Consider the following 60,948-nt stretch of genomic DNA (forward strand, 5'->3'; position numbering starts at 1 on the left):
GTCTACGCGATCGTTTACTTATGCTCCCATCGTCTAGTGCACGCTGCACGATCGTCTACCTACTGGCGTTTGCTACACGATGAAGACCTCCTGGCGGTTCAAGACCCGGTCTGCCTGTGAACCGGTTTGCTCGATGAAAAATGTAATAGTTAGGATTTTTTCATTCGATTTTCGTAAAGGCTCATCCCGGTCCATTAATCCTCTATTTATTACATGCGATGTATACTTTTTATATGTCATATGGTATGCACATATAGTAAATCCACCTTAGGTTATGCAATGGTCATGCATCATCTCTTTATTGTAATTATTATAATTTAGAGAAGCATGAGTTAATTATGTAAGAGCATGCTCATGCATCATATAATATAAGAGTTATATTTATGTATGCATAAAAAGCATTGACATGCATCATCTTTATATTATAATTGTTATAGTATAAGGATGAATGATAGCATGTTTGCAAGGTTGTTACGCGTTATATAAAAGTTATATATAGTAACGACTGGACATTGCATGAAGCATGACACATAGATTATTTTATAAATGTTATAAACGCCTCGTTGTACGCAATGGTTTTAGTTGTTTCTTTTTAAAAGTTAAAGAGAAATTAGAACTAAAAGAAATAAGAAAGACATGCATGCTCACTTAGGTTTAATTCATGGTTTTAAAGTGTTTAAAAATTGGATCACATAGACCTAAGATCACGGTTCTAATACGGCAACCCTAAGGCTTTAATCTTTTAATCAGTTTAATAGGATTAAATTGGCTAATAAAAGGTTAAAGCGTAACAAATCTATCTATAAGGGATCTTTTGTCTAAGGAGGGTTTTGTCTAGGCTGGGGTATTTAAGTTGACGGAAACGTAACACTCCTACCTGGAAACTTACCTGGAAAGGTGAATTAGATAGATTTGAAGCATGCATGTAAGTTAAGGACAGTCCATTAAAGTGTTTAAATGTGACTACTTGAACTTGTTCATATTTCATAGACAAACGTTGTTTATGAGAAGAGTTTAAAAAGATGACTTAGACTAAAATCAGTAGCCAGATTGTCTAGGTTAATGAACCCCTAGGTAGAACATTCAATGGGAGGTACTTGGAGCATAAGATGCTTCACTTAAACCTTTCACGTTTCTCCTAAATAGTCCACACCGTGAGATCTATCCTCGACCTTACGGTACCTTTGGTATATCCCCCCAACGGATGGTGTTTGGGTAGGTCAATATCAAGGTGGATGGAGAGAGTGTTCATAGTAAGTGGGAGCAAAAGTGCGACAACATATCCCTCGAACTCCCTTGTTAGGTTGAATGAGGTTACTGCGAATCGCCTCGAGGCACACTGGGAGTGTCCCCCTAAAGGATGACAGTTTTGCGCGTTTCTTTATTTGATCTTCTATAAGAGGATAAGGTAACTTAGTCTCTTGTCCTAATCTGATTCTTCCCTACGGTGGGCTCATTAGCGCGAGACTCTGGCACCAAAAGCGAGGGGTTACACTTACGCGAAATAGTTAAAGGTTAACAATTATTGACCGAAAAATGGTGGCTGTTAGGTATAGTTCCAAAAGTTGGTTCTACCCATCCCAGCGAAGGGGTAACTGATCACCCCACCGGTGGCGTTTATGTTGCCTCACTGGGACATCATTGCAAAATAGAAGTCTATAACTTAGGGTACTTGAAACTGTTTTGCAAAACTGATTGGTTTAAAAGTGGTTTAGCAAATTCTAATAAAGTTTTGTTCGTATTTTCAGCAACATTTTCAAAATGGCAACAACTACGTTAGCATTGCTAAGCGTCGAAAAATTTACTGGCAGTAATTTCGCAACATGGAAACACATGATCACGACGATCTTGACCATCGAGGATCTCATGTTTGCTCTCACGGAGGCTTGTCCTCTTATTCCAGCTCCTAATGCCGTTCTAAATGTTTGAGAGGCATACGAACGATGGAGAAGGGCGAATGAGAAGGCCCGAGCCTACATCTTGGAAAGTCTTTCTGAAGTTTTGGCCAAGAAACATGAGCCTATGATCTCAACGCGTGAGATCATGGAGTCCCTACGGGGGATGTTTGGACAATCGTCTGAACAGCTTATGCATGAGGCTCTTAAATACATATTCAACTCTAAAATGGAAGAAGGCACCTCTGTTCGTGAACATGTGCTAAACATGATGGTCAACTTTAATGTGGCGGAGTTGAATGGATCTATCATCGATAAGGGCAGCCAGGTCAGCATAATCCTGCATTCTTTGTCAGAGAGCTTCCTGCACTTTGTTAGCAATGTGATTCTTAACAAAGTGAAATATAACCTTGCAACTCTCCTCAACGAGTTGCAGACATACCAATCTTTACTGCAAAGTAAGGAGAGGCAGAAGGGTGAGGCAAATGTTGCTTCATCCTCTAGGATGTTCCATAGAGGTTCGACCTCAAGACCAAAGTCTGCACCTTCTGCTTTTAACTTTACAAAGGGAAGAAGAAGAAGGGTGGTAAGGGAAAAGAAAACTGCTAACCCACCGCTTGTCGCCCCAAGTAGGCATCCACAAATTGCTAAGGGAAAGTGTTTCCATTACAACCAAGATGGACACTGGAAGAGGAACTGTCCTCGGTATCTGAAAGAGAAGAAAGCAGCCAAGGCCAATAAAGGTAAATGTGATTTACTTGTGCTTGAAACTTGTTTAGTGGAGAATGATGATTCTGCCTGGATAATTGATTCAGGCGCCACTAACCATGTTTGTTCTTCTTTTCAGGGGATTAAAACTTGGTGACAGCTAGAGGCTGGTGAGATGACGATGCGAGTAGGCACCGGGCACCTCGTCTCAGCTGTGGCAGTGGGAGGACTCCAGTTAGTTTTACATAATAGGTTTTTTGTATTACATAATGTATATATTGTTCCTGAACTTAAGAGGAACCTAATTTCTGTAAAGTGTTTATTGCAATGTAAATATACTATCTCTTTTAAAGTGAATAAAGCGTTTATTCATAAAGATGGTGTTTTTTATTTGCACAGCAAATTTGGAATCGAATTTATATGTGCTAAGGTCGTTAGCCATTAATTCCCTCCAAAAGAAAATGTTCAACTTTGGCATCTTCGTTTAGGGCACATCAATCTCAATAGGATTGAGAGATTGGTGAAGAATGGACTTCTAAGTGAGTTAGAAGAAAATTCTTTACCAGTGTGCGAATCTTGCCTTGAGGGTAAGATGACTAAACGACCTTTTACTAGCAAAAGTTATAGATCCAAGGAGCCTCTTGAGTTAGTACATTCTGACCTTTGTGGTCCAATGAATGTGTGAGATCGAGGTGGCTATGAGTATTTTATCAGTTTTACTGATGATTACTCAAGGTACGGGTATGTTTATCTTATGCAACGGAAGTCTGAATCCTTTGAAAAGTTCAAAGAGTTCAAGGCTGAAGTTGAAAACACATTAGATAGACGGATTAAAACACTTCGATCAGATTGAAGTGGAGAGTTTTTGGACTCGGCATTCCAGGACTATTTGATAGAACATGGAATCGTTTTCCAACTCTCAGCGTCGGGTACACCTCAGCAGAATGGTGTAGCGGAGAGGAGAAATAGGAGCTTGTTAGACATGGTTCGTTCAATGATGGGTTACGCTTCCTTACCGGACTCGTTTTGGGGTTCCACAGTGGAGACTGCAGTATACATACTCAACTATGTTCCCTCCAAGAGTGTTGTGAGAACACCTCTAGAGTTGTAGAACGGGCGTAAAGCTAGTTTACGTCACTTCCACATTTGGGGTTGCCTTACACATGTGCTTGAAGCTAATCCCAAGAAGTTGGAACCACAGTCGAGGTTATGCCTCTTTGTAGGCTACCCCAAAGGTACACAAGGGGGTTATTTTTATGATCCGAAGAAAATAGGGTGTTTGTTTCAACAAATGGTACTTTCCTTGAGGATGATCATATAAGGGAGCACAGTTGACGAAGCAAAGTCGTGTTGCGTGAGCTTTCCAATGAAACTACTCAACAAGAGTTCTTAAAGGGCCTGCTACATTAGAAAGAGTTATTGATGGGAGTTTATCCAGTAGGTCGGTTCCACCTCAAGAGTTGAGGGAACCTCGACGTAGTGGGAGGGTTGCGAACCCATCCGTTCGCTATCTGGGTTTCACGGAAATCCTTGCTATGGTAGCAGAAGGCGACGTTGAGGATCCATTGTCTTATAAGAAGGCGATGGAGGATGTTGATCGAGAAGGCGACGTTGATGAACCTTGTATTTACAAGAAGATCATCAACGCTTTAATAGTCTTCTTAATGTTATATATAAACGATATCCTACTCACTGGGAATGAGTAGGTCTACTGACTGCAGTTAAGAACTGGCTAGCGACCCAATTCTAAATGAAATATTTGGGAGAGGCTCAGTTTGTTCTAGGTATACAGATCTTTCGGGATCGTAAGAACAAAGTGCTAGAATTGTCTCAAGCATCGTACATTGACAAGTTATTGCTCAAGTACTCGATGCAAGACTCCAGGAGGGGCCTACTGCCGTTTAGGCATGGAGTCACTTTGTCTAAGGAAATGTGTCCTAAGACGCCTCAAGATGTTGAGGAGATGAGATGCAGTCTAACCCAGGCCATTTTCATGTTGCTGACCCGTTTACGAAGGCTCTCATGGCTATAGTATTTGAGGGTCACCTATGGAGGATGGGTCTACAGGATCGCCCGCGGTTGGACTAGGGCAAGTGGGAGATTTTCTTATACTGGGATTTTATGCCCTAGTTTATTGTTTTGTACTAGTGTATTGTACACCTCACTTCGCTTCAGAACAAATGGGAGATTGTTGGGTTGATGCCCTAAAGTCTCGTGTTCTGTAGTTTGTAAACATTATATGCGAACGCTTGTGTTGTTAATATATGATATTTACTTCACATCTTGTATTTTTGCTCAATTGTTTGTTTTATTTGCTTTACCACAAACCAATAAACATAAAATCCCTGGTTATCTGTATGTGACTCAAGCATGTATGTGGTGACATACAAGTGGATCATGTCTTGAGTGATAACCAAAATGGTCTGTAGTATATGGAAATAAGAGGGAAACCTTATCTTGGTAACGCTACGGACGTGACCCACTTTGTGGAATGGTCACAAGTGTTGTAACTTGTCACGGATGGTCTGATCTTGATCATTCGTGTTGGGGACATGCGAGCGGGGGACGTCCTATACAAAGAGTCTGTATAAGATCTGACCACGAAGTGTTAACGTCTCGTTATATAACACCGTTCATGACAGAGACTTCACTTAACTAGGATGACCATAGGTAACATGACCTCAAGCCTAAATAAGTAGGGAACTTCTGCCATTGAGGGTGGTCTTTTGATTTGTGTGGGTGCGAGTGGCTCGGTCACCGATTTAAACCTACCATTTTAGGGATTCATCTGATTTGTGAGCTGGAAACTCAACTACACAAGATGGAATTCACTTTTTCCTCAAAGCAGGGGTAAGTAGATAGATGGCTCCCTGAAGGGCTGATTTCGGGGCTTGAACGATGTGGCACCACACACCTTCTCTTGGCCCGAGAGGTGTTCACACATAGTTGAACTATGTTGTATTGTTCATTAGAGGAATCAGTGGTACTTAAGGAGTGAGATGTAACTACAAGGGAAAAATGGTAATTTAGCTTAACTGTACTTACGAGCATCTGTGAAGAGTCATCATACTCATGATTGGTTATATTCGATGGACATAGAAATATATTTGTGTTAAGAAGAGTTCAGCTGTTGCTCTTTAGTGGAATGCTTGACAGTTAACAGATGGTGGATCTCGTGGCTAAAGAATTTAGTCAGCTATTCACGGACCATTGAAGCTTCGAGCAACAGGTCCATTAGGTCCCCTGGGTAGCTTGGATAAAGTTGAGAACCAGTATTTGGGTTAATTTGAAATATTCAAATTGACAGGAGGAAGTTTGATTATATATGATATAATTAATCTGGTTAATTATATATGATATAATTGGCTAAATGTATGAGATACATTATTTTGCAGGAAATTAGATATAAATATGATTTATATCAAGTAGAGGAGAAAATACTATAGTAGATATGTGATATCAAACTATAAGGTAAAAAATATAATATGATTATATTTATTATTAGTTAATTGGTTAATTATATGATAATTAAGCAAATTTCCACATTTGGACATGGGTTAGTGGGAAACTGTCGGTTATTATAACCGATGAAATAAAAATGAAATCGTTTCATTTTGAATCGTCGTCCCAAAAAGAAAAGAGAGGACGCACGTTGTTGAGAATAGAAAATGATCGCTTAAAGAAAATCAAGAGCCTATACGATAGCACTTTCCGCTTAAACGATCGTCTTCCTCGCGTCTAAACGAATGCACACTATCGTATACACGATCGCATACCTTCTCTAAATGATCGTATAATGTGCCAATTTAGCTAAATGATTGTTCAGCAAATCCTACACGATCATGTAGCTCCTTCTAAACGATAAGCACTTCTGCTATGCGATAGCGTTGTTTTTCCTCTCACTTACTTATCGCCTACACGATTCGTATTTCCTCTGTCCTCTACCAAATTCACCAAAGCCCACCCTTTGGGTTTTCACTCCGAGAATACTCGGAGCTCTTTAGTGGTGGTGACGTCCCCGTTGCGATTGTGAGTTTGTGTTGTTCGTGCTGTTGCAGTCAACATTTTCGTTGGGCGTTGGTAGATCACTTGGAGGGTTCCGCTGCATTGGAATTTTGAAAATTGAAGATTGTCTTCAACTGGTATAGAACTCTGTCTCTTTGTTAACTTGTTGTTCTTAGCATGTCGTTAATTAAGATTTATTTGCATAACTGTTCGTATGAATGTATAATGTTGTATTTCGGTCACTGTGAGATCGGAGCGATCTGTACACGCTCATGGAATTCTTAGATATGAGATCCTTCAATGAGAAAGCGGGGTCCCGATTGTTTAAGACCTGGAATTAGTACTTAAAAGAACAACCTATCTACTAACCCTAAATTGGGTAGGAGTAAATTCTATCTTGCAGAGCCATGTCTCCAGTTATTCATCCGGTCTTATCCTCAAAATGGGAGTTCATAGCTAGCTCAGGATTAAGATCGAGTTAACCTAGGTTATTTAATAAATGAAATAGTCAGTTTTAACAGTAAACAGTCGTTATAAAGAAAAGTGACTATTTTCATGGTCCTATCTATATGCAAACTCATTGCATAGGATGCCCCCACTCACATGTCTCAACATGAACGATCTGTGGATCACATCGTTTGTAGTACTTTACAACTTCTTGTAACAACTATAGAGTGAGCTAATCCAATAGTGTTACCAGGATGAGATACCCAATTTCATCCATATACTTATTAGACCATTTAAGCTATACACTGTTAACTTGATCGTATTTATGTCACTGCGTAAAGTTACAGTATTAAGACTATAGCCATGGATATGTTTATTGGATTTTCATAATAGGATGCAAAATCAACAACTTATTATTATTGATAAATAAAATTTTAACATTAACTGCGAGTTCTAGGATATTCCCAACAACAATATCTTATCCATTTCTACCATTTTTCAAGGCTTGTTCTTGATTAAAAAAGAAAATGGGGAATAATAAATTTTTTATTTTTATATTTTGAGTGTGGGGAAGATATAGTCATGGAGATAAAATCTACTTTCCTAAAAGAAATTTTCAATTAGATACTTGTTTGTTTAGACATTATGTTTGTGCCCTTACACCTTTCAATACCCTACTTTTATTCTAGATTTTGAAATCTTATATTTTAGACCTCGTTTAGTAATCATTTGATTTTTTATTTTTGTTTTTGAAAATTAAGTCTATTTCATCCACATTTCTTACAATGATTTGCATCAAATTCTTAGCCAAATTTCAAAAATAAAAACAACTTTTTGAAAGCTACTCTTTTTAGTTCTCAAATTTTGGTTTAGTTTTTTAAACAATTAATGAAAAGTAGATAACAAAGGAAGAAACTTGGAGGTGGACGTAGTGTCCATAAGCTTAATCTTAAAAAATAAAAACAAAAACAAAAAATAAAATGATTACCAAACCGGTGTTAGTTGTTCAACTATAACATAACTTTTTATCACTTTCTTTGTCCTAATCATTTCAATAATAGATCCCATTTCAAGACACAACTTCCTATATACTATTTATGATTTCAAATTATATTTGTCTACACTAATACCTTATCTATAAGATAAACGAACAAAAGATATAATCAAACCAAATTTTCTACAAAATTTATATTAAATCAATGTTAAAGACCAACATGAATATAAATTAAATTGATATAGTGTATATACTTTTGACCAAGAGATTTTCTAATCTCCTCCTTGTCTATCGTTGAATTAAAAAAATGATAATGTTAATGAATAAAATAATTTTTTAATGCAAAATAAAAGTAATGTTTTAACAATTTTTTTTAATAAAAAAAACGTATTAACATTAGAAATAACAATATCACTCTACTAATTATGGTGATAACTTTTCTTCTCTTCTTTCTTCTTCTAATCGTGCCGTTATTTGTTGGGTCCCTCATTCAGTCGATTGTTGAAAACTTAATACTGATACGACTTAGTTTCAGGGAGGGAAGAGGGGGCTTGGTTGGATTGTTCGTGATCATACTGGTGTGACCTTGTTGTGCGGTTGTAAATTCACTCAAAGAAAGAGAAACATCAATCTTTTGGAAGTTGAGACCATTGTTGAGGGTTTGAATGCTATTTATAAGGAATGAATCGAGTCCAACCCGTCGCTTGTTGTCAAGTAGAATGCTCTCGAGGTCATTAATCTCATAAATGGGGTGGAATTGTCATTATTTGATATTTATAACTTTATCGATGACATTTCTTTTGTGGGCAATTCTGTTTGTAAGGGGAATAAAGCAACCCATGTCCTACCCTCTTTGGCTTCTTCTCAGAGTTGTTCGTTGGTCTATATCCTTCTCCAAATTGTATATATTCTTCCTATCATTTAGGATGAGGAGACTTGATTTTTTTATCTAGCTTTATACTTGATTGACTAAAAAAAAACATTTCTTAGGAGCAACCAAAATTAGTTCAAAGGGTTAGTATTTTATATATAAAAGAAAATAGAGAACAAAAAAAAGTGCCAAAGGAATTTGTAGTTTAATTTAGATGAAATGGGAAAAGAAAAGATGAAGTGGTTTTTTCATAAACTAGACATTGAGTAATGTTAAAGGAAATTAGTTGCTATTTGCATTTTCAGGCAACTTAAAAACCAAAGTAAATCCATTATTTAATCAAAATTTAAATTATGTTCAATCTAATTTTAAACCTTGTAAGTAGGATATTTATTGGATTTTCTTTTTTTTTTTTTTTTTTTGTGAAAAATGAGAATAAGTTTCAAAGGAATGTGAAATGAAACCATATTATCACAATCCCTTAACACCTAATCGAACCATTTTTCAAACAAAACCTTCCCAATACTCAAATCTTGTAACGTTTAAAAAGATCTCTATTTTTGAAATAAAAACAAAAAATTAGAAAAATAAAAACAAATATAACGATTTAGTTCGTTTTTTTTTTTCATTACAATTTTGTCCTTAAATTTTAGCATATAATAATTAAGTTTTTATATATTATTTTTTTACAATTTAATTCCTAACATGAAAAATACCGTTGAACTTTATAAGATTTATTATCCTATATATATACTTTTTCAGTTCAACAAGCAGAGGTAAAAGATTGGTCCAATAAAATTAATTGATAGTTATCCATTGAATTATGTTTTAATTCACTCCTACCATATATTTATTAATAAATGGATTAAAATCCAAATATATTTATGAATGACAAAGACCAAAGTGTTCTAGAATAACTTGAGGAGATTTTTCACAATCCTACCATATATTTATTAATAAACGGATTAAAATCCAAATATATTTATGAATGACAAAGACCAAAATGTTCTGGAATAACTTGAGGAGATTTTCACAATAGAGAGTAAATTGTTACAAATTTAAAAGTACAAAACTAAATTGTCAGATACTAATATTTATGAATTAAATTGTTACAAATTTACAGGTATAAGATTAAGTTGTTATAAATTAAAGTTCAAAGACTAAGTTATTGTTTGTTTAAATACTATTTCAGTCCATGTAGTTTCTTAGTGTTCATTTTGATCTTTATATTATGGGTTGTTTTGGAAGTTGAAATGTAATCATGATTATTGGGATTCAAAGGAGCATTGAAATGCGTGATATATCGAGGACATAACGAAAATGGGATCGTGAAACATGAAAATGGTGAGAAAAATGGTTTGGTTGAAAACTGTTAGAATGGATTGAGTTTAGTATTACAAATAGGATCCAAAATGCTCAATCCGAACATTGGTTTTTTATTACATTCCATGTCAAACTCATCCCATTCCAGTATAACAAACATGCCCTAAATAAACAAAATCTCATTCCAGTGGAACAAATCGGCCTATATACTTTTGTTTATTTTAGCATATATACTTTCAAAACTTATATTTTAGTTAGTATAATTTTAAAAAGTTATCACTTTAGTCTTTATCGTAATTTTTAACCCAGATTTTATACCTAACAAAACTCAGTTAAGAAATTGAGTGAATGAAATGTTGAGTCAAATTTTGAGTAAGATAAATGAGATGGAAATAAAAATAAAAGATCAAAATAGGCCATTTTTAAAAAATACATTGACTAAAACATACATTTCAATAATACATAAACTAAAAAGAAGCAAATTTCTTAAACTAAACAGAGAGAAAAAAGTACTTGAGAGTTGAGAAAGTGCAGTCATAGTGTTGATAGAGTCGGCATGTCGATTATTCATCATGCATCGGTCTGATTAAAACGACATGTCGTCATTACATAGTTATTATGAATAAATATGAATACGAATGATTTTGACAAGAAAATAAGAATTTTGAGTTTTGCAAAAGGTTGAGTCCATTCCAATTCTCACGCCGGCTTTCCCTTTAATTGCCGCTATAATTGATGGATTGTTCAATGTTTTTTTCTTTTTTTACTTTGAAAATCCCCAAACAATAAATGCAAAAAGAAAAAAGAAAAATCAATTCCCAGTTCCAAAACAAATTGAGTTGACCCAATTGTCTCCTTGATTTTCTTTTCTATTCAACCCATCAAATTACCCATATCTTCAATCTGAAAAAAATCAAAACTTTCTAAAGAATCAAGCATCAAATTCTGGGTTTTTCTCCCTCATTTTCAAGATTAATATGAAATTTTGATATTGATTATTTGTTTTGTTGGTGATGAGTGCGTATTAGTTTCTTTTGGTCTGCAGTCTTGCCTTTTACTTTCACCGTTTTTTTGGTTATGGCTTTTCCTTTTGCTCCAAATGATTACAAGCCAGTTGTCGAATTAATGCCATTAACGATCAAGATCATTCCAATGCCCTGCTCTTAACGGTGTTAGATCAGTGTCCCCATTTTGCTTTTCAGCAAAGACCCGATTCGACCCGGCTTAAAGGCTTTGAATTTGGAGTTTTGGGGACTTGAGATTGAATTGGATTGAGAATTCAGTATTTGGCTTTGATTAGTTTTTGACTCTTTCACAACTTTACTTTCTTCTTCTTCTTCTTCTTCGTCTTCTTCTTCTTCTTCTTCTTCTTCGTATATTGCTTTGTTTTGCTTTGCTTTGCTCGTATTTATGTTATGAATGTCCTATTCTTGTTCGCTTCTTTTTTGCGTTTCCTTTACTGTTTTTCCTCTCTGTGGTTTCCTCCATTGCAAACCAAGCTTCCTTTCCAGCTTGCAAGAGGTCCCTTTGTACTTGACGCTTTGCCTTACAATACCCACCAACCATTTTCATCCACCTTTTCTTTTCTGACCCTTTAAATCCTTTCCAATTATCTTATTCAATTCCTCTCTCTCTTTCTCCCCTTCCTTCTTTGTTCTTCTACCCCTTTCTCTCTCTAAGGATTAGATTTTTGTTTTTGTCTGTGCTTCTTCTCTTCTTCCGTCTTCTATTTTATCATTCTCAGAATTTCTCTTTGGCCCACTATCCCTACTTGTTAATTACTCCTTTACTATATCTTTTTGGGGCTTTGGATTTGTTGGGTTTGAGTTATTTCAGACAACATTTTGGCATATCCCTCCAATGCTTTTTGGGTCTCCATTGGCTAAACACGATTCGCTTTATTTCCCTTTCCGGGTTCCTGGTGGAAGGGGCAAATCTGGGTCTATCTTCGATTACTACATGAGGTAAATCCCTTGTTCTTTAAATCCCTCTGTGTTACACGAATTACATTGCCCTTGTCTCTTGTTTGGATCGAGGAATTGTGTTTTTACATGTTTTTTTTTTTTTGGGTCTTTCTGTCTTTTGTCTACACCTGAAATTTGAACTTCACTATTGGTTGTTTTAGAAATTAGGTTTCTGAACTGTTATTTGGGATTTTGTATGGTAGAGTTTTGTTATGGTTCAACTTCAATAGTCTATCCAGATGGAGATAATCTCCTCATTGTTTTATTTTCAGCTTAGTTCCCTTTTGTATGACAAATTGGACAAGAGTTGATGACCTAAAATTATGTTCAATGAAAAGAAGTCAACAATTGATGATGCTTGTAAAGATCTCAGTGAGACATGGGGTATAATGGTTTTTGTTGCTTCACCTTGGAGTTCTTGGTCAAAGAATTTCTCAACTCTTCCACTTCCTTTATAATAGTCCCTGAGTTGGAGTATTTCTTCTGTAATCTCTTTCATATCAATGGAACTGCTTGTTCTTATTAAAAAAGTTGCTGATGTTTGGTTGATTCTCTATTGTCAGGTCCTTAATCCTTATCTCATACCTGAATTTCCAGATGGGCATGTGTTGAAATTTGTTAAGAGCTTGAACTTGAAGTTTCCTTTGGCTTGGAACTTTAGTAAACAGTGGATCAGATATGGCGTCTGGGAGTTCATTGAATGATCATTTATCCAAGAAGACTTCATTTTGGGGCTTGTCATTATGGGTTTTGATCTGTATTTGCATTGGTGCATTTATAGTTTTGATTCTTGGTTTGTTATCTATGTGGATCCTGTTTAGAAAAAAATCTAAGAGATCTGTGGACAAATTCCCTATTTCCCAAATACCTAATTTTTCAAAAGATATCAGGATAGATCAGGTTGGGATTCAAACTCCCAATGACCACCCTGAAAATAGACTTCTTTCGGTTGATGTCAAAAGAAATGATGAAAATTCAGAAGTTATGGCTGTAACGAAATCAAGTGAACCTGATAACAATAGCCAATGCAGCTCCACTTACCAACATGAAAAAGCAGGCAATTCACAATCAGGGGAAGAAGGAAGCTCTGGAAATGCTCGGAAGCAGGCTTCGAGGTCGTATGGAGGATATGGAGGAATTGTGCCACCGTCTCCTCTAGTTGGCTTGCCAGAAATTTCACATCTTGGGTGGGGCCACTGGTTCACTCTCAGGGATCTGGAGCTTGCAACTAATCGTTTTTCTACTGAAAATATTCTTGGGGAAGGGGGATATGGGGTTGTGTATAAGGGCAGACTCATCAATGGCACTGAGGTTGCAGTGAAAAAACTACTCAATAATCTGTAAGGATTTACTATTCAAAGAACCATCTTGTTCTTTTCTAACATGGTGCTTTTGGAAAACTTGCTTTATGATTTGAAATGCATTTTTAGGGGTCAGGCAGAGAAAGAATTTAGAGTTGAAGTGGAGGCTATTGGCCACGTTCGGCATAAGAATCTTGTCCGACTGCTGGGTTATTGCATAGAAGGAGTTCACAGGTACGAAAAAATTCATCATCATCTATATTTAATCTCGATTAAAAAATCACCAGAACCCTTTTTGGGTCTTGTTAAGTTATATATACATGCTTTCACAAGTCGTATTTTATTGTTCCTTTTGTCTATGTTTTCTGAAATTTGCTTATTACTCTGAAGGCTATGAGAACTTGTCTTTACCTCATTTCTTCATGTAGGATGCTAGTGTATGAATATGTGAACAATGGCAATCTAGAACAGTGGCTACATGGAGCCATGTGCCAACACGGCACGCTTACTTGGGAGGCTCGCATGAAGGTGCTTCTTGGCACTGCTAAGGCGTAAGTCTTTAAAACATAGCACATCAATTGCAAAAAGTCCTAGTAGTAATATGTTCTGGAATTGATTTCTTCTCAGTTGCTGTGTGCTTGGTGCATTAGGAACTAACATACATAAGACAACATGAATATAACCAACAATTAGCTCAAACTCAAAGGCTTAATTAACAGAGATGCAAACATATTAACTTTATGCAGGCTTGCATATTTACACGAAGCAATCGAACCAAAAGTTGTTCACAGAGATATAAAATCAAGCAACATTTTGATTGATGATGAGTTCAATGCCAAAGTTTCTGATTTCGGATTAGCCAAACTCTTGGGCTCTGGAGAGAGTCACATCACAACTAGAGTTATGGGAACATTTGGGTATGAATGGAGCTCATTTCATTGAGATTGTTCCGTCTCTTATCAGGACCCGTAGTAAAAATTTATCCTTTTTATATTTCAGGTATGTGGCACCAGAATATGCAAATACGGGCTTGTTGAATGAAAAGAGTGACATCTATAGCTTCGGGGTTCTCCTGCTAGAAGCAATTACAGGGAGGGACCCTGTGGATTATGCACGTCCTTCTAATGAGGTAGTTATTATTATTAAATCGAATTTTACTCTATCCCAACTTGATGGTTGTGCATGTTCGTGTCAATCTCTTGGTAAACTTTGCTTATCTTTGCTGGAATTTCTATTTTTGCATATTTGATATGTGGCTATTTTGTTGAGTTCTTTAGAGAGAGTTATCTCGTGCTCCTAGGTATTTTCTACGTAACCTTTGTTAGTTTCACGAGCCTATATCCTTGCTTTTCAATCAATCTCCAATTATAATCGAAATAGCTTTTCTAGCTATATTTTTGGATACTACACTCATTTCATAAAGTATTCTACCTGGTTCATCATTGGTCACTACCTCCGATCGATTGCTTGTTGAACCTTGTAAATTGCGTTTTTGTCAGGTTAATCTGGTTGAGTGGCTAAAGATGATGGTAGCAACAAGGCGAGCAGAAGAAGTTGTGGACATGAACCTTGAGATCAAGCCAACTACTCGTGCTTTGAAACGTGCCCTTCTTGTTGCACTTAGGTGTATTGATCCTGAATCAATCAAAAGACCCAAGATGAGTCAAGTTGTAAGAATGCTTGAAGCCGATGAATTTCCACTCCACGAGGTATGTAAATCGTTATCTTGTTCTGTTACTGCATCATTGATTGTTGTCCATTGTGATTTGTCTAAACTTCAAGCATTTCATTGATATTAATAGGCTGGCTCTACAATAATGATTTTCTTTAAAAGAACATGCTTCCAGTCTAGCTAGGCATCACCTGTTCAATTTCACTAAAAGCAAAAGTCTTGTCTAATGCATTGGGTACAATGTGATTCAAGTTTCTCTGATTTCCCATGTGAAAATTTTGCAGTTATCTAACTCCTTTTCCCAAATTTTTGTTTCATAGTCATTTAAAGAGAATATTTTAGTATAGGACAATGGCTTTTAAATTTTTGTGCAAGTGCATTCAAGTCTTTACTGTGACCACGTTTTTGGACACTTCTGCTGGAACTTGTTAGATGTATATACTTTAAGGTGGTCCTGTTTTGCTATAGCTGTGTTGGCAGCTATGTCATCGAGCTTTCTTAGTTACACAGTCAAAATACTTGAAAGATGAGAGTTCTGCCACGATACCTGAGTTATTCGAGTTTACATCAATACAGTATTATGTTACACTATATCATCTCAATATGTTTCATTTCTTCATCATACAAAACTGCATCCTAAACAGTCATGGTTCAGAAACCAATTTGATTTAGCAGTAGGGCATTTGCTAATGGTTCAAAGATGCTGGTAGAAAGTTCATCTTTATACATATAACTTTGCAGGATAGAAGAAATCGAAAAAGCCGATCGATAAGCTTGGAGATCGAGTCAATGAAAGAAATATCAGGTTCAGAGCAGACGGATGGGCCGTCCGAGAACCATAAATCAGAGACAAGCCATGAATAGAACTGACAAAAGCATGAGCATAGTAAATTATTGCACCTCTCATGTTCATGTCTACCAGGAAAAAAAAAGTTGTTTTTTCTAGAGAGAAGTTTGAATTGATGGTGGTCTAGCTTCTGCTGTTTGCTCATTTCAGGCTTAGTCCTAGAGTTATGAAATAGTGATGGAAAAGGGAGAGGCCCAACAAAAGGGCCATTTTTCATTTTCCTCACACAATAACAAAAGGTCTGAGAGAGACAGAGAGATTGAGAGAGAAAGGGAGAGAGATTGTACAGGCTTGTCTGAAGGACCACCGGACATGGCCGAGCTGGTTTGGCTTTAATTTACATTATTGTAATTTCTTCTTCTCTTTTTTTCACTTTTTTCACCTCCTTTTTGAGCCTCTCTTTGATTGCTGCTGTTCTGTGCATGGCGACCATGACTCAACTCCTCTTATTCATTTCTTTTGTTAAAAAGAGAATGAGTTTCTGCTTGATATACTGGTTGGTTTTGCTTTGTTCATTACCATGTTTTGGATGTCATTACACATTCCTTGGTTCTCGTCTTTCTACGATCAATATTGACATGCGTTCTTGTGCTGCAAAAGCATATCGATATATCTTCAATGGTATGAGGTCATCACTTTCGAAGACCAGGAAAACCCGTTGTTACGAAATGGAGAAATTGAGTAACGAGTGAAAAAGTAGAATTGTCTTTTCCTATGTTTTGGATGTCATTACAAATTCCTTGCTTTTCATCTTTCTACGATCAATATCGACTTGCTTTCTTGTGCAGCAAAAGCATCAACATATCTTGGTTGATATGAGACAATCACTTTCCGAGACGAGGAAAACCCGTTGTTGTGAAACGGAGAAATTGAGGAGTAATGAGTGAAAAAGTAGAAAACATGTGAATTTCAAGTACTACTACTGGTTGATGATGATGGATGATGAAAAGAATGGGAGTGTTTGATTGATTAGTAAAAGTGAAGCTAATGCCTTTGTGAAGCAAAAGAAAGAAAAGAAAATAGTTATGGAGTCTACATTTGCCATTGGTCAGAGGCAACCTCAATTTTCAAAGTTTGTTGTTGGGGAAATCAATTAATCCCCATCATTACTTCATTTTCAACCTTTTGCCTCCATCTCTCACTTTTCATGTTTCTGGTTGTGTTTATTGCCATTTTTTCTTTTTGGATTAAATTGACTGTGTTTGAAATAATTTTTGACAATGTTTTTTAAATAAAAATTGATTTTTCTATAAGCACCATTGCAAAAATCAATTCTCTTAAACAAAAAATAATTAAAAAATACCCGTACTGTTCGTTAATTTTTGTTTAAAAAATTTTCCTAACTTTTAAAATTTTCATTAATATTCTTAAATTTGAAAAGAAATTCAAAAATACTTTTATTGTTAGTATATAAACAGAAATCGTTATTACCTCCATTTTTTTCATTTACTTCAATTTATGAGTGAACACTTCCTTATTTTCCCTTTATTCTTCAATACTCTCTTAATTCCCCTTCTTTCAATTTTCAATCTTGAAAACTACACCCTTATAACAAGAAGAAAGTTTAATAATTGAACTACTAAGAGACCTTAGGATTTAAATGTTTTAACAACAATGTACATTAGAAGCTGAACATGATTGAGAAGTAATTTTTTAAAATTATTGACTAAATTGAAATAAAACTCAAATCTCATAATAAAATTATAACCTTTTGAAACTTATGATCAAAATAAAATCAAACTCAAAATTCAAAAATTAAAAATATAATATTTTGAAACTCGGAGATTTTCTCTTTTTTATGATTATGAATTCTTTAGAATTTCAAGTATAATGGGAAAAGAAATAAGAAATAAGTTGAAAAGAAAGAATTGAAATCTTGGGTTACACAAAAATGTGTGTTTGCAGAGAATCTAATTTGACACAATCATCATAAATGCCAAGTCCCCCACTGACCACTCTTTGAATTTCAAGCTCTTCAAACTTTGACTTTTTTTTTTCCTTTTTTAATTGTCCAAATTAATCAACGGTCCGCATATGATAATCTTATTCTCGTAGCATGTTTTTTCGTAATATAAATATTGGTCGTTTTCTTTTCCTTTTCCCCTTTGATTATAGCATTTTGTTTGTTATTTTATGTTTTATAAGATTAAGAAATGGAAGTTTTCTTTTTTAAAAAAAGGGGTATTTGGAATTACATTATATTATATGCATTTAATATGTTGATATCATCATAATTCCTGATGTGGATACAATGTATATAAATGCATACATTAGTTTAATGATATAATTATGATTTGGTTACTATAATTTTATATTTCATATATGATATATTATTTCTTATATTTTACTACTAAAGCTTCTCAATATTCATATATTAGATACACATAGAATTCTCTAAAAATTGCTTAAAAAGGGATTATATTTAAACTTCAAATAATTTCCATGCAATGATTTTACGAATAACATCGTCACTTTATAAATTATTGAAAATAAAATATGAAATAAGCATCTTATATACAAGGATTCTCCCACTTCTAATAAAACCTTCATTTTCACATAATAATAATAATAATAGTGGGCTTGACTACATCATTGCGGGTACCATATAAAATCTTCTCATCCTACTTAATATTTCAAATAAAATTATGGGCAAAGGTCGGTTTATATCTTTGAATTTTGAGAGTTGTATCAATTTAAACTCTAAACTATAATTATATCAATTCAAATATCAAACTAATAATTATATCAATTTAAACTCTAAACATTCAAGTGTATCAATTTAAACCCTAAACTTTCATAAGTATATCAATTTAGATCATGAATTTTCATAAGTGTAGCCAAATAAAACATAATGGAAGGTTTAAATTGATAATTATTATGAAAGTTTAGGATTTAAATTGATAGACTTATAAAAACAATGATACAATTATTAGTTTATGATTTAAATTGATATAATTATTAATTTTGAGTTTTTAAATTGATACATCTTCTAAAATTAATGGGTTTAAATTGATAATTACTCTGAAATTAAATTCTAAAAAAAAATCTAATTCATTGCTTATGATCCTTCCCTATTGCTCCTATATATATATGTATAGGGAAAAAAATGGAATGTAGCTATTTTATTAGAAAACTAATGGAATGTAGATTCATAGTCTTGGTTAGATATAATTTTAAAATCTACACGTATCTAATAGTTATTTGGGGTGACTACTGCGACGATTTTCAATGCGACGAAAAAATCTGAAGATGAAATGAGGTGGTAATTACAAAATTTGATGGGTTCAAAGGAGGAAATTGTTGCGACAGTGACTATGACGGAGTACTAATTTGGGAATTTGATGTAGTGGGAGGCGGCGAAGATAGAGTGAACGGAGAAGTCGACGATAGAGTTGTTTAGACGACGATAATATTTATCTTGATATATTTAGTTGGTATAATTGTCCAACCACCAATATAATGTCTTTTCGATGGGTTTGCTTTTAAGAAATAAAGTAATTTGTTAAAATAAATCATGATACATTTTCGAAATCGAAAAGGTGAAATAAATATGGTTCATCATTCGGTTGATCACAATTAATTAACAATGCACTCTTAAGAACAAATTAGAGTATTAGGGGCAAGAAAGGAGAAATTACAAGAAGCACTAAAGCTAATTAATTATAATGTCAATTACATTTATATATAATAATTAAGAAAGAGATTAATTATTTAATTAATTTGATGGGTGTTGCTTTGAATTATTAAATGATGGATTAACCAAATCTTGCAACAGCCCATACTGATCAGGAACCTGATCATAATATTGTTGTTGGTTCAGATTTTCATAGAAATCGCCGGACAAGAAGTTCGCCGGAGCTAATCCCGGAAGGTACGGCGGTGAAACCGACGGCGGCAAAACTCCGGTGGCATTGTGGCCTCGAAGTATAATTGGACAATAATGGTTGTGTTTGCCTTCATATGTTGTTATAACAAAACATGGATCTTCTGATGATCTTTCTACTCTTTTTTTCACACTGCAATTTTGACTTGTGCATTTATAATAACTTCTGCACCCAAAAAAAGAAAACCCGAAATCTATAAGCTTAGATCCCGTTCCGTAACCGTTGGAATTTTTTGTTTTTTGTTTTTGAAAATTAAATTTATTAAAAGGTTATTTTCAAATATAGAAAAATGAAAAAAAAATATTTATAAATATAGCAAAATTTTACTATCTATTTGTAATAGACCGCGATAGACTAGGTTTATCTGTGTCAAACTGTGATAGACTTCTATGTCATGATAGACACAGATAGTAATCTATATTGTCATGATAGACATAGATAGTAGTTTATATGGTCTATCGTAGATAGATTGTGATATTCTACTCTTATTTGTGAATACTTTCAGCAGTTTTGTCATTTAAAATAATTTTCTCTAATTAAACACACTACTTTTATCTAAATGTTTCTTTTGTTATATGTTTCCAAAAAAGTTTTGGAAATTTAAAAAAATATAATTTTCACTTTTGAAACTTGATAAAAAAAAAAAAATTAAGTGTTTAAAAAAAATGTGAAAATAACTACGAAAGTAAACATAAATTTTTTAATAGAAAATTAAAGACAAAATTATTATTAAATGGTTAAAATTTTTTAATCAAGTGATGATTTTAGCCGTAACACATTTGTAATTTATGTTTAGTGTATTAAATCATAGTGGGAAATAATGAGAAAAATTGCAAACCTGAAAAATATGAAAAGTAGAGGTTTAGATTAATCTCATTTTAGTCCCTAGTGTTCGTTTCTATTTTGGGCTTTCAAACTATTACGTTTGTTCTATTTTAATTGTTGGACTTTTAAAATATTTATTTTTTCCCTAAGTTCCTGTATAAAAAGATTCACTATGGTTATTATTATGTTACTTATTTATTTGAATTAAACCTCCATTTCGTTCGAAGTTCATCTCTAACCTATTTAACTTAAAATCATGCTTATATTAACTTATACTATGCAAACTTAAAACCACCCACTATTAACTTTGTTAAAATTTTAGAAAATCAAAATCAAAATTGTTATTTCTAAAACTTTCATCGACTATAATGGACAAGCTAAAAGCTTAGAAACCAAAAAATAAACCAATTTAGCTTGAAAGTTTAGAGATTAAAACTAGAACAAACTTGTAAGTTCTATTTAAATCTAAAAGTGCATTGAAACTAAAAAGAGTAGAAAATCCATATAAATATTTCTAGGGTTACAATATCTCAATTAGTACTATTCTTCCACACACATAGATTATGTTATATACAACCCTTGTGGGGTTATCATAATCTGTGATTATTTGTTTTAAGCTGTGCCCAAGTTTATGTTGATTCAAATACAATAATTAGCTACTTTTGTACAAAAATGAAATAGAAATATATATATATATATATAGTTAACCAAATATTTTCTTTTTATTTTTTTACCTAACTAGGTTTTAATTTTTAATCAGGTTAAAAGAGTGAGAACTTGAGAGAAATGAAATGAGATTAACCTTGGAAAAGGGCTGTTTTTGACTGCTTTCTGACCATATTTTCTCCATCTATATCCATCTTCAAGATTATCAATTTCAGTTTTTGTCATGAAGGCAAATCGTGGCCCTTTTTCTCTTTTCTCCTTCTTTTTTCCGCCATCCCTGTACGATAATTATACATACTATATAAATAACACGAGAGATTTCATCTCAAAATCATTTGACGATGAGAGAAGCAGTCGATGTATTTTATAAAAATTGTGAATTCTCTTAATTTTTTCATTCTAAAATACTCAACTTATCTTCTCAAGATGAAATATATGATATCATAATCCATAAAAAGAGCCGAACAGACATTTGGTCAAAAAAACAAAAGTTGAAAAAGTTCAAGATCAAGCAAAAGGATACCTGAACTATACTCCTCTCATTATCATTTTTTTTTTTTTTTTTTGAAAAGCTCAGTATCAATTTGTTTGGAGATACTACTTCTTCATATCTAATAAAAACCCTAACTTTTTTTTTCTCAATTTATTGTTATTTTTTCTATAAATATTACCCCCCATAAATTTTCTTCTATACTCAGATCTCACAAAAATCACTAATAGTGTTGATCCCTTTCGATTTTTCTTATGAATTAATTCCCTCTCAAGAAGGAAGAAGAAAGGATAAAACAAAAAATAAGAACATCATCAGCAAACCCTTTTTTCTTTTTTTTGATGATTGAATATTTTGCATAAATTAACCATGAAAGGGAGTAGTAGCTAGAGAGAAGAGACCTACACTTTCTTGCTATTTTCTCCATTTTTATCATCAAACCCTTTCACCTCCCCACTCTTGGAAGACTCACCACCACCCGCGGCAGCCTCATCGGACGAACACGTGGTCGAGGAACAATTCGGTGTCGACGGGTGCTCACCGGTCACTACCGACTGATCTCTAAGTCCCAACGACTTCTTCGAAGCATCATCAATCGGAGAAATAACTTCGGACGACGAGCACGACATCTCGAGGAGGTTGTTGTTGTAGCCATATTCAGCTGATACATGTAAGAAATCAGAGTAAAAGCCCACACTAGAAGGAATGATATCAAAAGCTTCATAATAAGGGCTTGTCAAAGGAGGAGCTTCAAAGGGTTTGTGAGGATGGAAGTTGTGAGTGAAAGGATCAAAGTTTGGGTAATAAGGATTCTCCTCCTCCTCATGATGATGATGATCTTCATTTGACATTGGAAAAAAAAAAAGGAAAATTAGAAAGATCAGTGGGAATACAAACTAGGAAGAGATGAAAAGAAGCTGAATTTAGATCCTTCAATTTTGCTTCTTCTTCTTTCTTTTCTATTTCTTTTCTGTTTTGGGTGTGTGTAAAAAAGTGAACTTTGCCTTAGATCTTTGTTCTATTATACACATAGAGAAGATGGAGTTAGAGATATGTCTTAAATTGAATGGTGGATTTTTGCTTACTAGATCTACTTCTTAATTTCTAAATGTGATTTTTTCAAAAAGAAATAAAATATAACACTGTTTTATTTTCATTTTATTTAATTAATTAATGGAGATATTAAGAAAAAGAACTTCATTGGAGTCAAATGCATGGTTTGTACTCAATTTTAAATTGAACTTCCATTTTGCTTTAGAAATAATTTAAAATGGGTGTAACTAATTAATACACACCAACCAAATCATCAGAGATATCAAAAGTACTACATATTTTTAATGTAAACATGAAACAATTAGTCATAAAATTCCAATGATTTTTAAAACTTTTCTTAGAACTTCAATTTACCTTAATGTATTTTCTAAAATTTTGTATGACCAAGAACGAAATCTCACTTAAGGTTTAAGAAATGTCATAAATAAATCCTTTTAATCTCCACGTGCTTCAAGATAATAAAATTTTCTCTTCGACTCTTTCCATGCACATGTATTGTTAGTGAACTATATAAATTTATGTTTCAATTTCCTATTTCTTTATTCTTTACTTGTTGACTATTTAGGTTGTAACACTATATATACTATTTCCATCCGATTTTTACATGAAACGGAGAATATTTCAATAATTTTAATCGCTATCAATTGATATTTTAGCCAAGAGAAGTCATAATCATGTTATGAATAATGGAATAAGAATATGGTTTAGGGGTCAAAATTTTCTGCTTTTAAATACTAAAATATCAGAGTTAGGCAGAGATGTGTCACTGCCCATTTCGCTGTGTCATTACCTATAATGCACCAAGACGTCCATCACATTCTTTCTTTGTTTCTTTTTTAAGTTAAAATTTTATTTTTCAAGGGAAAAAAAAATCCTTGAATCCTTCCTTCAAAGTTTATAATTTGTAAGGAACAAAAGAACATACAAATTACAAACTAATAATAAACACTGTTCCTCCATCACGCTTATAGATTCGATTTTGATCGAATTTGAATCATTCCTTGAATCTTTAGGACTGCAATTCTCTGCATTCTTCCTTACATTTTTGTACTTTTTTCCCAACTTTTATTTGCTCATCATTTCCTATGAGTTTGTGGCTATGTGACTCTTTTAATTTATTGTCCTTGTTGAGTGTTTATGTATATGGGTGTGTTGATGGGGCTTGGCATGTGCGAGTAGAGGTGAGACGTTGCATGCAGAGGTAGGTCGGTGGGGTTTGGCATGCGTACGGTGAGAGTGATGAGTGTTGGAATGTTTTCTAGGGTTTAGAGAAATGCGTTATATAAACTCTCCAATCATATAATCTAATATTTTTTCTCTAATAATACACTACTCTCTCCCTCTACCTGTAAACATAGCTAACACACTATTAACATAAATCTCTATATTGATTTTTTATTATTTGATTTTTTTGTTTATCTTTGATTGTCGATTGAGTAACAATATGTGCACAGATACTATTTGAACTTTTAAACTTTAGATTATTTCATAATGCTAAACTATTATTAATTTGAGATCTTCTCTTCTTTCTTACAAATTTTCAAATGGGTAAATAATTTGGTTCCATTTTATTGATATCTGTCATTCTTTCAAGACTCGAGCTATGAGGTGGAGTATTAGTTAGCTAGGAATTTGGAGGGAAAAAAAAAGAAGGAAAAGAAAAGTCATGAAAAAGGGTTTTTTAGCTAGATTCTTTTCAAGTAGTGCACTATCTTCCACTCTTACAAAACAGCACTCATTTAAGGTAATGAATTAGTGGAGGAAATGAATAAGGAATAACTATGTACTAAGAAAAAGTACAAACGCTAAGGAGACCAAATTTTGATTAATTACTACATGAAAAAGGACCCAATTATACGCATGGATGACCTAATATGAAATTGAAAGTGTTGAAATGATATGAATCAACTTATATAAACGTCATGTATCTCTTCTATATGAATATCATAGTTAGATCGATCTATGTCGTTGTTTCATGTTGTTTAATTACTTGTAATACACGACCTAATTTTGAGTATAGCTTAAAAAAAGAAACCATACAAATTTAGGGTTATATAGATATAGTAGGAGAAGAATATAATGTAGCTTTTTGGTGATTGATGTAGATAGAAACATAAGATGAATTAATTAATTTGAAAAGAAGAAATGGGTAAAGGGGAGAGAAAATAATAGAAACATATGGTATATAGTATGATCATGATGATTGAAGAAAAATGAAGAATGCATAGAATAATATAAGAAGATAGGGATATAGAATAACAATAACAATAATAATATGTCCAATGTGGGGGTGATTGATATGGATGTAATAATTAAAAAGAAAAAAAAAAGAAAAAAAAAAAGAAAAAAGTAGAGACTTTTGATGGGGAAGTCACCATAAAAGAGATGCCCACATGGGATGTGAAGAAAGAAAATCAACAAACCAGCTGTGGAAGAGCTTGACATTGTTGACTTTTTATTTTTGTCTACTTTTAGGACTTTATTATATATCAATATATTCAATTTTATTTTTACATTTTTGTATATTTACATATGTAAAACTAAAAACTAAAACTATGTTTACTTGCCTTCTTTTTAATAATAATAATAGGGGAGGAAAAAGTTTTCTTGCCTGCAAACGGCAACTTTCCAATGGTGACAGAATTTTAGTCAATTGGGGGCAGTTATAAGTTAGGTTTGTGACATATATTATAATAATAATACTATATAAATAAATAGTTTCTATAAACTACCTAATTTGATGTGTGGATTTAAATATTTTCGAGGAAAATTTTTACAAATAAAAAAAATGTCAAACTATTTATAGAAATATAAAAAAATATTGATACACATTGATAAACTTTTATCGGCGTCCATCAGTGATAGAATTCTGATGGATACTGATAGAACCTCTATAAAATTTTGTTATTTTGAGTAAATAGTTTTCTTTTTTTATTTTTAAAAATTTCATATTTTCAATCTAATATAGGCTTTTTTTCACGTCATGCATTTATGAGCATTTTCATCTAAGTTTGGTTTTTTTTCCATACCCATTTAACTTATAAATATATCATAAGTTATTAGATTGAGGAAAAAGAAACTTTTGAGTGATTTGAATGCTAAAAATTAGGGTCTAAGAAAAAAAAACGTGAACAAATGGTTGATTTTGAAATTCAAAAGATTGTCAATCCGTCGATTGGTTTAGACATATACATTCGAAAAAGTGATCCAAGCCGTTGGACTAAAATAAACTGATAATAAATAAAATAAATTTAGCAACATGTGTAAATATACCATTTAGTCTTAGCCCATAATTATATCACTATCAAATGTTGTGGTCAACTACCTACTTTTTTTTTAACATCCATCTACTCGATCGTGTATCGTGTTAATCAATACTTTGTGAATAAAGGCTACTTTAATAACCTAAAGATTACAAATGAGATAAATGAAACTCTTTAAATTTTGAGGCTAAATAAATACAATGATCAAAGTTTAAGAGATTTAAATTTCAATACTGCACCATATAAATAAATAAATAAATGGCATGAATTTAAATTTATTAAATATTGTCAAAGGAATCATTTTATATGTATTATAGAATGAAACCTCACAACATTTCATTAGGGAATATTTTGAATGTATAGGGAATTGAAACTTGAAGGATAATAATTAAAAATATATATATATTAAAAATTAAACTAAACAAGAATGATCAAAATTGTAAAAACAATTCAATGTGACATAATAAAAAGATAATGTTTGTGTGAGTAAAAATTTCAAAGTCAGAGAAAGATGCAGTCTTCAAAACAGGCATCCAACCACTAAAGTGAGTTTGTTTTTTAAAAAAGTAATAATAATAATAATAATAATAATACCAAAAGGGAATCTTTATATTATACCATTGCTCATTGGTCTTTTTCCCTAAGACATTACATTTCATGTCAGAACCTTATAATAATTGTTAATTAATTAAACAATATAAAGTCTCTTAATCAAACAAATTGATATAATCAAAACACCACTTTATTGAACTAGCTCACTGCTTTATATAATATGAACTTATGTCATATTCTTGATAAGATATTACATTAACACCCTTAAAAGTCAACATTTCTATTCTATTATTTTTCTAATTGATCAGAAATCCTGATTGAAGATGTATATCTTGACCAATCGAAGAAATAGGTTTATTTGATTCCTTAAATTTTAATTTCTCTATAAAATAGGTTTAAAAAGTCTATTTCTCATTTTTAACCTTAATTAGATTTTTTTCATTATTTAAAATTTTGATATCATTTTAGGTTTTCTTTTTTCTTTTTTCTTTTTAACAAAATTCTAACTAGTGGCATTTCCTCTAACAAGGGATGTGTTAGTTGTAGAAAAAGAGATGAAAATGAAGTGGAACGATGGTGGGGGAGGGGAGAAGAAATATTTTTTTTATTTTTTAATTTAAAATGCCAGGTGAATTTTTAAAGTAATAGAAAATCTAATCGATGTAGAAAACTAAAATATAGATATCTAATCGATGTAGAAAACTAAAATATAGATCTTTCAAGCATATTTAGCAATAAGATTGAATTTTTAGGAATAAAATGTACATATTTCTAAAATTTAAGAATTTGTTTGATAATCATTTGGTTTTTTGTTTTTGAAAATTAGGTTTATTTTCTCACAATTTCTTATTCATGGTTTTGATATTCTATCCAAACGTTTGAATTTTTTAGCCAATTTTCAAAAACAAAAACAAGTTTTTGAAAACTATTTTTTCCTTCAAGATTTGGATTTGATTTTGAAAACACCCTTAAAATGTAAATAACAAAATATTGAAACTAATAGATGGAAGTGATATTTGTCGGCTTAATTTTTGAAAACAAAAAACAAAAAAACTAAATCCTTGTATAATAACCATTTAGTTTCCGATTTTTAGTTTTAAAAAATTAAATCTACAAACACTTCTTTCACCTCTAAATTTCTTGCTTAGCTATATTTTTTCTTACGATGTTTTCAAGAACTAAGTCAAGATTTGAAAACTAAATAAAAATTAGTTATTTATTTATTTGAAATTTGACTAAGAATTCATCTCTTCTATATAAGAAAGATAAAAAAAGAAACTATTGAAAGAAATCGAGAGTAAATATACTTCGAGTGTGTATGGAATATATTTTCAAATGTTTTAATTGAAAAATAAGTCACTTTGGAAGAAATTAGAGCTTTGGCAACCACTCAAAATAACTTTTCAAGTATATTTCAATTAGTTTTTATTAAAAATATTTAAATAAAAATGAATTTTTCGAAGAAAAAAAATAAAAGTAAATATAAATCGATACTCTCTTTTTAAAAATTAAATATTTAATGAAATCTAGATAGTTATGAAATGAGATTCGAATAAGTAAAAAGATAATTTTGAGAAGAAAAATAATGAGAAGATTGGTGACAAAATTTACAAGTATTGTGGGCTGAAAATAATGAGTTAGGAGGATGTCAATATCACCTTTTGAAGCCATGGAGGGAAGTTTTTTATGTCTGTGGGTGCGTCCTTCAAAGCTTCATATGCTCCCTCACTCCCATATTAAGGTCACTTCAACCAAATATAATTCAACTTAAATTACAACTCTAACCCCATCATTTTACAACTTTATGTCTATTTAATTCTTAAACTTTAAAAAATATTAAATACGTTTCTTATTCTTCTATTTCATTTTTCGTAGGTTTCTCAACTTTAAAAATTGTTTAATCTATCTTTAAACTTTCAATCTTATAATAAGTAGATGCATTAATTTTCAATTCTTCATTTGCTGGGTGACCTAGCTAACATTTAATTAAAAAAAAAAGGAATTTATTGGAAACAAAAACGAAAGTTTAGAAGTTTGTTTGACATAAATTTATGGAGTAATAAATTAATTATTTTAAAAAAAATTTAAATATGTTAAGAACCTATTAGACACGATAGTAAAATTCCAGGGACATTATTTTTTTCAAGAATCTATTAGATAATAGATAAAAGTTCAAGAGGTATTGAAAAAAATTTTATTAGAAATTTTTTTAATTCTAAAGATTTTTTAGACACAAATTTAAAAATTCATGAATGAAACTTGTAATTTAACTTTAGAAGGTAAATTTATAAATTTGGTTCTTAATTATATATGATAGTTCCTCCAACTTTGCAAATGTAAAATAAGTTTTAAAAAAATTAATTTTGTGTGTAATAGATCTTTAAATTCTAAAAAAAGTGTCTTATAAGTTTTTGAACTTTAACGTTGTGTTTTATATGTTCATCAACTTTAAAATAAAATATTTTATTTGATGTTTATTATAATTCATGGATAGTTGAGTATATAATTTAATACTAAACTATTCATATATTAAGTTTCAAATTTAGTCCTTGAATTTTGAGATTTATGTATCTTTAGTCTTTATACTATCAAGTTTCTAATAGGTTCTTAAATTTCTAACAAATACCTAACGTATTCATAATCTTATACATTAATTAATGCGTTATATGTAAGTTCAAATTTTACGTTTGATAAAATCCTAAAATTTTAATCTTATGTCTAGTAGATCTGTAAATATAAAACATGTCGAATAGAATAATGGCCTATTTAGATACAAAATTAAGAATTTATGAGTCCATTGGACACAATCATTTTTATTTAAACATTTTTTATTTTAAAAAATGTTTAAAATGAACTTTGAAAGTGTTTCAAAAGTTATTTTGAATGGTTGCCAAACAATTTAATTTTTTCTAAAACGACTTATTTTCAAAATTAAACACTTAAAAAGTTAATTCAAATACACTCTTATATATTTCAGAACCTATTAGATATTATTTAAAATTCACAGACTTGTTGAACACAAAATCAAAAGTTCGTGAACTTATGAAACACTTTTCAAAGTTCATGAATCAAATAGACACAAATCTCGTAGTCCAAGTAGTAAACATCTTGTAACATAACGTTAATCGTAGTTATTATTTGTAATTAAGAAACATTATTCACATTAATCTTATATATGGTAGTGCTATAGAATTATAAATCTTATAATGTAGGGTGTTTTTTGCAAATTGTTGTACTTTTGAGGGGGAACAAAAAGAAATATGATGGATTGAGGGAGAAATGGTGTTGATGAAAAAATTGGCTTTGAAGTCTTGTTCGACGTCGTTTCAAGTGGGCCCATTTATGATTTCTCTTCTTCCCTAACAAATCTCTGTTAATTCATTCTTCTTATTAAAATTATTTTATGTTTTACCTAAATTGAGTTTTTAAAATTGTGTCTAACAGATATTCGTACATCAGAAATAATTTACTAAGGTTTCTAACTTCAATTTAATGTTTGTTGCAGTTATTTTAAAAAATATATGGAATTGTCAACAAAAGACATAGTGATCATACTATCAATCTCGTAGTCTGACTTCTAAGATTTGATTCCCTCAGCCCATACTTTAATTACAATACATTTGCCAACAAAAAAAACAAAATTTATACTTTTAACTTTTAAAATTTGAAGACTTGTCGGAGATAATCTTAAGAAGGCGTTAAAACAAAATTTATACTTTTAACTTTTAAAATTTAAAGACTTGTTAGAGATAATGCGTTTGGGGTAAAAAGTTGGTTATTATAGTTGAATTATAATAGTTTGTGTTTAGGTGTAGATTATTTTAGTTTGGATTATAATAGTATGTGTTTGAAGTGTAAACTATTTTAGTTTGAAAATGAAATAGTAAACACTGTAGCAAAGAATAAAAAAAATGTGTAAAATAATAAAAACTATAGGAAATAGTAAATATTGTAGTAATTAGGGTTTTGAAATAATGTCGACGTTAGTTAATCGAGAATTTTGAAATAGTATTTAAGATGGTTACTATAATCTTAGGATACTCTTTACCACAAACGCCTCCTAAAAGTTTGATAATTTAGGGCCTGTTTGATAACGCTCTCATCTTTTGTTTTCTGATTTTGTTTCTCATTTTTTAAGAAATAGACTTATTTGACAATTATTACTGTTTTTTTTTTCTAAAATTTGATAAACGTTCATTAAAAAAAGCAAATTTCGAGGAACTAAAAAAAAAAAAAAATAGTTTATCCTGTTTTGTTTCTATTTTGTATAGAATATTGTCTCTTTTATTTATCAAAACTCATTCTTTGTTTGTTGGTAGCCTAAGCTATCCTTCGGGTTGTGTGTTCAACTCCGAAGGGCATTTTTATTTGCCTTTTTTCTTTTATAATGATTTCTATTTTTATATTTTATTTATTAATTTTTATATTTACAAATATAATTAGGCTATATTTATATTTATATTAACTTTTTAATTTTAAAATTCTCATATATTTAAATTTATATATTATTTTAATTTATATTAATTTTTTATATCTCAAATTTCAACTTCCAATAAGTGCACTTTTATTATATTTTTTTGTTTTTATTTTATATTTATTTGCATCCTTTATATTTTATTTATTTTATTTATTAATTTTACTATTTACAAAAATAATTCTGCTATATTCACCTTTTGGTTCAACTCCCAAAGTTGAGCAGTTTTATTTTGTTTCTTTTCTTTTATATTTAATTTATTCTCTCTATTAATTTTGCTATTTACAAAAATAATTCTGCAATATTTATATTTTATTTTTATTTTAAATTTTAGAATTATCTGATATTTAGATTTATATATTATCTTATTTTCAATATATATATTAATTTTTTGTATTTCAAATTTCAACTCTTAAGAGGTGCATTTTTATTATTTTTTTATATTTATTTCCATCTTTTATATTTTATTTATTTGCTTTATTAACTTTTCTATTAACAAAAATAATTCTGCTATATTTATGTTTCATTTTAATTTTGAATTTTAAAATTCTCCAATATTTAGATTTATATTATTTTAATTCTAATATTTTTAGTGTATATGAATGAGGTAAAATTTTACAATATATAAATTTTGTTGATTAAGACATTCATTTAACTTTACTTTAATATTTTACAATCATGACATTTACATTATAGTATAATTAAGTTATATTTGACTCGACATCATTTAAGACAAATGGCTCGAGTTAGAGATGACAATGTCAATCAAATTTGAGTAACATATGAATGATAAGATACAACTTTGTTATTATATTTAATTGTCATCGAGACTTACTTTTATTAAATGACATAAACTTTTGATAATATATTTTTTTTATGTTAAATGTATGACATATATATATTATATTGTTAAAAAAAATAAACAATAAATAATTATCAAACAAGTTTCTGATTCTGCTGTTTTTTTTTTCTTTTTCAAGAAAAATGGAAAATAAATAGTTATCAAATATATTCATGTTTATTGTTATCAAAAAAGAAAAAACAAGAAACAGGAAACAGGAAACAGGAAATGGGAAATGGGAACCAAGAAACAGAAAACATGAATGTTATCAAATGAGCCCTAAGGTTCTTGATAATTTTTTTTTAAAATTAAACTTACGAGCACTTCTTTCACCTCTAAATTTCTTACTTTGTTATTTTTTTTTTTTTATCAATTTTTTTCAAAAACTATGCCAATTTTTGAAAACTAAGGGCCCATTTGTTTCTCGTTTCTCGTTTCTTGTTACCTATTTATTGTTTCTTGTTTCATGTTTCTGATTTTTTAGGAACTAGAAACAGGAATATACTTGATAACTATTTATGTTTCTTGAAAAAAAATGGAAACAAAAACAAAAACTTGTTTGATAATCATTTATTTTAAAAAATAAAATGAAATGAAAAGACTATCTTAGCTGGGAATCAAACTCAAGACTATGATGCGCCTGGGATGCCCCTTTGCCACTCTGCTAAGCCGTTTTTTTTATTACTTGAAGTAACCAAATTAAATAAAATAGAAATGAAATTGGTGATAGATTCTTACATTTGACTCATTTCAGAAACGTTTTTCAAATTTCGAAAACAAAATATGGGAACAGTTATTAAACAAATTTATTCCTTAAAAAATAAAAACAAGAAACAAGAACGTTAACAAAATGAATCCTTAAAAAATAGTTTTTGTTTTTAGAATATGCTTTGTGAAAATGAGAAGCAAATCATAAATTACATTAACGGAGAGAAATCGAAGTAGTAAAAGAAATCAATGAATGAAGGAATCATTTTATAATCAATACGACCCTAATTTAGTAGCTAAAAGTATCCACTCATTTCTTAGGTTTACATTTATTGTAACCAAAGAAGAGTCCAAATGAGAGTTAAGACTAAGGAATAATTAGAGAATATGAGGAGCCAAATTAGAAAAGTTGAGTTTCTTATCATAGAAACTCAATTTTGTTGTAGTGATTTTGTAAAATGGTTAAATCACTTCCATCATGTTAAAAATCAATTTTAATGGTACATAAGTAACATCTAAAAATATAAAACCAAACAATAAGAAAATTTTAAATATTTAATAAAAATTAATTTAAAATGGTTTTTTAACCATTTCAAAATCACCTCGAACTCACTTGAAATCTCATTTCTTTCCTCCATAAAAATTCTATATTCCAAAATTCATTCCCAATCAATATATGCCACTTTTCTTCTAAAAAGATGGAAATACATCCAAATAATTACTGTGCTTTTGACAATGATTCACACAAAAAAGCACATCACATGAACTTTTTACTTTAACCACAATTATCAAAGAAATATCACATCAAATTTACCAAAGTTTGAACAATCATGCATGCATACACATATATAAGAACAATATTTCACACAGCAATTTAATTCCAAAAGAATTTTTAAAAAAATTATGAAACAAAAGATGCAATTGGGTCTTAAAAAAAAGATACTTCGAATATTTGAATTACTACTTCACACTTCACATTTATAATAGTATATAAACAAACATCAAATCAATTTCAAAAATGTTCAAACAAATTACAAAAGCAAATTATTGACAAAAATAGAATAATTTTTTTCCGACACGAAACTTTTATACTATATATCTTATTTGAAAAATTTCACGTGATAAAGTGAGATGTATGTCTTGAAAACATATAAATCATGCATTGTTTTAAATCTTTTGCTACGAAATTTAATTATAAATTTATAGATGGAAAGTATTTCATTTTGATGTTAGTGCAGTAGGTTAATTATAGTTTATATTAAAATTTTAACAAAAAATATTTTCAATTTTTTTTCAATACTATGTTTAATTTTTTTATGTGATGGTTTCTTCATTTTTCTTTTCTTTCACTAGTATGAAGGTGGAGTTTCAAACATCTAACCTTCGTACATGAACTACTTTGTATCAATTGTCTCGATACATTATATCTATCACTATAGAGAATTGTTAAAAGTTGATTAATAATCATTTTTTCAATTAATTTTTATATTAAAAAAGTGTTTGAATGTAAATTTTTTCTTGTGCAAAAGGATCACAAATTTTTCTTGGGATTACTTAACATTATTGGAACCTAGTTATCATTATTAGATATTAGTACAATAGTGTCTCTTGTGTTTTACAATTGTTTAATTAGTGTTGCTTTTGAGCATTTGTTTCAATTGTTTCACAATTGTATTTATTTTTTTTTTATAGCAATTGTATTTTTCTTGATATTTTATCAAATTATTAAAAGTATAAAATCTATTTTGTAATTCAAATTATATAAAAAATTTACACTGTCTTCTTATAAAAATGTTGAAGTTAAATAAATGTCCTTTTCTGTTATTATAAAAATTTTGCAATAATTTAATATTAATTTAACAAACATTATAACCCAACTTTCAAACACCATTCATTTACTTCACAGCTGATTTAGTTTTAGGATTGTTTTCAGAATAGAAAAATAAGCTAATTTATTTATAAATATAGTCGTGATAGACAATAATAAATTATCTTTAGCAAAATATTTACAACAATTTTGCTATTTAAAACAATTATCCTTAATTTTAAGCACTAGCTACAAAAATCCCAAATATGTAATTTAAAAAATGATACTTAAAAAATAGAGATTTCTACATAAAAGACCTAAATAATATCCACATATTATATTAATGTCTTGAACATTTCATTTTTTTTTTAAAAAAAAAAAAACTATAGGTCTCCCTATTTTAATTAATATAAGTGGCTATTTACAATTTAGTTCTCACCTACGTTATATATATATATATATATATATATATTTCTCTCTCCCCATACATATATTCTCTCTCCCCCATAATTCACACTCATTTCTTCCTTCTTCCTCTATTTTCTCCTTCCCCTACCTCTCTTTTCTCCTTCCGGTGGTGTGAGTTGCAGGCGGTAGACGACGGCGTAGGGCGAAGTGATGGCTCAGCACGAGGCGACACAAACGACTTGGGACGAATCGATGGCGCGGACGGCGTGGGACAAATCGACGATGATGGATTGAGTAGATTTGGTCGACAACATGACGAGTCAAGCAAATCTGATTGACGACAACAGAAAGAGAGATCCATGACGGTCATGGCTGAAGAAGAAGAGATGAAGATGAAGGGTTATGTATTATAAACCCCATATGAAGATAAACTTTATTTTTTTCCTATGTTGTATATATACTGTGATATATATATGTATTTTTTTTAAGCTTTTGTAGGAAATTTGATATATATTATGGTATATGTATCCGTTTATTTGATAGAAACAGATTTTTTTTTTTTATATTTAGACTTATTGTATAATGATCTATATACTATGGTGTAAATAAAATTTATGAAGATTTATATACTGTGATATATTTCATATATTTGTTTATACTGTGATTTATGTTAAGCATTGAATTCATCTCTAATTTATAAACCATAGTATATTTCATATATTGGTTAGAATATTTTCAAATATCTAAAAAAATATTTTAAGGTATATTTAAAATAACCATTAATCCATAAAAAACCAATAAATTGATATGTGAAAACCAACACAAATAAAAAATAAATTTTCATTAAATGTGTTTTTTTTCAAATTGGAAAATACATATAAAAAATATATATTTTCTCTTTTCAATTGATAAATGAGAAAAACTATATTAAATGCATTTTCTCTCTTTATAATAAATTCTCTCTCCATTTAAAGTAGCTTCAAAAATAGAAAAAATATATATGAAAAATGAATATAAAAAAAGGACAAAGCTGTCAAAAATAACTTTTTTTTAAAAAAATCAAATCTAAAGACATTTATGAAAATATATGGCCAAACACAGCTTCTTATAAAACCCCTAAACAATAACATAAATTTATGGGCTTTTCGGCCCAAAGGCACTCTACAAAATTGTTCAGCCTAAAAATGTATTTGGGCTTGATGATAGTCCAGCCTTTGGGCCTCGGATTGGATCATTTATATTTATATTTCGTTTTTTCCTTTTATATAGTAAGCATTTTTCATCTTAAAAGGCCCAAAAATACGATAATAAAAACGATTTGGCGCTAAAATCAACCTTATCTTGATTAGGACATATTTGTGAATGATTCTAAAAAAGTTAAAAACATTTTTTGTGATTATTATCATCATTATGAAGCATGCTTATAGTGATTTATAACCAGTTTTGTAAAATAAAAATTACATTTAAAAGTATAAAATTAAATAGTAAATTAATTTTGAGCGATTAAAGACGTATTTGAGAGTAATTTTAAACGTGATAAAATGATTTTAATAAGTTAAAAATCACTCATAAATATGTACTCAATTGGCATAGATTTTATATTATTGACTTCAAGATCAGATATCCAATCTCCATCATGCATATGATAAAAAAGAAATTATTCCATTTAACATATAATAATAAAAAAAAATAGGGAAGAATATATTTAACATACGTATAAGTCATAGGCCTTTGGATAGCCTCCTTTCGATCTTTACATGTAGATATTTAAATAATAATACATTTTTGTAACTGTGTTTTTTTGTAAAAGATATGTGAGGAAAGAGAAACTAATAAAGTTTAATATGCATAATTTATATAATCAATAAAATCTCTGTGCTAATCGTTACTTCTAGAAAAAGTCTAGACAGAAATATGAATGTGGGCCCGCCGTGAATTTTAAAACAGAAAATAATATCAAAGTTAGTTTTCAAATAAATTAAGAAATAATAAGAAAAATCAAGGAAATGTGAGGAATGTAGGCTTGATTATATAGATACATAGATTGAGTACTATCTTAAATGAAATGGGTCCAAAGCACAGTCCACAACAAAACAATATTGGAATCCCACATTTTATTTTATTCAAAGTATTCAAGATAACACTTTTTTTTTTTTTTTGTTAGTTCTATATTTTTTAAATTTTGAATTCATTTTCCATGTGTAGGTATAAAAACCCGAGCGAAAGCGTGTGAATGCCTTACATCTTGAAAATTGATTTTTTAATAAACAAAAACAGTGTTAAACAAACAAAACATAAGAATGATAAACATATGAAATAACATGCTTTGGAGAAGGGAAACTAAAAGAGAACCATTCTTACCTCTAAAGATTCCCGAGCTCTACAAAAAATCATCTTAATCTTGCCACAAACTTCTTCTACATCGAACTTGAACACAACCACGAGAATAACAAGGTTATTCTCAAGGATTCCAATAGAAGAATGAGTGGTATCCAACTAACTGGAAGAGATAGATAGAATTTTTAATGAAATGATTTGTGTTTTGGTGGTTACTGGCCAGGATAAATCTCACCAAAAATCAATTCTTAGTCTAAAAGGACCATAAGGAAGAATTTATATAGGAAGTGTTAACCATTCTCCAAGTCTTTCCCATGGGAAGGGTCAACCCTTCTCTAAATCTTTCCCAATTTACCTTGTGCTCATTAATTAGCACATTAATTAAATAGCCACCAATACATTAAATCAAATTTAACGTATATATTTAATTAACATAAATAAACATCGTAGGTTTATATGCATCACCTCTCTATTAATTTAATTGATTAATGTTTTATGAATCTAATTCACTTTAATTAAATATTTCTCTCCAACTTAATTTAAATTATAGATCACATCCATAATCAATTACATATTAATCACATTAATATACAATTTTCTTTTGAACAATTCAAATCATTCCTCTTTAATATCCTTTAATGAGCTAACGAGAGGATATGGTGGACCTGCAGATCAGAAGCTCCAATGATATGAGATTAATGGGTTAAACTCATTAATCAAATTAATCATATTCGTTAACTGTGATACACTCTATTAAATATCCACAATTGCACTCCTCTCATTGTATATATATTTTTGTGTCCATTGATATAGATCAATAACAGCAAGTTAGTCCTTCACAAGTGTCCATAACACCAATTGCGTCAAATTACCATTTTACCCTTAAGTTACACCTTTGTATCCTTAAGTTTCAATGCTCCTCTAATGAACAATCTATTTATGGTCCGACCAATAAATAGAAACCCCTCTCGGGCCAATGAGAAGGTAGGACTTTTTGTTCAAATCCCAAATACACCACTTAAGAGAACACTCATCTACTTACCCGGAAGTCGAGAAGGAGTAAATTTCATCTTGTATTATTATGTTCTTATCTCCTTACTCGATCTTGTCCCCAAAATGGTAAGTTTATTAAGTCGGTAAACTGGCCACGTCCACCCATACAAAGTGAACAGAAATTCGTAGTACACTCAAGATTAAGACTAAGTTGCCTAGGTCATTCAATTGAAATAGGAACCAAACTAATTAACAGCATTACATCTAGTGGTTACTATTTCACGGTTCGATCTTATGCAAACTCATTGCATAGGATACCTCACTCGCGTGTCGCCTACATGAACGTGTTGGATCATTGTGTTTGTAGCAAATACAAAGTGGTATTTGGGTCGTACCCATAGTGAAGATAAGATACCCAACCTTATCTCTATCTCTATACTATAGACCCTTTAGGCTGTTTCTTGAACATTGATCCTTATATGTCTCCACATACAGTTCAAGACTCATAAGACAACATTGCATGTTAGTTTATTAAATTTAGGGTTATTAAGAAAAAATAGAATACAACACAATCAATAACATTTATTAAATTAACATCAATAACTCTTCGTTGATGATGGTCAATTGATAACATTTAGTATCTATGAGTCTGCATAAAACTCAACAAACTCTAACTAAAACTCAAGTTGGTTAGTTTTACATAATATCATAATCCAAAACAATGGAAATATGGTAAATAAATACAATAAACTAGGACATCCATATATTCATTATACATCTCTCCTTGCTCTAGACTATATAATGTACATGATTTGTAGACCCAAAAGAAGACTTCAAAATGACTCCATGACATGGTTTTCAAATAAATAAAGTGAGCACTAATTTAATATTTTAAGATTAAATGAAAAGGTTGAAATTGGACAAAATTGATAAGGACAAAAGAATAACCAAATTCTTAGTTTGAACTATTAGCACAATAACCATATGACCATACTTCATCACTTTGCAATATGTTAAATTAAAGTGAAAATGACAGCATCTCTAACCATAGTCCATAGGAAATAATAATAATAATAATAATAACAACAACAATATCTTTTTCTATGAAAAAATAAAATTAAATATTAGAAAAGAGTAGGTAAACCAACCATATATCCTTGCCCAATAATCAACCCAAGATTCAAGTTTATGCCTTGAAAGAGATGTGGAAGCACTGAAAGAATGGCCTTTTTCTCCCCTTTGCTTTTACTTTTTTTTTTTTTTTTTTTTTTGAACTTTTTCTTTTTAAAATATTATTCTTCTCTTTCTTTTTTAACCTTCTTTGGTTTAACAAGATATTGATTGAATTACAATTATAACTAACTCTAGCCTTTTAACTTCATCTCTTAATCTATCATTAATTAATTTGATGTTTTATTATTATGAGAATTCAGATGTAACCATAATCATTTTTGTTTGTCTTTTCATCATATCTTTGAACAATCATAACCAAAGATTTGTTATAAATGAATAAGGAACGAGAAAAGGTTTAATTTCTAAATATGTTAGGAGACTGAAATGTTGTTGAGTTTTGATGCAGATTTCACCAATTGGGAGATTGATTTAATAATTATGGCAATCATTAAGAAATATTGCTATCAAAGAAACTGAATAAAGTATTTAACTCATGAACTTGAATAAAATTTAAATCCTACCTCGGGAGAAAAATAGTACTCTAGTTGTATGGGAGGAAAAAAAAAATGGAAATGGTTGAGACATACCTTGTAAAAATAAATGGTTGATGTATCTCTCGACCCCATTTAATTATTTAAATAATTTGGTATGAGTTTGACTGAGGTTCTATACCTGTGATGTATTGTTTTTAGATAAATTATTAAGTTGGATTGAGGTGGTATTTTTTACCAACTCAATGTTTGACAACAAACTTTAAATGTTGGTAGGTTTGAATTGGTTATTTTATTAATTCACTCCAACTTTTCCTAATTCTCTCTCCATCCAATGTTTCTAATGGTTCCACCCATCAATCTCCATTGGTAACATACTTTGATGACCATCTTTGGGTGGCCAACTCCGACGACATACTCTAATGACTATCTTCAAGTGGCCAACTCTGACAACCACCTCCGATGACATTCCGACAACCACCTCCGACAACAACTCTAACGACTAACTCCAATGGACTACCTTCGCACAAACAATTTCGACGACATACCCTGTCTACCACCTTCGTGTACCCAACTTCGACAACCACTGATAAAAAATAAAACAATGGGTTTAATTGCCCACCATTTTATCACTCTCACTCTCACTCGTTCTCCAACGCGTTTTCATTACTCTCCCAACACCCTTAATTACTTTGTCGTTTCTCTCTCTCCCATGCTCTCTTCACATTTGCTCACCTTCTCTCATCTTCTCTCTTCTTTTGTGGTTGGTTCGTCTTTCTTATTTTCTCTTTTCTTTCTCTGTTTGGCTCGTATGGGTTTTATTTTCACTTTTCTTTCTCAACTCCTCCTTTCTCTTTTTTAATTTTCTTTCTATAACTATTTTTTTAGATCTAATTATTCTTCTTTTATTTCATTTTTTTTCTTAGATCTAAAAAATATTACATACGACGTCCTATTGTCATTTCACAAAACAAAAGTTCAACGATATGTTTTAAACAACCTATCCCTCTTATTGTTTTTAAATGTTACATAATTCTAATGAAATAGTGGAATCTAAAATTATGGCTCAAGTTTTTTTTTTTTTTTTTTAAAAAAAAAAAAAAGTTTATACACTGATGCAGCATAGTAGAAAAAATAGACATCAATATTTCTAAAATCATTTCATCGATTTTAAAAAAATAAATCCATATTTCACAAATTGGTCAAAAAAGACTATCTAATAATTGATTTTATGATTTAAATTGAGAATATTTGTATGGATGCCTCAAATTGAGCCCAAAATTTTAAAAAAATATCAAAGGACCTTCTATGGATATCATAGATAAGTGAAGTTACAAATTTGTCCTCTACATTTATTTCTCTCTTGCTCTTTTCGTCTTCTCTGGCGTAACCTTCAGCTTTTTTTTTTCTTTTTTCTCCTTTTTACTTCCTCAGACGAACTCAACGAAAAATTTTTATTCTTTATTCTTGTTCTGTCGATGATGCTTGCGATTTTTCTCTGGCCAACTTCAGCAAAACCAAAGTTGTTAAAACTAAAGAAAGCGAGAGAGAGACCGAAACCGAGAAAGAACGAGACCGAGACTGAAATCGAGAAAGACCGAGACCGAGACCGAAAGAGAGCAAGATCGAGACCGAGAGAGAAGGAAAGCGAGAGACAGAAAAAGAAAGAGAGAGAGCGAGAAAGAGAAAGAGAGCGAGAGAGAGAAAGAGAGAGAGAGAAAGAGGGAGACGAGGCGAGAGCGAGATACTTTTCCATGCGCATGCGAGTATATTTTGGTAATTTCACCTGAATTTGACATCAGCAAATGGTCATTTGACATTTTTTTCAAAAATTGGGTCATTTGACATTTTCGACCCAATTTTTGGGTCCGTACAAAATCCCCTTTAGTAAGAGTTTGGTTTTTTTTAAAAAAAAAAAATTAACATTTAATTGTCATCCATTCTATCTAAAACAATGTCAATAGTTTCATTTGATGGCACTAATCCTTTCAGTTCTTTTTAATTTTTACGATAATTAATAATTGAGTTGGGTTCTTTAATGGAATAATAACTTCTATTTGAGTGTCTAAAAAATTGAATTCAAAATTTTGTATTATGTATATGAATATTCTGTAGAGAATTTGTTATGTCTTGAGAATGGAAAAGAATTGGAAGTATTTTTTTTTTTTAATCTTAGAAAAGTTAGAAAAATATGTGTAGAGTTGAAAATTAAAATCAACAATAGCAAGAGAAAAAAAAAAAAAAAAAGAAAAAAAAAAGAAAAGAAAGAAAGACAAAATCAATTTCATTTACAAAAACAGCACCAGATACCCCAACTTAACTCAGACAATAATTACCAACTCAATTTTGCACACCAAACACAGACAATATAACTCTCTAAATAATAATTATCATCTCAACTCTCTGGTTTTATCGTGCATCAAACAGCTCTGAATTTAAATTTTTTTAAAAAAAAAAAAAAAGATAAAAGTTTAAAATATTAAATTACAAATTTAGTTTTCGAAATTTAGTTCAGTTTTAATGGGTAAACTTTTTTTAAAAAAAAGACAATATGTCATTGATATGATAATTTTGTGATTAATAAATTATTGAAAATTAAAGTTTATGTATTTATTAGAGCATTCTAAGTCAAATTTAAAGTAGACTAAAGGTCTATTTAGAATGAATTTAAAATTGTTTAAAGAGTATTTAGTCTAAAGGTCAATTCAAATCGATTAGGTTTAAGTAACTCAAGCGGGAGTAATAGAAGGTGGAAATAATGGAAGAAAAGAGAGTTGAGTTGAAAATTGTGAAAACGGAATGAGTTTAACGTAGATTTTAGATTACATTATATTACAAACTCATTCAATTAAAGAATCCAAAATCCATCAAATTCACTGCCCTACAGTAAAACAGAAAACAGTAAAAGAAGGAGGAGAAGAAAAAGGAAAAGCAAAAATATTGATTCACATCAGCACCATCATTGCATAGATCACTTGCCACCACACCCCAACATACCCAACATAAATTCCAAAATAATCTGCCATTTTTCTTTTATTTTTCTTTTCCTAACCTCTTCCGCTATCTCCTTTTCCTTCGAATCATCCACTCGCGTCCCTCCCCTGTTCTCATATTTAATCAAATCTTTACTGTCATTTCTAATGTTCTCTCACCGCATCAAGTTCCAAAAATCCCTTTCTTTCCACTCACAATTCATATTCAGTTCTTCTTGATCCCTCTGTGTTTCTGTCTCAGAGACACCCACCTATAGAAATCCGATCAACAACCGGCCAAGTTCCGGCAAGAACTGCACAGTCAGAGGAAAGATTTTGGAGGAAGAACAGAGAGAGTCTCTGCGAATGGATGGGAGGTTCATTTGTAGCACTCTAATTCTATTCCTATTCATTCACTGTTTTAGCCCAGGTGAGAACTAAGGCCTTCTCTTCTCTAATATCTTCTTCATATCTTCTAATATGGGTATCTTCTTGTTTTTCTTGAATCAATGAACCAATCCATTCAAACCCAGATGTTTGTTTGTTTGTTTGTTTGTTTGTTTGTTACTGTGGGAGTATTTGTTTTCGTTCTAAATAAAGCTATAAAAGTAGTTCTTATTATTCTGTCTTATTCTTGGGTAGCTTCTTTTATGGGTTTACATGTTGTGGAGTTTGGAATTTTGAATGCTTTTCCATTCTTCTTTATCAAAATCAGAATCTTTCACTTTTGACTAATTGTTCAATTTCTTCAACATTTCAATGATGCATAGCCAGAAAGCAAATATATCACACACATTACAAGAAACAAAACAAAGAATCTCAATTCATCGACAAAGAGAACTAAAATTAGATTTGTTGTCTTGTGTGTACCTTTCCTTTTCCCCCAATTTGAAATCAGGTTCATCAAGAACAGATCCCACTCAAAAACAGGGGCAGCAATTCAGAAAATCTTCAAGCAATCAAAAGGACATCACGACTCCAATAACGACAGTCCCAACAGTCAACATCCCAACCATGCCCATCATAAACCCTACCAGTTCGAACCCCGACACCGTCTCCCCCGCCATGACAACCCCGAGCTTTACACCGGCAACAACCACCGCGAGCGGTGGCTCCAGCTGGTGCATTGCGAGTGTAAGTGCGTCGCAGGCGGCGCTGCAATTAGCTCTGGACTACGCCTGCGGCATGGGCGGCGCCGATTGCTCGTCGATTCAAGCCGGCGGAAACTGCTACAACCCTAATTCGGTTCGAGACCATGCTTCTTATGCGTTCAATAGCTATTATCAGAAGAATCCGCTTCCGAATAGCTGTAATTTTGGAGGCACTGCCATGATCACCAGCACCAATCCTAGTAAGTTCCCTTTCGAGCTTTTCTTCTTGCTTTCTCTAATTAGGGTTTAGGGTTTTTCTTCTGAATTCGAGAAGCAGAATCAAAATGAATTGAGTGAGTGATTGGCCATTTTGCCTAATCCTTTTATTTTAGTTTTTAATTGTTTTTTTATGCTAAACTAAATTAATGTTTTTTCCCCAATTTACACCACATTATTTTAATTTTAAAAGTAAGTTCTTTTTTACTAGCACTCAAAGAAGTGAAATGTAATTATTCTTTAATTATTATTTCATATAGTTATTATCAACTTATTTTAACATTTATCAGTATAGAGTCTAGATTAAAAAATTTCAAGGAATAGAGAATTTTAATTGAAAAAGTAACCAAACGATAAGGAATAAAGATTTGGTTTTTTAATAGAGGGATTCGAATCACAAAACTCGTAATCACTAACACGTTTATATGTCAGTTGAGTTTGCTCACTTTTAAGACTTAGTACATATTTATATTTTAAAAAAGACATCTAAAACATTTAACTAATTCCAAAACATTCACAACCAATCAATCACCTGATATAAGATTTAGGACACGACTTTTTTACCTATTTAAAATGGTTTGTCTTTTTTTCTCTTACATGTAAAGTATATTTGAATAATTGAATTTATGTAGGTCAAGCTTTCCCACTTGTTTAAAAAAAACATTTGTTCTTTCTTAAATTACAATATTATTCTTAATCTTTTAGAAAATTTTGAATTAGAACTTAAAATTAGATGGTATTGACACATAACATAAGTTATTGAGTTGGGACCTAAATACTTTAAGGCATATTTACCTATAATACATGTAATGTTTTTCATTTTAATGCTTAGAATTAAATTGATGCAAATAATCCTTCATGCAATTTTTATTGTTTTTCACTTTTTTTTTTCGATCACGCCAACCTCATTTCAGGTCTCGGTCTCTATCCAAAATTCTAAATTATTCTATTACAATAATAGTTTTGAAACATTTATGAAATGTGAAAGATAATATCGTAAATTTTAAAATAATAAAGATATTGTTAAAAAAAAAAAATGACCAAATTCATATTTTTTTCTCTCTCTCTTTGACAATTGAGCCGTATATATGCATATATATGTCCTTGAATTGAAGTATTGCTTTAGGTGAGTACTAAATGTGAAAATGTTTCTTTTGTCATAAATGTTTTCTCAGGCAGTGGCACGTGCGAGTACCCATCAACAAGGTGAACCCCTGCAACCAATTAATATAAGGTTTAAATATACTTTGGTCATATATTTTTTATTTTATACTTTCAAAATATTCATTTTAATCCAAATATTTTTTAACTTTATTTATTTTTATTCATATATTTCTAAAATATAAATATATTTTTTTTTATCACTATATATTTTCAAAAAGTAACTATACTAGTCCCGTTTTCCTATTTCTAAGAGACAAAAATTGTCACTTCTTAAAAGTACATAGAATAAAATGAACTAAAGTTGAAAATATAATGATCAAAATGAACATTTTAAAAGTAGAGACTAAAATCATAAATAGAGAATCAAAGTAGCATTTAAACTGTCGTAAAAAAATATAGGTTTAAATATTATTTTGGTCCATAAACTTTGAATATTATTATATTTTGGTCTCTAAACTTTAAAAACTGTTTGTTTTAGTTCCTGAACTTTGAATATTGTTTTTTCCTTTTGTCCCTAAACTTTTAAAAATATTATCTTTGTCCTTGAACTTTTAAAAAAATGCTTATTTTGGTCCATGATATATTAAGATTTTGTTAACATTTTAACAAAATAACAATGTGACATGTATTTTTGGGTGACTAAGTTATCAAAGAAGTTAGTTACGTAAAGAAAAAAAATCTAGAGCTCCAATTTTGAATAAGATGGCAAAGTTGAAGAATTTAAAAGATATTTTTAGTTCAAAATTTTGGTCTTTTAGTATTTTAGTGTATTGGTTGTTGGCATTTTACTTCACCTTCATCTTACTTGATACGTTTAGAGTTTGTCATAAAAATACAAGCTTCTCCATATTTATGAAGAGTTAACAAAATTTTAATAATATAGAATAAAATAAATATTTTAAAAAATTTAGAGACTAAAACAAACGTTTTAAAAAATTTAGGATCCAGATAAAATTGATGAAATAAAATTATATTTGTTGAGATGTTGCATTGATTTGCAGTACAAGTTCATCGGTCTTGAACACGACAAATTCAAGCGGCTCCACCGTGTTCGGTGCTGTTCCTTCCGGCCCCTCCACCTCCTCCGCCGCCGCACTCGAATTTCCTTCTTCCCAATATTATTCCTCCTCCTTCCTCTTCTTTACAAATCTCTTTCTTCTTATAATTGCTTTTTAGAAACTTCTAGAACTCTCCACCATTTTTGTACATTGTTTTTCTTACACAAAAATAACTCCACACATTTATAGTCTTCCATACCACAAAACAAACGAACACTTTTTGTATCTATAGTTAGTGGACTTGAGACACTTGACTACTCTTTTTCTTTCCAATGTTTATGGAACATGGAATTATATGGTGCTTCAATGGGATGTTTTTGGTTGTAAAGATATTAAATGGTGTGCAATATTCATCTTCCTTTTTTTTTTACTAATCATTCTTTATTCTTTATCCTTTTTCTCCGACTATGATTTACGGCCACATTTACTAATCCGTATTTCAATTCACTGTAATTGTAATAGGTTTACATTTATATATAAATCGTAATGGACCTGAATTTCGAAAGAAATTAGTAAACCAATATTGCCAACTTAAAAAAGCAATGTCACCTTATATTTTTGTTGATCAACTTACGTGAATTTAATATACTGGTCATTTCTTAAAATTCAAAATTAAAATATCTTTTATTTAAATTTTAAGGACTAAAATTGTCATTTTAAATTGTAATGACTAATGAGAAGGATAATGATTTATAAAGTTTGAAAAGATGAGGGAGAAATTTTTAATTCTGCTACACCTTAGAGGAAAACAAATTCAATTCATAATTCGGCCGACATAATGCATTACAGATAGGAGTGCAACAAAAATCGAAAACTAAAAAATCAAACTAATCTATAGGTTTAGTTTGGTTTTCTTTTTAAAATAACATTGTATATATCTTTAGTTTGTAATTTGGAGAAAACAAAAAATTGTTGGTTTCGATCAGTTAAAAATAAACTCTAATATTAGGTATGTTTTAGTATTTAAATTATCATATAATGCATGTATATTTATTGTTTAGATAAAAAAATAATTATTATGGTGTATGTTTATCATTTAGAAAAATGTCGAGAAAAAAAAAAAACAAAAATGTCTAATTTCAATCTATTAAAAAAATCAATTTTAATTTGAAAATAGCAAAAATGATATGTTCAAAACAAAAAGGGGAAATAAAAATAAAAAATTGTTAGGAAAAAAGTTTTTTTTTTTTTTTTTTAAAAAAAGAACTAAATTGATAATAACTCAAACCAAATAAAAACTAATCTATTAATTTAGATCCCTTTCTTAAAAAATCGATTAGTTTGGTTTGATTATTTATTAGTCCAAAATCGATAAAATCGAATCCGCTATTTTAAGAGTAGACCATCTCTCGGAGCTCAGGAATGGGCCTTAATGGGCTTTTAAAGCATCCATCAAAGTCCAAAAGAAAAGCAAGATTTTGGCCCAAATCTGTGTGGACATGGACATGGTCATATGCGCCCAGTCTGTCTCACTCCCATCAAGTGCTAGGCCCTACGAAAATATTACTTTCCAGCTTTTAATTTAATGTCAGTAAATAATAATAATAATAATAAAAAAAAATAGTACAACGATTACATGCAGAGAATTGAACATTCGATCTCTTATTACAGGTGGAGGATTGAACATTCGATCTCTTGGATTTGATTGACTATTGAACTAAGCTCATTTTAAAAAAATATTAAATAGATTAATACCTATTAATCACATAAATACAAATTCAAAAATCTATTTGATGCATAATTAAATTTAAAAACATAGTTGACACTTTTTATACTTCGAGAAGACACAAAATTGAACCTTAATACTTAAAGGCTCTTTTGATACCTATTTGATTTTTTGATTTTTTGTTTTTGCTTTTAAAAATTAAGTCTATAGACACTGCTTCTACTTCCATTTTTTTTATCTGTTATTTACTTTTTATCCATGATTTAGAAAACAAAGCAAAATTTTGAAAACTAAGAAAAATAAGTTCCGTTTGGTAACCATTTCATTATTTGTTTTTTGTTTTTTGAAATCAAGTCTATTTCCTTCTTATTTTTTACAATGATTTGCATCTTTGTTTGGTATAATGGTTGAATTCTTTGCCAAATTCAAAAAATAAAAACAATTTTTTGAAAGCAACTTTTTTTAGTTTTAAAAAATTGGCTTTATTTATTGAACGGTTGGTAAAATTATATAATAAATGAAAAAATTTGGAGGTGAAAATAGTGTCTATAGGTTTAATTTTTAAAAAGTAAAATAAAAATAAAATTGTTACCAGAGGAAGCCATGGTCTTTAAAAATTTATCATCCTTTTTTTAGTTTGACTAATAATTAAACCATTATACTTAAAATATGCAAATAACATAAAACAAAATAGAAAAAATATGCGTACTTTTTAAAAACCAAAAATAAAAATAAAAATTATTATCAAACGATGTCTTAATGAACTTCTTTGAAAGTTTATAGACGAAATAGATATAATTGGTTCAAATTGATAGACAAAATAGATATAATCTCAAATTCCATTCTTAATTTAACATATAACTAAAATTTCCTAACTACAAGTACAAGTATATGCAGAGGAACGTGATGGAAATTAAACTAAAAAAAAATATTCAATGTGGGTTGTCTATTCTTGTCTCGTAATAGTTGGATGTATATTTGAATCTACGTGCTCTTTAATAACAACTAGATATTTGTTTTTTTTTTAAAAAAAAAAATAATAAAATAATAAAAAAATAATAAAATAATAACTATACATAAATTTGAAGTATTTTTGTAGGGTTTTTTTTTTTTTTTTTTCCATCTAAAGTTTAAAAACACCTTTGGTTTTTTAAAATTTTTGTAAATTTAATTCTAAATCAGTATTATCCGTCTACAAGTATAATAAGTTTCATTAAATCATATCAATATTTTTCACGATAAAAACTAAATTGTTACAAATTATAAAGTCACGAGACTAAATCATTGCTTATCAAAGTTTAATAGCTAAAAATCTATCTAATAGATAATCTAAAAGTGGAAATTTACAAATATGAGATTAAATAAAAATAAAATTGTATTTTATATTTTTATATGTGCATTTGGTAGCAAAATTCATAAATTTGAATTATAATTTAAACAATTGCAAACTAATTGTAATTACCCACTAAATATTAGTTGATAATAAACTAATTATAAATTTTTTTATGAACATGATTTATATTTTTAAAAAAGCTTATAAATTTTTTATTTTGTAGTATCATGTAATTTATAAGATAAATTGAAATTGTTCTCCTTATAATTTGGAAGAAGTTAGAATTTAGATCTTAGGGTTAATTAAAATTTACTCTATAGTTTGATAAAAGCTTCATAAGTAGCCCCTATTGTAGGGACTATTTAAAAAGATTTAACAAATCACAGAGACTATATTTGAAATTATATCAAACTATATAAACTAAAATCTAAATGTTAAAACCATATGGACTAACTTCTAACTCAATTCAAACCATAAGGACTGAAATTTAAAATTTAACCTAATTTATAATACAATACATAATAAATATATTGATTTTTTAAGAATTGAATTGAGTTTATAACATAACATATATTATATTTCTAGATATCTTAAACTTAATTTAATATAGTTTTGCATTTTAAATTTCAAAATTAAAATTCTAGATATAATGAAGACATCAAAATGTTGTTTTCAATATACTGTTTGGATCATAAAATTCGAAAAACAGTTTTATAAAATAAAATTCAAGTTGTCTGCCAAACACATATTCATTAAAGTCAACGAATCTGAAAATATAAAAAAGAAGCTAGATTCAACTAAAATATAAAGACGAAGTTGTTATTTTCATATGAATTTATAAATTAAAAATATTTTTTCAATCTACGTTTTATTATATAAAATTGTCAATCACATTATAACGACTTAAATGATATTTAGAAACCTGGAAGGACCAGATTTAAGATGAGATGAGCTGGAGAGTTGGGGTTTTGTCCATTAGGTAGAACCGAACCGACACATCCTCGTGTGGGCCCTTCCTATTCCACGTCCACAGCTTCACATTCAGAAAATCCCGTCCACGTGGGCACGTGGACCTACAGTGGCCACACACAAGCAAAGCCAAAGAGGAAGCCAAGTATATTCCTTCATCACCCCTTTTATCTTTTTCGCCACCACAGGTAGGGGAAGGGCAAATTCGTCAATGCGTCCTCCTCTCTCCGTTTTTGGCTCTGCCTTCATATCAATTCTTTATTCTAATAAATACCTTTGATTTTATTTATTTATTATTTTTTAATTCCTTCATTCTAATTCATTGGATGTTGGTGGTTGAATTGAGTTAGGACTTAGACTAAATTCAATTGTTCAATTTGTTAATTTCTTCAACTTGAATGACTTTTATTAAAAAATGAACTCAATCCAATTCAACTATGAAACATATGGATTCGGTTGGTTCAGATTAACCGTGTTCTTTATTTAAATTCATGTTTTAAAAATAAGTAAGATGTTATATAAAAAAAATTATTTTAATTATTTTCATATATTGAATTAAGATTTAAACATAATTTCAAGTTATATGATTTTTTCTTTCCAAAGTACTAAAAGACTATTTTTAGGAGTCATTAGAGAGTAAATTATCCCAAAAAAAAAACTTAAATAAATTTATGTATATATTAAAGTTAACAATTGGTTTCGGGTTGGTTTAAGCTATTTTAGTTAATACATAAACCAACTCAATCCACAAAATTTTTATTTATTTGAACTCCACACAACTAAGTTAATAACTCAATCCAAAACGTATAAATTGGATCGATTTATCCAGATCATCCAATTTGTCGAACACCTTTACTAATTTCTAATCAACAAACTTTCCCAATATATTCTTTCTCGGGTTTAAAGTATTTGGACTTTTGATTCTTGTTTGCTGTATAAACTTTTATAGTTTTATCAAGAGTTACTTTTAACATTTATATCTTAATCTCACAAACTTCGTTTACAATAAAAACAAATTATAATAACAAAGCACATCTCATAGTTTGAAATCAAAGTACTAACTAAATACAATCATAAAAGTTAAACGATGAGAACAAGAGAAAATCATCTAAACTTATCCTTAAGGTCAGATAACCTCAAGAAACAAAACTAAAAATAACAAGTCCCAAAGGAAAGAGTCAACATGAATCTCTTTAATAGAAGCTCCAAGCTATAAAGAACAATATGAAAACATATCGGACCAAATAACCTGAAAAATTACTCGAAGGAGTGGCAAAGAAACATTACGTACATAAAATGTTACATTCCTATAAAAAATGATAGAGAATAATATACTAAGCTACTCTCTAAATCTTTTGTCACAGATGATTTCAGACGTTAAATTTAAAATTTTGGTCAACCTCTGTATCCTATCGAGAGAGTAACCACCCATCAGAACACGTCTAAAAAACACAATTATCAAGGATATCATAAGGCTATCAACGAATATGATCATGTGTCTGCCTCTTTCTTAAGAAAATAATGGAGTATCTTTAAAAAAAAAGTCTAGGGTTTTAGAGTTCATATCAATTAAGTATTCAATCTTAACTTCCCTAATTTCATTAAAGAAAATTTCCAATTAGTATATTCTAATTAATTACCATCCTATTAAAATTTCCAACTGATTCCAAATATGGTTTTCTAGAGGGAAAAAAAACGGTCATTTAGGTTGGATAAATGGGCCAATTATGGTAAATGATATTTAATTAATCGAGTAACAATAATGAAAGGAAAGTTTAATTACCATAAAATAATTGATAATCATGAAATTCCTTATTCACTATCATATTCCTTTGATTCACACTAAAAACTTATCTTCATAAATATTTATGAAACTCACATTAATGTTAGTGGTCCCACTCTATTTTTAAAAGCGCGTTGACGTGACACATAATAAGTAGAGGTTAGATGAAAAATTGCTCATACTAATGTAGTATAAAAAATCTTACCTATTCCTTATTCACTAGGAGATATAATACTATATTCCTTTAATTCACACTAAAAACTTGTCTTCATAAATATTTATGAACCTCACATTAATGTCAGTAGTCCATCATATTTTTAAAAGCGCGTTGACATGACACATAATAAGTAGAGATTAGATGAAAAATTGCCCATACTACTGTAGTATAAGAAATCTTACTTATTCCTTAGCTTCTCTTTTGTATTTTTGGTTAAATGGTAAATTTAATTCCTATAATTTGAAAAAAAAAATTAATTTTTAAAATTTGATAAAATCTAATAAATAATCTCCATAATTTGATGAATTCATCCTAAATAATTCCTATAATAAATACTGTTCATGATGGATTTATTGAACCATGAAGACTGAATTCTAGTTATAAGTCATAGAAAGAATTCTAAATTCCTTCCAATTATAAGATCCAATTTCTTCAAAATAAAAGGGACTAAAGCTTCAATAATTCATAATTGGTGGTCCCACTTCAACTGTTGTTTTTATTAATTTACTTTTCTTTTTTCTTGAGATGATTAGTTTACTTTTTAATGAGGAAAAATTTAAGATGGTTCACTATTATTATTATAATTTTAATGTTGTTTATTGGTCAAATCCAATGGTTGTCATTTTCTAGGCCTATGGTCTGTGCATATAATGATTGCTGAGTGGAATATCCACAATAAGGCCAAAAAGTATCAATATATTGTTATTATATGTTTTAATTATATATATTATTTTTACTTATATTATGATTATATTTGTTCATTCATATATTTTATAATACCAAGTGTTACTTCTCTATGCTTTTTGTTATGTTCCCATTGGAAAATCTTCCACTCACCATTGTTGTCTTCTGCCTTCCCTTTATACAACAAAGCCATTTGAAAATAAAAAAAGCTTTTAGGGCTGTTTGGTTTATTTTCATGGCTGTTAATTTATAATTCATTACTATAATTTTTAGAATGGTATACAATAAGTCTCAAGTTTTTTTAATTTTATATTTAATAAATCTAAAAGAATAATATTTATATTGATTGAAGATGAGAAATTTTGAGAATTTATATTTTCTTTGTCAACATATCAATTGTTGGTGAATAACAAAAAAAAAAATATATGTTTTTGTATTTTCGTAAGAAATCACAGTTTAGATGTCTATTAAACACGAAATTTAAACTTTTAAGCTATTTATGATAACAATTTACTGAGAATTTAAGTGTTTTAGATTATGAAAGATGAAAAATATGATTAAAAAAATTGTGTGAGAAAACAAGAAAAAATTTCAAAAACAAAAAACAAAATCGTTACCAAGTGATGTCTTACAAATTTATGTTTCAATGTCAAAAACCCTATTAAATCCATGTTTTGAAAACACATTCTCAATATATATTTTATTATAAATCTTGTCAAATAAATCATTTCATGATTAATAAAACAATTTTAGTCAAAGTGAGTTTAACTAAATGGTAATTGACGTGATCTTGTTCTCTAAAAGTTGAAGGTTTGATTCCTCATTACACAATTATTATACCAATTTTAAGAGATTTAATTTCCGAAATAATGTATATTTTGCCTAAAAGAAAAATGTATATTTTGTCCTTTTATGTTCAATGATATTAAATAGTTTTCAATACAAGTACCAACTTAAAATGGATGAGTAGATATCTCGCAATATGTATGTTAGGCATGTTTACTGTTTTTTTGTACTTTGTTTGGTAATAACTTTTTATTTATTTTTTTTAGGTCTTTTTAAAAGTAAGTTACATATATTAAAAAAATGCTGTTTAACATTTTGGAGAAGAAAAGCACTATCTAGTGACCAATAATGAAATATTTGAATTCCAAACATATCAAAAGATGCAAGGAAAAGAGAGGCAACACCAAGCATGGGTTATTAAATATACATGCCTCTAAAGTAGTTGAAAATACTGTTTATAATATAATTGACAATGGCATCATGGGTTTGATTATTATTATTGAAGCATATGTTTATATGATGGAATTCTTTTATTAGTGAAGTAAAAGTTTGTGCTCGTGTAAAACTTGATTGTTCTTTTTTTTTTCAAATCAAATATCATTAACCAACTTAATTTTGTTGTCGAATCTTTCAGAGATAGAGAGATTCGAATCATGGATCTCATGGTCAATAACACATATTGGAGGCCATTTGAAATATGGTTGCTTTTAGCAACATAGGACGGATTAATAACATATGAATGCAACATTTTCAACGAACGTTACAATGTTTGAGTAATTTTATATATAATAGATGAAATTAGAGATATGAGAATTGGAGTAATTCTTTATGTTTTGTATCGGTTTTAAAATCGACAATAAAACTACATATCGATTGACTACTTGTAAAAATTCAAATAGTCACACTTTCATATTGTTTTATTAAGATGGTGTCATTTATTTAAAAATATATATATATATTTTTGTCACGAAAATTTATATTTTTAAATTAATTTTATTCATACTTTTCAATAAATTTAACTTTGAGTTCTTTTTAATTATTTTAGAAAAGCATTGAGATAATGTTGTTAAAATGAAAAATGGGAATTGATGAGAAATTAAAGGGTATATATATTTTCCTTTTTTTTTTTTTTTTTTTTTTTTATGAAAATAGTTATTAGAAAGGAAATAGAAGGAAAAATCATTGGAGATCTTAGGATTCAAATTTAGACATGTGTTTACCAGTAAACACACACAACCAAACTTCAACTTTTATTATCATTATTGGAATCTTTAATTTGGATCTGAATTGATTATTAGAGTTTAGGAGTTAAAGTTATGATATGTTGGGATTTATGTCCCAAGTCTTATAGAAATTGTAGTTGTAATTATATTGTACAAATAATTTATTTATCTAATAAAATAAATATGTATTTTATTTATCATTTAGTTGTATTTATCCACAAAAATCAATAAACTAATATTTATGGTTATTTTCTGAAACTTAAACATGTATGTATAGACATATAGATAGATTGTGTTTAAATGATAACTTAAATGGTCTTTAGTAAATGAATGGGGTTGGGTACCTTATCTTGGCGATACTATGAATACACGGTTTGTTTTGTAGTTGTTACAATTGTTGTAAAATGCTACAAATAATATGATCCTGATCATTTTTGTGTATATATGTGAGCAGGAGTGTTTTATACAAAGAGTTTGTATAAGACCGGATCACAAAATGTATAGTCTCTCTTGTTGATAAATGAGACTTGCACATAGGTGACGAATTTCATCTGCTTATGAAGGCGGTCATTTGATTTATATAGGTGAGAGTGACTAATTTTGCCGACTCAATATGCCTACCATTTTGAAGATTTGTCTAATTAAGGAGCTGAGAACACAACTACATGAGAATAAATTCAATCCTCCTCTATAGTTAGAGATTGTAGATAAATTGCTCTCTTACGAGCTGATTTAGAGACTTGAACAATGTAGCGTCACACCCACTATTGGCCTGAGAGAGGTTTGGTTATAGTTGGATTATGACTTATTGTTTATTAGAGAAACCAGTGGTACTTAAAGAGTTAAATGTTACAAGGGCAAAGCGGTAATTTTGGCCCAACTATACTTATCAGCAATTTGTGAAGGATCAATGTACCGTTGATTGATTATATCCAATGGATACATAAATATATATGTAATGCGAATAGTGTAACTCTTAGTCAGAGTGATTAACAATTAAGGGAAATTGATTAATTTAATAAAACAATTTGATTAATTAATTGAACACCATTAGCTTCAAACTATAAGTCCATAAGGTCTCATCGTTAGCTCGAATAAAATGAGAATAAAATTAATTCAGATTAATTTGAATTGTTTAAATCAATAAATATAATTATTTATATAAAATTAAATGAGATATAATTTAAGAGGAAAAAAAAAAAACAGTCTCAATATGAATTTGATTCATATTAAATATTTATGTGTATATATACACATGCATAACATTAAATTAAAGTGTATATAGAATTAAATAAAAATTAGTTTTATTTAATTATATTGTTTAATTACATAATCGTTTTATTTTTTTCAATAAATTCCCTAGTTATTACTCGAAGGATGAAAAGAAATGTTTTTTCATCTTTCACTTGCACTATTATAAATATTCCAAAATGTGTTGGGTTTGTAAGGTGTTGGAAATATTGAAGTTGTTGAAAATTTTGGAAAAATATTTTATTCTCTCAAAACAAAATCATTCACTCTCCAAATTATTCAAAAAAGCCCACAAACTCTCTACGATTTTCTACCCGAGAATATCGAAGTCTCTAGGTGGTGGTGTCTGTTGTTCTTAACACTTGCCGCTGTGTTTTTTATTGTTCGTGCTCGAAGTTTTTGGAGAGGAATACATGAAGAGACTAGTCTTCAAGGGTACATTTTTCGAATATTTTCTTCTTCTTAACATGTATGTGTGTGTATGCATGCATGCATGTATGTATGTATGCTTAATTGATCATGTGTATTTTTTTTCCATTACATATATTATTTGCGCGCTATGTAAAATTAAAATTAGGCAATCTTTTCCGCAATGGGTACTCGTGTATCCTTACATAATATTACGTAGATTATAATGGTACATATTTCAAGTGCATACTACTTTAGTCTATGTTATAGTAATCTGTATTTGGGTGCAAACTATTTTGATTATTAGTAGATGATGGTAACACTCTAATAAAAATAATAAGAGAGGATGTGTAAAAAATAATAAATACGGTAACAAATGGTAAACATGAAAAACAATATTTGAAATAATAATATTGCAGTTAATTGTATATTATAATAGTTAAAAATATCAACTATTATAATTGGAGCATCAAATATTCAGTGGGCTATAATAAGCTAAATAACTCACACTACTCACTTGAATTTAGGGCTTAAACACCCCTATATTTCTTGAAATAAAAAGCTATGTATTTTCAAAAAATAAAAAATGGCCTTTTAAATATAAAGAATATTTAAAAATATTTATCCTTTATATCAAAAAGTTTCATATTTTTTGAATTTTTTAACATTTTAAAAATGTTTTTAAATTTGAAGAAATATAAAACTCAATTGGATATCAAGTAAGCTTGTTTTTAAAAAACAAAAAGTTGAAAACCAAAAATAAAAAACCAAAAACCAATCGTTTTTTAAAACTGTGCTGGTTCTCATAATTTATTATCTGTGTTTTCATATTTTCTATATAAATATTTTAATTTTTTATCTAATTTTCCAAAAACAAAAACAAAATTGAAAATTATTCTTTATAATTTTAGAATTTTGGCTTTCATGTTGAAACACTTCTAAACATATAAACCATAATCAATAGATGAAAGTGATGTTTATAGATTTATTTATTATTATTAAAAAAAAACCCAAATAGTTATTAGACAAGACCTTTTAAAAAAAAAACCTTGATTTTTAGTTTTAACAATTGAGATTATTTTCATCTTACTTAAGTGAAAGATTTGTAGTTTCAGCCGATTCCAAATTTTGAAAACAATTACAATTTTTTGTTTTTTGCTCTCTCTTTTTTTCAATAGTTTTTCAAAAAATTGGTTTGAGGTTTGAAATTAATATTTATGTAAACGGTAAATAACAACATAAAGAGAATTATAGACAAAGTGATGCTTATAATTAATCTTAACTTTGAAAAGTTAAAGTCCCATTTGGTAACAATTTCACTTTTATTTTATTTTAAATTAAGCCTATTTTCTTAATCATTTTTACCATGTTTTGCATGTTTCTTAAGTATAATTGTTGAATTCTTAGCTAAATTCTAAAAACAAAAACAAGTTTTTTAAAAACTATTTTTCAAAATTTGCCTGATTTTTTTTAAAAAATAATTAGTAAAAAAAACAAATAACAAATAAATAAATTTGGATGTAGAAATAGTGTCTATATATTTAATTATTTTTTTTAAAAAAGAAACAAAAACTAAAAAATCAAATTGTTACCAAATAATATATAATTTATTATCAAATCGGACCTTAAAATTTTAACCGATAGAAATATTATGAGTTTGAGGTTTAAAATAATATACCATTTTTAAGTTCCCCAATATAAATGGATTGTTTTTTTTTAAAAAGTAAAATATTATATACAAAAAGAGTTTATAATAGGCATTTTTTTCCCTCAATAAAAATAATGTTAACTTGCCATTTGAACATAGGCATAGCTATCAATTAGTCATATTCCTAAATAGATCATTCCTCACACAATTTTCAGAATAAATCGATAGCTCTCCAAATAATTGCGAAATCTTAATTTAATTTATTTTAGTATGTGGGTTGGATGGATTGATTAAAAATTGTTATTAAGTAGAGTAAAATGGCTATTTAATGGTAAGGAAATACAAGTTTATTGAAAAACAATTGAATTTTGACAACCTATTAGAAACGCCGTCAATTACAAATATGTATTTGTTAGAAAAGTGGTTGTCCCACATCTGACAGATTCAAGGAAGTGATAAACTCTAAGTACTATCAAAGAAGCCTATGATTTCAATTTTCCATTGTCCCAGTTAGAAACATTTTACATTCATGTGTGTTAATTTTAGTTAATTTCTATTATTGTATTTTCTAGTTTGGAAGTGAAAAAGTTATAAGTGGTACAGAAGTTTTGAGTGAGTGTTTTTTAATTGGAATCGTGAAAAATAATTATACTACGTGGTTGTAACATTTTTTATATAGTGGATTTCTTTTTTCGTGGATTGTGTTTTTAGTTCGTAGTAACGATAGGTCTTTCCTCCACAAAATGTATCTTATAAAATTGATTGAATTTTTGGAACCACTATATATGGGTCTTTATGAAATTTCACAAATATTTAATCTTCCAACCCCTGCACATCGTATAGTTAATCAGTTGAAATATTCCTCTTGAAAATAAATATGACTTGACAATTTCATAGAATTTTTGAGATGACATTAAACTCCACCTAACAGGACTTCTGATTTGATTCAATAGAGATCTCATAGTCATGGCTATGAAATATTAATTAATAAATGAAATAAAAAACATCTATTAACCTACCATACAAAATAGATAAATAAATATACAAAATAAAAACTTCCTAAATAAATATTCAAAATGCCAATTACAAAACTCCCACCAAGACATTATTATAAATAACTCCAACTATTTAAACTTTATTCTCAAAACCCTTGTTAGTTTTTTTTTATTTTTTTATTTTTAAAATTAATTATCCATAGGGACAATTATTAATGTAAATTAACGGAAGAAAAAAAAAAAGAGAGAGAGTTAAACAATACTAAACCTGTCGGCAATTAGCTTTAAAACTGCAAAAGTATCTCACCAATAAACTAACTACTAATATTAATTAAATGTTAATTAAAGAGCGTTGATATTGTAAGGTTAATTAATTAGTAAGCCCATTAACACGTTGGATGAAACGTCAACGTTTAGAATTAGGTGTTGCAGCTAGCTGGTTTCTATCTACGGATGCTTCTTCTTCAACATCTTTGTCAATAATAATAATAAAAAAAATATATTATTTGACAAAATATACATAATATATATATTCACTTTTACTTATTAATTATTATAATAATAATAATAATTATTTCCTTTTTGCTACCGACAATGCGGGAATAAATTTAAAATGATTAAATTTGTTTCGTTTGGATTATATTACATTTTTCTGACAGTTGCAGACTTCATACTTTAGTATTTTTTTCTTCTTCTTTTTTTTTCAGGGTTGAGATTTAATAGATGTTATATTATTGGGTATTTTTACACGTAACAGAAATATATTAATGGCCTCCTGCCTTTATTGCCTCTAAAGTCTAAACATATGCTTCACGTGTCCAGTTTACTTAAACGTACCCTTTTGGAAGCCCCCCCACCCTCTTTTTTTTCGAGATATATATTAATTTTTTCTTAAATTGAATTTTTTAATGATTGTCATTGAGAATCGAGGATTGAATAGTTGGAATTGAAGATTTTTTTTAATCAATAATATGTGAAGTGGAGGATAGAAACTCTGATTTTGAAGTACACCATACATACTTAATGTCAAATGAATTATGTTCATTTTAATGTGGATTTCTAGAATTAGTTCAACCGAATTATAATATTGTATTATTAATTTTACTTATTCTTCTTCTTTTTTTGTCTTAAAATGAAATAATGAAAAATGTTTAGTGTATGTGTACGTTGGTTATATCAATCTCATGTGTAGTCTGTGTTCGTCCATCAATCCAACTATAATTTTTTAAAAGATATTTGTTGTGTGATAAGAGTGGACAGTGACAAATAAATGCAGTCTAATATATATATATATTATTCTTAGCTCACGTTTACCAATTTGTTACGAGAATTCATGTATTTGTAATGAATTCTATTGATAGACTAATCACAATGACCAGAATCGCAAATGTAATTATATTAATTTTGTATTGCATTTTACTTAAAAGTTATG

At 29.5% G+C, this 60,948-nt stretch overlaps 3 protein-coding genes and 1 long non-coding RNA gene across 7 annotated transcripts; 2 read left to right on the plus strand and 2 right to left on the minus strand.

Moving 5' to 3' along the window:
- Positions 1 to 10,900: 10,900 nt before the first annotated feature.
- Positions 10,901 to 16,399, plus strand: LOC120088361 (putative receptor-like protein kinase At2g42960). Of its 3 annotated transcripts, none has more exons than XM_090305785.1 (9): positions 10,981 to 12,207; positions 12,480 to 12,591; positions 12,771 to 13,547; positions 13,638 to 13,742; positions 13,937 to 14,059; positions 14,255 to 14,425; positions 14,508 to 14,637; positions 15,008 to 15,217; positions 15,922 to 16,399. In XM_090305785.1, exons 3-9 carry the CDS (start codon positions 12,886 to 12,888, stop codon positions 16,042 to 16,044), a joined length of 1,524 nt encoding a protein of 507 aa, XP_090161911.1. In that variant the 5' UTR covers positions 10,981 to 12,207; positions 12,480 to 12,591; positions 12,771 to 12,885; the 3' UTR covers positions 16,045 to 16,399. The 3 variants fall into 3 exon arrangements, with proteins under 3 accessions (XP_038901517.1, XP_090161911.1, XP_090161910.1); XM_090305784.1 differs by having other exon boundaries at positions 11,009 to 12,207; positions 12,480 to 12,681; XM_039045589.2 differs by lacking the exon at positions 12,480 to 12,591 and having other exon boundaries at positions 10,901 to 12,207.
- Positions 16,400 to 19,653: 3,254 nt separating this feature from the next.
- On the minus strand, positions 19,654 to 22,882 carry LOC120089236 (uncharacterized). The gene is made up of 3 exons (XM_039046653.2): positions 22,298 to 22,882; positions 21,539 to 21,679; positions 19,654 to 20,076 (listed from the first exon to the last, which is right to left on the minus strand). Exons 1-3 carry the CDS (start codon positions 22,741 to 22,743, stop codon positions 19,743 to 19,745), a joined length of 921 nt encoding a protein of 306 aa, XP_038902581.2. The 5' UTR covers positions 22,744 to 22,882; the 3' UTR covers positions 19,654 to 19,742.
- A 12,215-nt stretch (positions 22,883 to 35,097) lies between these two features.
- Positions 35,098 to 43,962, minus strand: LOC150033164 (uncharacterized). Its single transcript, XR_016523830.1, has 3 exons — positions 43,835 to 43,962; positions 37,360 to 37,498; positions 35,098 to 35,370 (listed from the first exon to the last, which is right to left on the minus strand). It is a non-coding gene; the product is annotated as an uncharacterized LOC150033164 (long non-coding RNA).
- Positions 42,728 to 46,919, plus strand: LOC120087895 (Carbohydrate-binding X8 domain superfamily protein). Of its 2 annotated transcripts, XM_039044904.2 has the most exons (4): positions 42,728 to 43,394; positions 43,863 to 44,315; positions 45,507 to 45,537; positions 46,497 to 46,919. In XM_039044904.2, the coding sequence occupies exons 1-4, from the start codon at positions 43,331 to 43,333 to the stop codon at positions 46,669 to 46,671; spliced, it is 723 nt and encodes a 240-aa protein (XP_038900832.1). In that variant the 5' UTR covers positions 42,728 to 43,330; the 3' UTR covers positions 46,672 to 46,919. The 2 variants fall into 2 exon arrangements, with proteins under 2 accessions (XP_038900832.1, XP_038900831.1); XM_039044903.2 differs by lacking the exon at positions 42,728 to 43,394 and having other exon boundaries at positions 43,563 to 44,315.
- Positions 46,920 to 60,948: the final 14,029 nt, after the last annotated feature.

This window comes from Benincasa hispida, chromosome 10 (assembly GCF_027475165.1).
Source record: "Benincasa hispida cultivar pf3 chromosome 10, pf3_genome.v1.1, whole genome shotgun sequence".
NCBI lineage: Eukaryota > Viridiplantae > Streptophyta > Magnoliopsida > Cucurbitales > Cucurbitaceae > Benincasa > Benincasa hispida.

Bases quoted from the DNA above. Each gene is read 5' to 3' on its own strand.
- LOC120087895 (XM_039044903.2), top strand. From the start codon at position 43,724: ATGATGCATAGCCAGAAAGCAAATATATCACACACATTACAAGAAACA. The intron at 44,316-45,506 runs GTAAGTTCCCTT...ATGTTTTCTCAG, and splicing joins GATCACCAGCACCAATCCTA to GCAGTGGCACGTGCGAGTAC. The intron at 45,538-46,496 runs GTGAACCCCTGC...ATTGATTTGCAG, and splicing joins TGCGAGTACCCATCAACAAG to TACAAGTTCATCGGTCTTGA.
- LOC120089236 (XM_039046653.2), bottom strand. From the start codon at position 22,743: ATGTCAAATGAAGATCATCATCATCATGAGGAGGAGGAGAATCCTTAT. The intron at 21,680-22,297 runs GTAGGTCTCTTC...ATTATCGTACAG, and splicing joins GGAGAAAATAGCAAGAAAGT to GGATGGCGGAAAAAAGAAGG. The intron at 20,077-21,538 runs GTTAATCTCATT...TTTTGGGTGCAG, and splicing joins AAAAACAGCCCTTTTCCAAG to AAGTTATTATAAATGCACAA.
- LOC120088361 (XM_039045589.2), top strand. From the start codon at position 12,886: ATGGCGTCTGGGAGTTCATTGAATGATCATTTATCCAAGAAGACTTCA. The intron at 14,060-14,254 runs GTAAGTCTTTAA...AACTTTATGCAG, and splicing joins CTTCTTGGCACTGCTAAGGC to GCTTGCATATTTACACGAAG. The intron at 14,638-15,007 runs GTAGTTATTATT...CGTTTTTGTCAG, and splicing joins ATGCACGTCCTTCTAATGAG to GTTAATCTGGTTGAGTGGCT.